Source organism: Falco cherrug, chromosome 2 (assembly GCF_023634085.1).
Source record: "Falco cherrug isolate bFalChe1 chromosome 2, bFalChe1.pri, whole genome shotgun sequence".
NCBI lineage: Eukaryota > Metazoa > Chordata > Aves > Falconiformes > Falconidae > Falco > Falco cherrug.
Genome location: NC_073698.1, coordinates 119,389,094 through 119,461,182, shown reverse-complemented (window position 1 = coordinate 119,461,182; position 72,089 = coordinate 119,389,094). Strand labels below are relative to the sequence as shown.

Genomic DNA, 72,089 nt, shown 5'->3' with positions numbered 1-72,089 from the left:
AGACATTTAGGGTTGGGATTAATGGTGATTGCATATGTGAACGGCATCTGGGCAAGACTGAGAATGTGACTGCACAGACAGCTAGGTTGTAGCAGGAGAACTGACTGCATATAAACCGGTAACTAAAAGCCTTTCCTCTTTATTCTGTTTTACATGCCCTCACCCTAATTTGTCGGGTTTTTCCTACTACAGCCTTGCACATGTTCTTTGAATAAATTTGACTCTCTTTGTACTGACTTTGCAGCCTTGAGCTTGGTCCTTCCCTTTTGTTTGAGAAAATAAACAGAATATTTACTGTCGAGTTTAGAGAGAAGGTCTTGCGTGCCCAGTAAATCAGAAAGAGCAGAAGTATTCACTCGTTGAGAGCTTCACATATGGACTAGTGTCAGGGAATACCGGTCCCTGCCTATAAGAATAATTTAAATTTCAGACAGATACGTGACTGGTTTTATGAGCTGTCAGGATGTTGCTTCACTTTAGTGTCTCCTCTGTAGGAACATGTTTCTTTTGCACTGCTGCGTTCTGGCTGTGGTTACTGCTGGGATCTGGGCAGGGCTGCAAGGGAAGGATGGGGCCACTACAAGGACCCCGTGGCTTCTCTCTTGCCCTTGCAGCTGCACCTTGACCTCAGTGCTCGTTCCTGCCCTCTCCCCCATGGCTGCCAGGAGGTATGCGAAGGTTTGCATCTCAGGCCCCGTCATTTCCCCTGCCCTGTGCTGGGAAGCAGTGCGGCAAAGGGAGCGGCGGAGCTTGGGACTAAGGAAGCCTCGTGTCCTTTTTCCAATGCTGAATGCCCTGTGCAATTTATCCTGCCCGTGGTGGCATGTTTACACTGCAAACTGTGTGCATGCTACTGAACACAAAGGAGAATTATTATTAGTGTGCTGAGATCAAACAGGCAACTGCATTACCCTGCAGTGAAGTAGGACTCGGTATCCTGGATGCAAGGCTGTCTTAGCCTCTGTGGCTTTAGGACCTTGGATTTCTGAGCACCACGCTTTTGTCTCGTAAACATGCTAATGCATCTGATGCTAATGCTGTCACCTTATTAGGTTCTTCAGAACAGTATGGTGAGCTGTCTTCAAAAAAGAAAGCTATCTGGCCGTTGCAGCACAAGGCTCAATGCAGGCTGATTTACCTGCTGCTCAGCACTTCCCTGGGATTTAAGTAAGGTGTGTGCAGAATTCAGTTGTGCTTGATTTAGCACAGAGATTTTTAACTCTGTGTTCAAGCTGACAGTTCCTACATCACCATGTTGCTGCCTTTTCCTTCCTCTGTTCAAGGGTGTTCAAGTAAATACCTGGAAATACTGGATTCAAGCTGACTTCTTGGAGTAGATGATCTTTAAAGGTCCCTTCCCCTCCCAACACAAACCATTCTATGATTCTTACTCCAATGATACAGATTTGTAGCCAAAATGTAAAAGACTTGACCGTGAATCCCTTCAGTCTCAGTTTCATGCATCTCAGAAGTCCCAGCCTGCAATAAAGGATCACACCTACCTCAGGAATCTCAGAGATGGAGAAAAGCCTCATCTGGAAATCTTCTTTCATAGCTTCCAGGTTCTGAACTAAAGCTCCAAACAGCTCAAGCAGCTCGTGATTAGCTATGTCATGGCTTCATTATCTTGGCAGTTTTGCATGTGTCAACTTGGAGAAACTTAGACCCCATTTAAAGTACCACAGGTCTTAGGGTAGTAGGTGGAGGGAAGTTTTGAGACTGTGTCATCTAACTTGAAGCTCTAGTTGCCAGAGGGAAGTTTTGAGACTGACTCTGGCATCTAAATTGAAGCTCTAGAGCTTCAAAAACTACCCATTTGAAGAGCGAGGTAACTTCTGAAGTACATTTGAACCTACAACTTCGAGACATCTATGCCTCACGTGCTATATCCTGGGAGTGTTGTGAGGGTAAATGTTAGATAGTGCTCAGATCCTACAGTAGAGGTCTACATCTTTATTTGCCTTAATGTACTCATTCTGTCAGGGCTTTGATAAGTCCCTCGTAGCCAAGAACAACACTGTGTGACGTGGGCAGGTCAGTCAAGCTCTCAGGCTTTGCAGAATGAGCGCAGTAAAAGCCTTTTTATCACACAAACGTCTCAGCACCACCGAATGCAGGAGATGAATTGCTGCAGCATCTATCACTTTCCTGATTGTCCTGCCCAAGGGCAGGCTGCTTCTGTTTGAATGGGAAGGTCCTAACCCCGGATCTCCACTGGTGCCTATGTAGAGCTCAGAGTTTGCAGGAATTGTTTGTTAAACCATATTCAAGCCTCTAGGGAGATTCTCAGGTGGCTTCTTGGGCTGCAAGGCTTTCTGTGTCCAAACTGTTTGTTTCTCAAGTGCTCTACAAATGGAGACATCTCTATATGATGTTGCTGATTGACAGCATATACCACACACCTCCCCCTATAGGCTCCTGCATGGTTCCATAACTGTCATCTCAACCCCTTTCCTAATACTACCAATTTCTGAGTATGAAACTCCTCGCAGCTCTTTTCACTTCAGTTCACACGCTGCTAACTTTCCTCTTCAGCCGTGTGTCTCCGTGACCATTAATACCAGCTGTGAGCATGAATGGATCGCTCAGCAGTACAAGTTTTGATCCACATCCAGTGTCGAATTTCTGTCACATTTCTGTCAAATTAGTGAGAGCTTATGTGAGCTTTAAGTTTTATGCCAGCTTTATGCTGGCTGTGGAAGGACAGATGATGCCTAATCTGAACAAAGTTAAGCAGGTGAGGATGGCAGGTAACACTTGATCTGTCATAGAGCTTGTTGATGCAAAATTAACCCATCAGAGTGATTTCTTAAAGGAAGGTGAATAGGCAGATTCATTTCTTGCCAGATCAGAGTTGTAGCCAAACAGCGTTTCTGATGTGGTACAGGGTGCCCTAAAGCTGCACGTACTGCCTGATTATAAGCATAATACCTTTCAGGAAAAGCTTTGTTTCCATTGTCATCTTAGAAATTCAGTAGTGAAATTAAGTGCTTTTCCAAGTGTTTAGAAAAAAAACAAAGCCAAACCTGAAGTTTACCCATCAATAAATAAGTATTCTATTTTTCTTTCAGGAGTGGGTAGTGATTATCACTCTCCCTGGTACAAAGTTGTGGTGATGGTGTCTTTGTATCTTTTGCTTCATGCATTGTTTGAAGGTTTTTAACTTTCTACTGCTTGATATTTAGAATGAACCAAATGATACTTTGAAGCAGCAGACAAAAATCGGATTTTTATTGTTCTTTTAAATCAATGCCTTTAAAGAGTACCATAATAATATTTTTTTATGGCACTATTAGTCCTGTATGGCATTGCCATTTTTAGTCAAAGTTGTAATTTATACGATAATAACAACAATGGAAAACATCCTTTGGCAAGATGAAATACAAATGATAATACCTCCTCCCATCACACTTGAGCATTTCTATCAAGAGCTGGAACCACAGAGGTCTGTGAAAGATGCTGAGGACCAGCACCTTGCAACGGACCCAGTTTCAGTCTGGGGAAAGGATGATCAGAATCAGGTTTTCTTGGCTTTAGATTAAGAAACTTTCTAGGCAGAAAATGAAGTCTATAGGTGGGTGCTAGGGGAAAAAAACCCCACACTACATTTCTGACAGAGCATTTCCTGAGACTTGTTGAAAGTTGCAATGTCCTTTCCTCAAGAGCATCTAAATTTCTTTCCTTTGCTTGTGCTTGCCTGGCCCACCCCCTGGCTCAGAGCAGTTATTATTGCTTTTCCAAAACCAGACACAGAATCTTGTGGGCCCAGTCCTCCTCCCGTTCTGCACAAAATTCTGACTTACCCACTCCTAAGTTAAAACAGGCGAGAGCAAAGGTGGTACAAAGGTAATCCTGACCTGTGAAAATGGAGACTCCCAAAACTGTTGCCCAGATGACTACTTAACCAAGGCCTGCATCATTAGAATACTTTTTAACTCATTTTTTTTTCAAAAGGGCCTAACTTCAGGCATCTTTTAAGGAAACTCTGGTAAAGGCTGCTTTTCTTGCATGAATCTAGAGGCACAGATGTGGAAGGCTGGAAAGGCCCCTGGGAAATAATCTCCGTTCCTCTGCATAGAGACAGATCCTGTTATGCTGCGACCTTCTCTCAAGAGATGTGTGTCCCATCGGTTGCTCGAAGATACTCAGTAAAGGCTGTTTCACACCCTCTGAGTAGCCAGTTCCTGCCTGTCACTCACCTTCCCAGTGTTCACCTTGCATCTTGCCTAGCTTTTTCTTTGCTGCAAGATAAACACATTTTTCCCATCTTTTAATGTAGACAGCCATTTATGCACTGAAATGAACATCAGCATCACAAATAGGTTTCTGTGTTTCGTATACATTGAATGTGTCAATATGAAATGTATAATTTTATTGATTTATTGATTATCTTTTTTTTCTTGCAACAGCATCACATATTTACTTAGTGGTGCATAAAATTAAAGATCCTTTTTAGCAGCCTGGTCAGTTATTCCCTGCTTTTATTCAAGCATTTGGTTCCCAAGTACAATGCTGTCTTCTTGTCTCTGTGGTGTTTCTCTTGCTGACTTCAGCCATTTGTTCGCGGTACAAAGACCCCAGAATCCCAGACCGGTTGAGGTTCAAGGGACCTCTGGAGACCACCCAGTCCAACCCCTGCTAGAGCAGGGTCTCCCAGAGCAGGTTGCAGAGACCCCACAGCCTCCCTGGGCAGCCTGTCCCAGGGCTCCGTCACCCTCAAGGTAAAGAAGTTCTTCCTCATATTCAGAAGGAACCCCCTGTGCTGCAGTGTGTGCCCATCGCCCCGTGTCCTGTCCCTGGGCACCGCAGAAAGGAGCCCGGCCCCGTCCTCTTGGCACCCGCCCTTAAGGTGTCTGTAGACACTGGTAAGGTCCCCTCTCAGCCTTCTCCTCTCCAGGCTGAGCAGCCCCAGCTCCCTCAGCCTGTCCCCATCAGGGAGACGCTCCAGCCCCTCATCATCTTCACAGCCTCTGCTGGACCCTCCCCAGTAGTTCCCCATCTCTCTCAAACTGGGGAGCCCAGCACTGGTCTCAGCACTGCAGGGAGGATCCCCTCCCTCGCCCTGCCGGCCACGCTCCTCCTCGTGCCCCCCAGGGTCCCACGGGCCCCTTGGCCCCCAGGACACACTGCTGGCCCGCGGGCAGCTGGCACCCCCCAGCACCCCCAGGCCCTTCCCTGCAGAGCTGCCCCCCAGCAGCTCAGCCCCAGCCCCTGCTGGTGCCCGGGGCTGTCCCTCCCCAGGGCAGGATCTGACACTGGCCTTGGTGGGACTCCATGAGGTCCTTCCTCCCAAGCTCTCCAGCCTGCCCAGGCCTGCATGCAGGATCCTGAACTCCACCATCTGATGGCCACTGCAGCCAAGGCGATCCCCAGCTTTCACATCCCCAACCAGCCCTTCTTTGTTAGCACAAGGTCCAGCAGCCCATCTCGCCTTGTTGGCTCCTCTACCACCCATGTCAAGAAGTTCCCACCAGCGCTCTGCAGGAATCTCCTGGGCTGTGTGTGCCTGGCTGTGCTGGCTTTCCAGCAGACATTGAGGGGGTTGAAGTCCCCCACGAGAACCAGGGCCCATGATCATGAGGCTACTTCCAGCTCTGTAGAAGGTCTCATTGACTTGCTTGTCCATCAGGTGGCCTGTAGCAAACACCCACAACAGAGTCCCCCATGTTGGCCTGCCCCTTAATCCTCACCCATAAGCTCTTGACGCATTCTTCATCCAGCCCCAGGCAGAGCTTGATACATTCCAGTTCCTCCCTCACATAAAGAGCAATTCCAACACCTCTCCTTGCTGGCCTGTCTTTCCTAAAAAATACGTAGCCATTGCACATGTCACTTTGCATTCCAGTCCTGTCATCTCTCTAGTCTGGTGTCTTCCACAAATTCTGCTCTGTGAGCAGGAAAGATAACAAAGCATTTAAGAGATTATTTGCAAGAATCACCCTAGAAAGGTCACCCCTAGTTTGCCTCCGTTTGTACAATTAATTCTGGAGAACAATTCTTGTGAGGTTGGTTGTTTTTTTTCTCAGTATTGCCCATTCACACTAAGACCATGTTCTCCTGGTTTGTTCATAGTGATGACATAGAGGGCAGTGTCAGAAATCCCACTGATGCTGAGATTCGTATATCACAGTTTTTTCCTGATCTGTTTGGCCAGATGTCCTGGCAAAGTAAAATGAAATAAAATGAAAAACAGGGAAAGTAAGTATTTCAGAAGATTTGCTTTTGGCTACTCCATTGGAATGTTTCTCAGCCCTTAAAATTTAGTTTTTGAAATAGGCGTTTAGCCATTTGTTTCAGAATTCTTCTAAAAAACCAAAGGCGTTCTGACTATTCTGTAGTTCTGAATCTCTTCTACCCTTCTTCCCCCCACAACTTTTTTACTTTATAAAATAGGTATTTTACTTCTCCTCCTCCAATCTCTTGGGATGTCTCCACCCTTCATCACTTTTTGACACCAACTGCTTTAAAACTGTTCTTTAAATATTGGTGGATTTCATCCCACGTCACTCGTGCAAGTATATCTAACTCACCTAAATGTTCTTCGTCTTTTGCCTGAAGGCGGAACAAAAGGCAGTATCAATCCAGCCTTCTCCACAGCGGCTGTGGGATGCTCTCCTTTTCCATCAGGCATGGGTTTGGATTCTCCTTTGCCTCCCTGTGCTTCTCATGTATTTTGTTTATTTAATTCTGGCGGTTGCTAGCTTTGTCTTGTCCAGTATTGGGTGGGATTTGGGTATTTTATTGTTTGTTGTTTTTTTTTTTCTTTTTAATTGTGTATTTTCATGCTTGGGCTATTCCTTTATTGTCATCTGCAGAATGTGTCTTGTTTCCACTGCTTTTTTTCGCAGTGACTTTTTCTGATCTTCAGATCTGCAATGAGCTTCTGATACATTTGTAATACTCTCTTGCAGTGCTTCTTATCTTTCATCTGTGTTGGGACACTTTGTCGTGTCTTTAATAAAGTCTCTCTCAGTAGTGCTGACTCTCAAACAGTACACCTTTATCCCTTGGATTATATTTCTAAAATCTTCCTGATGGTTTTTGAGTTTATTTTTGCTGAAGTCTGCTGATCCTTGCTTTCCTGCTTTCATACTGTCCTTTCCTTAGCAAAGTCTTCTTTTGTGGTATTTTACAAATGACGTTCATATTTTCCAACCAGTCCTCCCTGGACTGAATGAGGAAAAAAATTCCTTTCCCCTTGTAGTTAGTTTCCCCAAAGCGTGTTGTTTCCATCTTAGCTTTTAGCTTGAGTGTGTCCCAAAAAATATCCTGGCCTTATGGTTAAGATAACCTGGCATGAGCGCTCTTTGGGGGAATTGTATATATGTTTAATTTTGCAATAGGGGAATTGGCTCAGAAAAGCTTCACCCCCTTGGTGTGCAGCAGTGCCAGCAGGGTTGCCGCTCATCTCCTGCGTGACGCACTGCTGTGCACTCTGACGTTGGGTAGTTTGGGAACCAGGGCATCATCAAATGCAGAAGCTGTTTAATGAGCTACAGCTGACACTCGCAGAGGTGGGTGACACCGAATGCCTCTTTGCTTAGCACGAAAAAATGACTGATTGGAGATATATGTATGCTTATATAAACATGCATCTCAATGAAGTTATGGATTGTCCTTCCCTTACAACACCATCCTTGAAAACATCATGTGGTTACTTATGGTTTTAGTCCATTCCTAAGCACAGCTGCATTCATTCTCTGCTTCCAGCTAAGAATCTGCAACGGGCTGCTGCTGGGAAATCCTCCCCTTTATTTTTTCCTCCTTCATAACTTCTTGCAGCTCTGACTCTTCTCTCCCATCTGAACTTAGAGCAAGCACATACCATTTTCTCCTAAGTTTTGCAGACCTTTGTCTCTTTCTTTCCTTGCCTGTCATTCCTGGACATGCTTGATACTAACATACCAGTGCTACAGGTTGCCCCATCATGTTGCTGTAGTGCTGGCAGTTTCACCCATGCACTAAGATTTCAAATTCTTCCTGTTTTATTAACCACAATCCTAATGTCTGGAAACAGATACTTGACAGGCTTTCTTATTGCTCTCCCCAGTTTGCCTTGTCCTGTCACCCTCAGCAGCCTGCTCACAGGCATGGTGTTTTTTTATGTCAAGTCTTCCTTTTGCAGGATGCTGTTTCATGTTCGGTAAGGCCAGTGCTCAATACTGCCCAAGCATCCTTGTATCGTGCATCCTCAGGACCCATGCTTTGGAAATCCACTCTGTGCACTCAGTGTTCTGCACCAATACGCAGTAATGGATCAGATTAAAGCAGACCTGCAAGTCTGAAAAGGAAGTGGGATACCCAAGTGTCATCTATGCTTGTTTGCCATTTATACTGATAATTAAAATCTAATGATAGTTGCATGTCTGCCAAGAAACAAACTCCCTTGGTTGAATGGGTGAGAAGAATTTTGCAAGGCAAGATTAAAGCATACTCCCTTCCCTGCTGGGATCCGTGCGTCAAGCTTTTGTGTGTGAACTCAGGAATTAATTGCTCCACAACGGAATCAGACTCTAAATTAGTGAAAGATTGTGTTGTCACCTCACCTTCAGTGGCTCAGCTGGCAGAACTATGTTCCTGATTAGCCAGACAACAATTACCCTGCATCATTCCATCATTCCTCCCCAAGTACATTTTTCATTCTTGCAGAGCATCCTATTATCCCTATTTTAAAAACTTGAATGATTTACATCCATCATCAGAGAGAACTGGCGTGTTCATCTCCAGGCAGGCCTTGGGTGCCCTGGTGGGATGTCCAGTATTTCCCTGGGGACTGTGATTTTCTGGGCTATTGGCATCTCTTCACTTGAAACTTGACTGAGACTATGAATTCATGTCAAAGTGTACCATCTCAATTTTGTCTGCTTTTCACTTGCACACTATTTCAGTCATCTTTGGAGATCAGAGATCATCTGAGCTGTGAATTGTATAGCATCTCAAACTCAAAAGTGGTACTATAAAATGTCCACTATATGTGTTTATAAAGTGGCCTTTGTTCTGTTTGTTGGTATTCTGTTTGTTGCTCTAGCCCTACCAGAAGTTGGCTGAATCTTCTGAAAGAAATTCTGACTGTCTTGCACCCTTTGGAACTAGTAGATTCAGAACAAGTAATGAATTTAAACAATACTGCCCTAATTTCTCTGCATCCATTTGGAATTGCCAGCAACCTGTATTTACCCTGAAACAGCCGGAGTAGCATTTTTTGGTTTTGGTTTTCTTTTGTTTTTGCTGTGGCCCTACTGCCTCCCTAGACGGTTCCTCTCTAACCTCACTGCGCTTGTCCCCATCCCATCAGAGCTGAACAAATACTGTAGTGGCTGCAGAAAGGGGAGAAGAGGGAAGCATAGACAGTTTCTATACTTCTTCCCCTTTTTAAGGCTATTCCCTGTTGTACGACTTCCATGACTTTTCCCTCCCTAGGAGGAAACAGAGCACCATGGAAACTGTGAAGCTTGCTCAGATGTAGCATCTCGACCTTACGGGAAGAGCGGTCCACCTCCAGTGACAGAGACCATGCAGACTCTGCATGGATGGAGGAGAGGTTCACGTGAGTAACGAATGACCTATGAGTTTATTCAGAACCTCTGGGAGCAAAGAACAAAATCTCGGGGACATCTCGTGTCATGGCATTTCTTGAAGCACCAGTACTGCAACACAGTGCCTTGGCTCGGTCTCCATAATCTCCTTCATAACCTGCAAGATCTAGCTGCAGCCTGTTTAAAAATGTTCAGAGAGCAAACACCTTTTCCATATATGAGAACCTGGAGGCCAAAAGGACCCTCGGTGATTAACTTTCATTTTATAAAATTTAAACCAGCCCCCTGTTCCTCAGGTGGTGTTCAGCCCATCACAAGTTTCAGGAGTTTAGAAGCACAAATCCTGAAGGTGATGGAAAACCAGCTGCTCTAGACAGGTGTATATCTTTGAAAGGGTAAAAAATCACTGCACTAGTCTTAAAGGAAAAAAGACAATCTTGCCAATCTGTCTAACGCTTTTAACCTTTATCAGATAACTTTTGTGGTTTATGGTACAATTACAGGAAAGGATTAATATTTATATAATTAAGTAAGATTTATGATATCCCTTTTGCATAGAACCAGCATGTCAAGCTGTTCCTCTTTTCAAACAGTGAATATATTAAAATTGTTAAGTAAAACCAGTCCTACCACTCCATTTTGCTAGAGATCACATCTCCCCATTAAAAATGAGATTTACCATTTACAGTTCAGCAGTCAGCTTTATATGCAGGTTATTGCTCTGACTTTTACTCCAGAAACTAGGCCTGCTCTGCTTAACTTCTCATAAAAAAAAAATAAATGCTGTCAAAAGCCTTTCTGGATTCTAGGTTATATTACATCAGACTGGCTTCTGTCCTGATGTCCTCATCGATGTACTCTGTCATACTCTTCTGACAGTACTCCTTTTTAGTGAACCCATGCAGATAATTTCCCTTTTTAATGAGCCAATTTCTCCATCTCTTTATAAGAAGATTCCCAAATCTCTGTTTCACAGAAGAGATAGGGTAACAAATGTCTCAAATGAGATACTTACCATTAAAATGTTTCTCAGTCACCTCATCACCTCTGTTTCCATGTAAGACAGTGGAGAGAGAATGAGAAGTATGAGTATGGGAGGCAGTGGTAGATGTTTAAGGAGAGGGGATTGCTTCCTTCTGTCACACTGTAACTCTTGTGTCTATGGGTGACTTATCTGGGCACCTTTGGCAAGGCTTGGAGGTTTGAAAGCAGGATGATATGGTTATGAATACATGGTGATAAGCGTTACCTGGTAATTATCTGACTTTTGCTAATAGTCCCGGTAATGAGCTAAGATGAACATGCTCTTAGGCTGAGCGTTAATATATTTATCACCTCAAGGGCAGTCACGCCCAGTCTGGGACAGTCAGGCACTTGTCACCCGGGGGTATGTCAGAGCTCCTTGCAATGGGCTGACCTTTCATCTTGCAGAGCTGCCGTTTCCTCCTTTGCTTCTTCATCTTGCCGTGTGTCTAGGGTTTTTTTTGGTTTTGTTTTGTTTTTCTAATTCTCTAATGCTTTGACTTCTTTGCTTTAAACTTACTAGTATTGACTTTGTCTCATCTCTTCATCTTTTATTTGTTTCTGCTTTCTCCCCTTGTGTGGTGTATGGCCTATGAGCTGTCTCTATTAAGAATTGTGGTGGTAGGAGAGCTTTGGCTCATTGTTACAATTCTTTTGGTAGAAATAGACCCTAGATCACAACATCCCCAGAATTTGTGTGTTGGCTCATATGGAAGGTTGAGTGATGGAAAAGTAGTCCTGTGTCTCCTGCAGCCAGAGGCTGTAAGGAGAGGGCTTCAGAAAAGATGATAGCCCTAGGAAGATCTTCCTGAAATACAAGCTCAGTTTGTCAAATTTATTATCCTGACCAGAGATACAGGATACAGTTGGTACCAATAGCTCACATCAATGATGTAAAAGAGGGAAGGAGGAAAGACAGAGAAAACAGAATTTTGAAATTTCTGCATGGAAGCTCACTATAAAAAGCAAATCCTCATGAATATTTAGTACGAAGACCAGGGTGCCCACTTTTGACTTCTTTTGTGTATTGTAATTGTAGTTGTAAACCATAGTGTAAGAAAATCTCTCTGTATAGATCACAGTAATCTTGCCTATGAGGTTCTCTTGCCTGTTCTCTTCTCTGTTCTTCTGGCCGGTTGGGAGTCCAGCAGCCTCCTAATGCAGCAGCTCTCGAGCAGACCTCCCAGGGTTTAAGGGGTCCCAAGCTTCCTCTTTGGCCCCATGTATATTATTATGCACTAAGTTACAGAAAACGGGCAAAACTACCTATATTAAAGGGTTTAGCTACATGTACACTGTATTTAGAAAGTGATGACTTTAGACTCTGTGTTACAAACAAAATTCAGTGATAGCTGAACAGGATTGAGGATCTCAAATCACTATTTTCTATTAAATAATCACATATTTCATTGCTCTGTTTAGCCTTCTAAATTGCACATTTCATTTTGGATTTGATGAAACTGTTATATTGCCTATTAGTTATGAAACCAAGAACAGTCAGCACATTCTAAGTGAATATGCTGATTAAATAGGAAAGAATAACTGGGTCCTCCTACACAGACCAGAAAAGAAGAGTATTTTCTTGCAGTGAAAGCCCATTCAGCTTCCCACAAGCCATCTATGTGAATCCTCTGTATAGATGAATATTATGGTTCTTAGCTCAAAAGGGAGCGTGTGGGGTGACTATAAAATCCTCAGGGTTTTAGAGTTGGAAACTTACCTGCCATTGTCTTTTATTTCGGTCTGTGATTTCCAAAATTTTCATTCTATTTATGCCTGAAAAAGAAAACAACAACAAAAAACAAACCACAAGCAAAACCTCTTTTTTTTTTTTTGCTTTACTCATCTTTTTCTATAGGCAAGTCAGGAGACTGGCAGCTTTCCATGAAAAGCTATTCCTGCTTGTGCTGCTGTAGCACACTGATTCTACTGCATAATAATTTTATAAAAAGCAAACCTCAAAATACAATTTAAATGTACTGGTCAAGTATTTCCAGTGATTTATAGAAACTCAGTACTTCTCCCAGTGGCACAACAACCAACAAATGCGTTTATATTAGTTTTATCCTAGTTCCTTCCAAGGAAAGAAAAACCTGGGCTCGTGTTAAAAACTGACGGCAGATGGATGCTGCAGCTCCCTCACAGATCGGTGGGGACAAAGTGCCTCTTCCCCTTGAGCACCAAAGTCCCTTGGCCTCCTTGCAAAGCCCAGCCTGCACAGAAATCACCTTTAAAGCGCTCTTCAGGGATAACCCTGCTGAAGGTGAGGAGGCAGTCCCGTCTAAGATTTGTCTCCATATAAAGTAATGAGAGGCTTGAAATCTGTCCCCCAGCTCTGCTAATCTTGCTAGGATCAATTTGTTCGGATGTAAATGGCTGCTGTTCATCGGCTGTTTAATACTGAAGCCCCACAGTCCCTCTCATTAATAAGGATGCTCAAAGAAAACATGCTGTGCTTTTATTTGTACATCTTCATCTTCTTACTCATTATAAGTAACAGTTTTACTGAGTGTTTCCATGCCTAATCATGTTGTTGTGGTGGGTTTTTTTCCTTTCCAATCTATAGTTGGGGTTTAATATACCATTACAATTTAAAGCCCCTGTAAAGAAAAAGTGGTTCTTATCTGCTGCAGAAATTACTTTCATTAAGCACGTTACAACAGTGTATGGGAGCATGGAGGTACTCAAGGAAAAGCTGTAAATTGTGGTGCTGTTAACTGCAAGCGTACTAGATGGCAGAGAAGCCTCAACAGCTTCGGGCATAATGAATCAAAATGATGTTTTTTTGCAGTAAAGCTGATCGCAAATAAAGGCAGTGGTGTTTTCAGATTGGCACTTGACTCGTGCTAAGCTTTGATCAGAGCTCTTGGTAGGCACGCAGTCTTGGGGCCGACAGGGCTTTTCCCCAAGCAAGCGTGTCCCAACACTAGCAAAGGCACACGCGCTGCGGTAGCGTACACCTGGCAGATTGCAGCCTGATTTCCTAGGGATATTGTGTAGTTTGTCGCCTTCTGTTCCAAGCCACTTGCTGCGGTATGGAGATCTTGGCTGACTTACGCTCTTAGAGAAAAAAAGTCAACAGATTTATGTTTACTATCAGTTGTGATGTTCCATTATCGACTTAGCAGCAGCCTAGTGACTGCAGAAGCAGCACAGATTAGGAAGCTACTAGATGCTGCGGTGAACAACCAGTGTGGCTCCCATCCAACAAAAGAAAGCCCACATGCCCTTTATTCTTTTACTTTCCTGTTTTTCTTTCTGCAAAATTGTCCTAAAGAGGAGAGCAGTCCTCTCCACGAAAGATGTAACAGAGCTCACTGTTCACAAATTGAAGTGGTATTTAGCCTAAATGTCCTGAATTCTCTTAATTGCTGTTCTCTCTGTTTCCAGCTTTGTGGAAAGTACAGTGGGAGAGTCACTATTTAGTGTTTGTCTTGGTAATATACAATATAATACTCATATTCATAAAACATACAGGAATATAAACCGAGGCAGAATCCAGCTTATCAGATTCTCTGTAACTTTAAGCTGGCCTTTCCAGATTCAGTCGCAGTCACTTAATTCCTGGTCCTTCCTACTTCATGTGCCACAGCGACATTTCTCTGCGGTGCTGCCTTCCTGAGCAGCCCAGGCACACCAAGCCTGAAAGGTGAGCGAGAAAATGCATGAGCCTCTGGCGAGCCGGTCGCTTGGGGCAGCCAAAATCCCTGCCAGCAGCAAACACAATGGTCAAATATCAACCAGGAGATAAAAAATGGCTTAGAGAGATGGTTAGATCAAGACTCACTTAGTGTCTCCGAAGCTCCATGACCAAACATCCTGAGCAGCACTGCACAAGTTAATTAACCCCTGAGAATTTATTTTCTCTAAATTGAGCATAAAAGCAGTTTCCTACTCCACGGAAGTGTTTGAAACTACATAATTACCAGGTAGTCCTTTGATTCATCTTCTCGAGCTGAAGGTGGCATAGGAGTGTGAAGCACTTGTAATTTAAAACATAATCAGATGCAGCTTAAGGAAGGCACTCGGTGGCCTATGGAGAGAGAGGTGTCTCCCGTGGAGCCCCTTAGGAGTCTGCTGGTGCTAATGGGCAGCTGCCGAGGAGGCAGGGAGCGGCACAGATTCCTGGCGATCTTCAGCTTCACACCATGGGAGGATGTGGACCATTACTTTCCAAAGGCAAAGATGAATCTTTTGAAAAAGCACACTTCAGTGACATATGTCCGGTCTCAGTAATTATTTACAAGTATTGAATAAGGCTTAGGCATGCCAGAGATAAGTAATAATAGATCTTTTTCATAAATATATATGAAGAGCTCTGTATGTATTTGTGAAGCAATTGATTTTAAGGAAAAAGGACCAGATGCATCAAATAAATTACTGAGCGAGTTGAGTGAAATTCACCAGCCCATGTCAGATATGAAATAGACAACAGCCAGTTTTGACTAAATCCTCTGCTGTGCGGTTTATGAATTCTAAGCACCACCTTCCACATAACAGCACAGGGGCAATTTAACATAGTTATGTCCCCTTGATTCTACAAAAAAACCCACAATAGTCATCAGAGTTATTTTCAAGAAAAATTCCAGAGGTTAATAAGCATGCAGTTGGTTTATACCCATGGGTCTATTAACCTATCTTTTCTTGCAGGATTTATGCACAAAACTCAGTGGGAGTTTTCTGGGAAGATTTGCATGTCCCATTAGAGTTAATAGGAGGCATGCATGTAAATGCCTGCCACACAGACAGGGAATAACCTTTCTTTGAAGGCTCTAAAGAAATTTTCTAGTTCACTCTTACTCTAGCGTATTAAACCCAACAGGCAGTCTGGAGATTTGTCCTATTCTTTATCTGTCACACTAACATCTTCAGCTCAGAAAACTGTCTTCCCATCTCTTTTTTCTTCTTTCTCTTACCACTTATTCTTCCCTTCTATATTCTTCCCCTCCTGCTTCTTCTTTTTCATGACTAGATGGACAGCTTAATCTCTGCTGATGCAAGAAACATCGCTCCTTTCACCTCAGCAGTGTTACACTTTTCCAAGCCAGAGGAAACCCAAGCGTACCCTCTGTCCGGCTTGGTTCGTAATGCAGTAAGTAACAGCGTGGCACAATTCCTTCCCAAGGGATACTGATGTTGCAGGATGGTTGATACAGGGTTTCAAGGGGACACTGGACAAGTACTTGTTAAAAAACCCATTGAAGGCTGGGTCACTAGATAGACAAATGATGTGAGGATCAGGAAATGCCTGAACTGAACATAGCTGGTGGCTGGAAGAATGCTCGGGAGAAGTATTACAAATGATTGCTCTCCTCTTCCTCTCCTTTGGCTATTTAGGTATGGCCACTGTTGGAGACGGTGATCTGAAGCAGTCTGCCTGCTTTTATGTGATGCTGGACATTCCAGTATTAGTCCTTGTCTTTATCTCCCCCTGTGCAGGTCCTGCACTTCAGGAGTTTAGCAGATTAAATCTTCAGGGCTGCAACAGTGATGAGGAAGGGAAGGAACTGCTCGCCTGTGGCTGCCCCTTCTGCCTGGCGGTAGGTGTGTCGTACTGAGGGGGGCTCCCCCAACACCCATAACTCTCCCTGGTTCTTCTGAAGTCTGAAGGGGAGAGAGAGACAGCACCAGGCTGAGCCTAGGAAAGGAGAAACAGATTCCCTGAGAGGTTTTGTAGGTGAGGAAGGGCAGCAGAATAGGAGCTGGAGCAACGAAAGCAGCGGTGGAATCAAGCTGTTCATGAGCGTACGTGCCTTTGCTAGGTGTCGTGAGACTCAGCCCTGCTAACGGCTTCTGAGGGAGGAATGCCCAAGGAAAATCAAAGACCAGGAGACTGGTGGAAAGTAGTCGTCTTCCTCTGATGGGGAGCTTGCCTGAGATCTCAAATACCATGTCTTGTCCAGCACGTTGCTGGTAATTCCTTCAGCAGCAAGCGCAGCTGGAACATACCACTTACAGACCACTGGACAATGCCAGGATTTCCATGCCACTGTTTTGGCAAAGGCAAGAGAAGACTTCCCTACTGGTTCCTGCTACAGAGGTGAGATTTTTCCTGACTTGGCTCTTTGTGGGAATGGAGCTACTGTTCTACCTCCTGTTGCTGAACTGTGGTGTGAGGTTGCTGTGTAAAGCTGAACAGATGCTGTGTGGCATCCTAAATATGCCATATGTTGCAGTGCAGGGGATGTTGATTCTTAAATGTATAATTTGCAGAGCAATTTAGAAACCTCTTGTGACAAATGATTCAGCTCTTCAGAGCTCCTCTCTCTTGATCTGTGTTTGTATAGCAACTAGCATATAGTGCTCTAGTTCGTATTTGGATCTTTCTGTATGCCGTATGCGGTGTTCACGCTTCACTTATTTGGTTTAGTTAACTTCTTCACCGCTTAACGGTACAGTGCATGAATCCTGGAGACAGGACTACAGGTTATGACCTTTAGAAAGCCAGTGCAGCATAGGATTTGAGAATGTGTTTCGGTATGCTTGTTTTACTTTGTTGTTAAGTGGTCAACGAAAACATCACGGGTTGACTGTGGATCTTAGTGTGTCTTTCTCTCTTCCTCTTTCCCCCTCAGAACTCTGTCCCTCCTTTTTCTTAAGAATAACATAAAAGAAACAAATGTTTTGATTTTGCCGATCCCTATAGCATTGCAGAGGGAATGTGTCTCCTAAGGCAACGCTTAAGCTTGTTCCAACAACTCCAGCTTCCAAAGGACTGCTGCCTTAGAAAGGAAACAGTTTAAAGTTTTTTTTTAAAAAAAAACAAAACCAAAAAAAAACCAAAAAACAAAGAAACCCAAACCAAAACTAAACAAACAAACAAACAACAAACCCGCACCACCAAAATCCAACTTCTTTTTATATCTTTGGCTCCAAAAATGGGTATGTAATTCATTGCACCTGTAGTCAATTATCCATTCAAAACAATTGCTATTTCACAGTGATTAGCTGATTTGCCAGTATGAGAGGCAGCTGGGTTTTCCATGGCCAAATAGTAAAGCTCAAACCAATGAAATCTTCTGAGCCCACATTCTTCTCTTTTGAAAGCCCACAGAGAAATAATCTTTCTGTTGCAAAATAAGGCTTTCTTCTAAAATAAAAATAGCATTGTTTCAGGCTTTAAATGGAAAGCCGGTAGTAGTTTTGGCGCTTTTTTATGTAAGATGACTGCAGTGGACAGATGTTCTCAGTGGAGACTAATTGCTTTACTCTTCCTAATGGACATTATTAAAACATTCGGGATACTGTGTGTCCTGAACTGCTGCGGCACAGCCTCTCGGTGCCTGGCTTCTGTAACTTTGTCATTACTGTCATGACAAACTTTATCTGTCCTTGCTGTGCTTTTCAAACCTTTGGCACTTTCTCCCAGCTACTGAGGCTGGATGTTTAGCTGTTGAAATATAAGGAACTGTTTACCGTCTGATGTATTTTATGCATCATATAAAATTTATGTTGAAAAAATGCAAGTTTAAGGGAACAACCTAGCCCTACTTTCACTCTTAGTCATACTGGTACGTAATGGGGTGAGCTTCACTACACCAACACTATTACACAAATAGGTGAAAAATAACTTAGAAAGGAGAACATGCAAGGGACAGGCTATAGTGTTTAGATATTGACTTTTCTTTTTAAGAGGTGTAGAGTAATTCAATATAGCTAAGTGTTTGATGGAGTTACGGCTCATAAAAGTGGTTCTCCTCCATCTACTCCTCCAGGGTTCATTCTCTGCATGGGATCCACTCTTATTAAAGCTGAGCAAGAAGGCTGTAAAGGACAGTTAATGGAGGGAAAGCAGCTTCTCTCTCTGTTTGTTTTAACACACTGGTGCAGTTGTAAGGGAGAATGGTACTTTTGAGAGAGATGTCCAGGAATAGTCACTACTTTCCAGGCAAAAGTGAAGCTTTAATCTCTCATATTTCTTAAGAGTTTAATGATCATTAAATCAGACTAGCCTGCTATAAATGGAAGATGGCAACTCCATGGGAACAGCTTTGTGTGCTGTTGGAGCAGGTGAGGCTGCGGTACTCTTTGCCTGTCAGGCGTGGAAGAAAAATGATTGTTGTCTGGTACTTAGACCTCAATTTGATTACCTGAGCATATGCCTCTTGTGCTCTCTGAGACACCATAAGGTGTCCAAGATGCCTGGATAGGACTAGCAGGTTTGATTAAAAAAAAACCAACAACAAACAAACCCAAACAACAGGATACCCCTACCTTTCTGCGGCAGCAGCTGGAGGTCAGTGGGGTACCCTAGGGTGTCAGCAGCACACTGAAACAAGCCCACGGTGTCCTGAGGTCTCTTACAAGCCTGAACAGTGAATTCCCAGTCCGATAGGTGAGGGAAGACTGCAGCTGACCGAGCAGGCAAAACCAAGAGCTAATTTGATGTCATTAATTTCAGAACCTTTATCAAGAGCAAGACCTAAGCATCAGTGAAGTACATAAACTGGGGTGTGAGGTGGGATTCAATACATGGTGCCTGACAACACATGAATACCTACACTCGATGGTATTTCAGATGTGGTAATCAGGAGTAAATCTAGTTTTCTGTATTTGAATTTTCCCCTAAGAATTTCTCTCTATTGCTTTTGAAATAGTATAGAAAAGAATAGATTGGTACTAGCAATGGATAAACTTTAAAGGCTGCTAAAACTGAGCTCAACTTAGAGTTTTTTTTGTGGCTTGCTGGAGCTTTCAAAATTAGTGTGTCAGTCTTGCAAAGACAAAGTGAGAAAAGGTCGGTCCTTCATGAGAAACTGATTTCCCTCTAGAAGGAAATGTTTTGAGACCTGCTCTTTATGATAATTTGGGTGTTCTTTTCTTCTCAAGAAATTGGAAGTATAGTGACATTACAGCATAATAATATAAAATGTAATTAAACTTAATTTTAAAAAATACCATGGGCTATGGTTCAAATTTGTCTTCCATTTAGTGCAATATGAATATGTTCTTAGAACAATTTCTCTCTCTCTGCACATCATGCAGTAAGTCAGCTTTTAAGAAAGGCAGTATAAGTTCTTGTCTTAAAAAGCTGTAATCAACATTTGAATCTCAGCGTGGGAGGGTCAGTGGGAGGAAAACTCCCTGCCTAGCAAGCACAGGATCCTCAGCGCTCGACCAGTTCAAACACCAGGAAGTTGCATGGTCTAAACAGCAGAAATCCTTCATCAGTGCGAATCCTCACCACTAACAAAGATGACAAAAGGATGTCTTTGCTTTTTTTCCTCCACAGCCACCTACTGGCTTGTTTCTCTGATCGACATCTGAAAGAAAAGCTTGTTCAAAATCACTTTAAGATATGACAAGATAGCAGCAGATCTACATCTGAAGAATTATATTCAGTGGATGCTTTTTCAGTCTCCTTATAAAGCCAACAAAGGAAGGATTGCACAAAAAGTTTGGCAGTGATTATAAGACAAAAAGTTCCCACCTTTCATTTTCTATAGCAAAACTGATGAGAACAACTTTAGTAGCTAAAAAACATAGTAGCACTTTCTTCTTTGAGGTGTCCTTTCTACATTTCAACATGAAATTTGAACTATTGAACTTTGGTGCAGGGTTCAGTGTGTGTTGTCAATCTTGAGGATCCACAATCACAAATCAAGCTCTAAAATGGTGTTAAAATACATACGCATGCATGCACTCGTGCATACACTGGCCACATTACAGGAGCAGTAAGTAGTGGGGACATAGGAGAGATTTACTTGGCCTTCTGGTTTTAAAACCTTTAGAAGCCACTCATTTCATAGAGTTAAGATTTTCTCAATTATGGAGGATAGAAATTTTATTTCAAATAAATCAATATTCTCATGTGATTTTTATCTGTAAGACCCAACCTCAATATAGTAAAAATGCAAAGAGCTGTGATAAAGTCATGAAGGTTGGGAACCCCAGGTCTTCTAAGCAAAGCTGAGGCCCCATGAGGTCTTAATGTGGTGGACTTTAATAATTAGAGATAGTAATTCAGGAAAGCTGCTTTACTAGAAAAATAGAAGATAATAAAAATAAAGTGAGTCATCAAGCAAGATATTTTGCTAGACAGCAGATGTTTACAAACATATATATGTTTACATGTGTACATATAAATATGTACATACTATCTATATATATGTACATGAACATGCTGAGGCATACAGACATACATGACATAGCAGTAAGGTGTCTTATATTGAAGAAGAATTTTCCTGCTGAGAAAAGGCAGTGAGTATATATTTCCTGGATGTAACAGAATTTAATGGATGGATGTCATAAACAAGTGCTTCTCCTTCTCTTGAGCAAGGAGAGGTCAAAGTCCCATTTTAATATTTTTCAAAGTCAGGATTATAAATAAATAATTTAAAATAATTTAAAAAAAAAGATTACAGTAATGAAAAGGGTGTTAGGTAAGGAGGATGAAGGGCTTCTTACGTATGTGGGCGGCCCTTTGGAAGGACCAGAGGTGTTATTGCACATTACAGCTCAGTTCTTGACTCATTTTTGCAGAGGTTCTTGGGTTCTACTAGAGTCAAAGGATAATCGTGCTTCGGAAAGAAACCAAATCTATTTGTTCCTTCCTCAAATCAAGATTCCTCCATCAATATCCATGAGGCATTGCAAGTCCTTCATCCTGTGATTCCTATCACAGCTGGGAACAGGGAAACACCTGCACCATTTTTCTGTGCATCCCCTCTCCAGTACCTTTCAGGAAATAAAGAGCAGCTTTTGGCTGCACAAGTATCTCGGGAAACTATTCTGTGGATGACTTTCTTCAATGGTAACCTGTGGTTCTCTGTCCCTGCTACCCCAAGCAATTACAGGAGAAAATCCTTGCTCCAGTCATCCTTTCTTCCAACTAGATTACTTTTGCTTACTACAATAGCTGGACTTTGACCTCTTATCCATTTAAAATGCAGCTGCTGAGTTCTTGAGTTCTCTTTTGCCTGTTGGCCTGATGCTCTGAGCATACAACCTGGTTTTCTGCTTTGCAAATCTTTTTTTTTCCCCTTTCCCATTTTACTTGCTGCTCTACCTTTTCCTATTCCTCACTGCACACTCTGTCTTACCTTGAAGGTCGCTCACAGCACTCTCTCCCTCCCTCCTTGTCTAGTCGAGTCTCTTATCTCGGAACATTAATTTAGCCTGACTACAGTGAGTGAAAGTAATAAAAAATAATTGGTTATTTGCAATAGTCCTAATCAAGGTTGTATTCATGTGTCTTTCTTTTTAGAGCTATAAGGTAATAAAAACAGTTGCTTTCTGTGAAATGTATTGGAATCCATTGAATCCATCACTAGATAAATATTGTACACCAAGATATTTCCTTTTCTTGCACTGAAAGTGTAGAAATTATAAACTAACTACTCCAGGAATATTAGGATGTCCACCTACTAAAGACGAGTTCCAATGCAGTTCTTGCTTATTTCACAGCAGGGTTGTCTGAAACCAGCATTTGTGATTAAAATGGGCATTTAACAATATGAGTGACAATATTTTGTTTAGATTGGTGAACTCATTACTATTATGAAGCATCTACATTTTAATTTCCAGAATTTGTACCCATTTAAATTGCAATCAGGACACAGCAGTAAGAGTGGTATTCTGTTTAGATGCCATCTTTCTAGTCAACGACTTCACAGTCCTTCCAGAGCTGCGTGGTCAAAATTACAGCCCACTGCTACACTGAGTTCCTGGTCTTCTGCTGAATTCTTCCAGGTGGATCAGAAGCCAGGGAAGGACTTGTCTCCATAGCCGAGTTTCTGTTATGTGGGGTGGACATTCTCTTTTTCTGTGCCTTTCTAAAGGCCACAAATGCATGTCTTCAGCATAGGAGGAATCCAAATCCCAAAGACATTTATCCAGGCCACAGCACCAACTCCCTCGGGCAGTGACCTGGCTTACATTTTCTGCTTGTTCTGAAGAGCAGGCTGGAGTATAAGAGCCTAGGCAGTGGGTAGGCTTTCAGCTCACTCCTCCTTTTCACTGTTGCTCAATTTTCATCACTTCTCACGCTTCACACAAAATAATACTCTGAAATGCTTTCCTTAAGAGCAGTCTTTCATTTTTCCCCGCAGCCTTGCATTCATCTTTGAGTGGAAAACTGTACCTCACTTCTCTCTTCTCCTAAATAAATGCACCAGTTTCAATTAGGTTTAAGCCGGTCCATAACCGAAACCTAATGCCAACGCCACACCACTCTTACATGCCTACAATACTTCGCAGTCCTAAAAATTTAAGTGTAAAATAATGGACATTTTCTATTGATCATAAACTCAATGGTATAACTGCAGACTCACATAACTTTATCCCTTCCTTGCCCTGCCCTGCCCTTCGTTAGCTTGGAGGTTTCTCCTCAGTGCACAGAAGTTATATAGAAGGGATTATTTTGCAATTGTAGTTGTATTGAGTAATTTTGGAGTGGAAAAAAAATCACTTTTTAAGCAATTGGGAACTACTTTACTTTCCTATATATCAAAATAGGTGAGCAGATTTTATTTATTTCCCTGAAAAAAAGTCATTCTACGACTGAGACCAGATACGGAGAATTCATCTGGAAATAGTGGTGCTTTTCAGAAAGGTAAAAGAAAATGAAAGGCAGAGAGAAGCCTTGAAATAACCTTATCTACAGAACAAAGCAGATTAATGTCTTTCTGAGTACTCTTTGAGCTGTGGCGCTGTTTATGAAGGCTGAAGCAAACCGTAACGCGTTACCTTTGGCCTTGCGTTGTTCTCTGTGTGGTGTGGTTGACTTCTCAGAAGCTCCAGGTCCGTTGTTTAACGCAAGTACCAAGCCTTCCCTTCGCTTCATTCGGAGCAGCCGTTCATCCTTGCTCTTTGCTAGGGTGATCCATGAGTTTTGTTGGGCTGAGCAAGAGTCGGACTCTGCAAACCTTTCTTACGGACACAAATGGTTTTCTTGCTGAGTCCATGAGTATGTGCTATTGAACAAGCAGTAAGGTAACACCGTTCGGTCGCGCAGGTGAAGCGAAGCCATACCCAAGATGACAACCAAAATTCCGTAGCACTGTGCGAAAATTTAGGTTCTGAAATCGTGCCATGAGAATGGGCTTCACCATAACGTAGTCGGTTTTACAGGCTGGTTTTGCACTGCGACCTAACCATGGTAAGGTAATAAATGGTCTTTATCCACGTAAGGACTGACCAGTTCTGGTGTGACACCTTGAGAAGCACTGCTGCCCTGAAAGCTACCGAGCCCGCTTTGTCCCTGGCATCAGGCAGGGCAGGAGAGGAGGGACACAAACAGCTACACCCGAGGAAAGGCAGGCACAGTGGGTGGAACCTGAGCTGTCTTTTCTGCCATGGATCCACAGGTGACAGGAGAATTTCCTAATGCTGCCCCTGAAATCCTATTTGCATAATGTAGCATTTTCCTTTTGGTTTAGGTATGGAAGACATAAAACTCAAGGTAGTGAAAATAACATTTACGGGGGGTTTGTTTTCTTTTAAACCCCAGGGAAAAGAGTATCAGAGTTAAGGTTTCCTTTTTTTTTAAGTTATATTGTTAGTCATAAGAAAAATATGATGGCAACTTGTGATCTTTTGTAACTCTTGCCGTAACACCTACAGAGAACAATGTAAAGCAAGGATGCAGTGACATGCTTTAAATTAGATCGCACTTTAGCAAGCTTCAAGAAGATATTTTATAGTAGCACAATTTCAAAAAGCAATATATTCTGTGGACTTTTTTTATAATAAATTGCAATCTCCATGGCTGGCAATTCCCAGTATCCCCTCTGCTATTATTTTAGCAGCAGCACATCTTTGAATAAAATATTTCCTCTGTGAGAGTGCCTCGGATCCTTCTTGCAGTCTGGTCACAACCCGGGCTTGAAAGTGCTGGGCTCTGGGTTCCGCCAGGAAGCATGCGGATCGCAAGTGGCTGTTCTCAGCTGCACTCGGCTGTCAACATCCATTCTGCTGATTGGTATTAAACCAGTCTTTATACAGCAAAACAGAACAGAAGAGTGTAAAGGTTTTCCCCAATACAATTTTGATGCCAAGGAACGCTTTAAGATGCTGCCTAACGTGAACAATATTCACAAACCGTTAGTGAGATGAGGAGGGGGAAAAAAGGCAGCCAAAATTCAAAATGCCTCGTTCTGTTACTTCTGTTTAGCAAAGGGTGATGCAGTCGCACAAGCACTGATGTCAGTCCTTTAGCTGAGTTACACATTAACATTCGGGTCCCAAATGAGAAGGCTAACTTCTTGTTACTTTTATTGGTGGATGCAAAAGACTTTGATTCAGCAAGTTATTTGAGCGCACAATTGGCCATTGAATTAAATGGGACTTACCAGCTTAAAACTAAACATGCCCTGCAGGCTGAACACTTTAACACTGAGATATTAAAAATAGATTAGGGTACAGCAGTACATAAGTGGAGACCATCCACCATCTGAAGTACAGAAAGAATTGAAAGAATTGAGAAGCAAAGGAACAAATCCAGCACATGATGTTTAATACCTTTAGGCATGATGGGATAATAAGTAAGTTATTGTTTTCTGAGCCATTAAAGGAACGCATTGGTTTTAGAGATCTTATTTCTAGTGAAATTTTGGTTTTCACAGGAAATACAGACTCTTCTTATGGCTTGCAATGTGTTTGCTAGAAACAGCCATCTGCTTCTCCTGCTTTCTCCTAAGGGGAATAAATTCCTTGCATCTGGCCTGTATAATAGGACTTAGTGCCAGATCCAAGACCCAATGAAGTTAAATGATGTCTTTCCCTTAGTCAGGAAAAAATCAGGATTATATTGCTTTTATAGCTAACATCTCCTGCTGCTTTTGCTGTTTTTTTGTTTTGAGTCTCATCCTACTCCAGATAATGGGCAGATGTTGCTGCCCGTATATCCTTATTTCTAGATTTATGCACAGGAATTCTTTTACCTTGCTGGCTTAGATGCTCAGTACTATCCATTTTCCAAAGAGCTTTTAAAAACTTCTAATTGCCTTAGTCTTAGAGACAAAACTGCTTAGAAAATCCAAAAATTGGCAACCAGGTGATAACTTAAAGCTTCCTATTTTTTTCCAGTTTCTTTACTTACTTTGTATCCAGATAATTATTTCTAATTTCTTTCAGCTTTATATGTTTCTGTTACTTTTTTGTTCATACTGTTAATGTCATTCTCTATGTGTTTTACCCGCTGCTCAGCTCTAGAAGCACCAGAGCCTTGCACAGTCATTTATTCAACAGCCAACTTTCTTTCTTTCTGCAGAGGACCTAGATTTTGCACATAATTTCAGACCACATGTAGGACAGAAATACTCCCTAGGGAAAGAATTCCCTAGGACTTTCCTCTCTCCTTCTGTGTAATACCTTCTGTGGGCAAGACCAGGTATCCATTTTTGTACAGTATTACATTCCTCTTTACTATTTTTATAGCAGTTGGTAAAAGTTGTAGAGATGTCTGTCTTTCTTAACACATGGGAGGAAAAAAAAAAAGTCTTATGCATCTACCCAAGCAGTGCTGTTGAGCTGGTTGCAGAAGTAGGTGGGGAAATACAATCAACCAAAAAGTTACTGAAGTATATAGCATAGTGCAGTATAATGTTGCCACAGAGAATACTCTCTGTGCTTCTGTCCTGTGCCTACTTGTATGTATTCAGCAGTCAGTAAGTTTGGTGAAAACTTTGCTGATTACCAATTAATTTTCTAAAAAAGGATGGGTGGTAGTAGAGTACGGAATGGCTTCTACATGGTAAATAAATGAAGGTGTTACCTAAAAAAACCCAGAAAACTGAAGCGAATTATGGCACAAGTTTATAATATCGTGGGTGGCTAGGGAAAGTGGAGAGAATGAGTGCTTGCTTGATGACAGCAAACAGAACTGGCCAGAGGCAGGCTAAGGCAAACAGAGAAAGTCCTTCTCACAATGTGTAGTTCAGCTGTCGAGCTCATACCCGTGGGATGGCAGGGACGTTGAAGGCTTACATTAGTTCAAAAAGAAATTGGACTCATTCATGTAAGAAAAATCTATTGGAGGTATTAAACACAAAGCCAGTGATCTTTAAAGCAGAAAGTTCTTGAACCAAAAATTTTCAGGAAAGTGAATAGTACCGAAGTGAGATACATTTATGCTGTTCCTAAAGTATCTATGTGCTTCAGTATCTACTGTTACTCACTGCCGGAGGAATAGTGCTGGGCCAGATGGACCTTTAGTCTGACCTGTTTCATTTGTGTTTATATTTTTAAATAAAGTGGATGCTAGAAGTGTTAGCAGCTGCCTGGATTTGTGGCTTCCCTGATGCAGAAGTGCTGTCTTTCATGGGACCCTCGGAAGGAGCCACCTCAGACTCAGCTTTAAGCCCAGTGATGTAACAAAGGAGGCAGAAGATGATAGTTCAAAACATTATTGGGGATTTTAGAGGAGCTGCAAATGATTAGTGAATTAGAAATGTGTAGTAAAGTAATCTAAGGGATTTGAAATTAGAAAAATATTTTTCTATGGTATCTAGCCTATAAAATCAAGATCAGTCTTCATAATGTAATGCAATGCAGCATTTCCTAAGCAGCAAGGATCCTGTATCTGCTTTTGGGATTGGAAACAAATGCTGCCAGCGTATTGTATTGTTAGTACTTGTCACTATTTGTCCTTTTTCTAGGACCTACTGATAACTCAGTAAAGAATAAGTTCTCATTATCTAATGAAATCACCTGGAAATTGTTTATTGAATTCAGCAGATTCATCCTTAAATGCTTTGGTCATTCTTTTCAAAGAGTCAGTGGTAATTTGTTGTCAGTCCAGATCTAATATACATCTCTAAATGTCCCTTGGGATTATTATTCTGTTCCTTCAAGACAATCTTCACTGGCAGAGAATGCAATTATTAGCATTTAAATTGTCGTTTGCTTTGATGTAAACAGTAATATGCATCCTCCACAGGAATATTCATTACTGTCTTTCTTCCTCGATGCATGAATGTAACCATAAAAGCTTTATACTTTACTTGTGCATTTCCTACCATTCTTTTTTTTTTTTTCTTTTTCATAGTGATTTACTCCATTTGTGTTACATATTCAAAGACTATATCTTTTTTGGTTTGGACTTCAAAACCAGTGTGTGGGTATTGATGTTAAATATGCGTGTGTGTTGCTGCCTCCTGCATGGAGGTTTCTGTTTCTGATTTTGGGTAGTCTAACCAGTACTGCTGGAACTGGTTGCGTGTCTGTTTGTTTAGGAAATGGGTATCAACTCCAGTGTGCTGATTTGGGCAGCTGCATAATGCCATGGGATGTGGAAGCAGACATCAGGGTGGTATTTGATGTGAAAGCGTTTTTCAGTACACTGTGCTAGCAAATGCACTGGATATGTTCCAGTATTGCTCCTCTCTTCCATTCCACGTAACTTCAGGTACTTCACGAACTCCTTTTCATGCTTTCTGTAATGTGTTCTTGAATAAAATTGATCCCTCCACCCTCTGCACCAAACCGCTGCCCTCTGCTCATTCAAATCCCATCTCAAGGTGCTTTGATTTTGAAGAGCTCTCAATAATCCCTAAGTAGAGAAAGCATGTGGAGAATGGGAAATTCTACATTTTGTGGAGACTTCCAAGTTTTGAAAGAATTATTCGGTGTCATAGGCACGTGATATCTTGCAGTAATGCTTATACCTTGACCTGTGTCTGGACTGTTATTTCTACTTTTACCTTTGAAGATAAGTGGGATGTCTTTTCCTCTGAAAACACCAATGCAATAACTGTTTCCAGAAAAAAAACAGGCTTTTACATATCCTCATGTTCAACGAGAAAGAGGAGTTTGCTATGGTAACCAGTGCTGCAGGGTACAGCCAGCTCTGTAACCTCCCTTAGTGATCCTTAGTGGCCATGCAATGATCCATTTTTATATTTTTCCTCCCCATGTGTGCTAAGTGACAGATTTCTACCTTCCATGCTATCACCCTGGAGGGTCCTTCTGAAAGTATGGCACAGTTGTGTCACTCGCTGCAAATATTGCTTAGGCGTTTCACGTTTAATAGTGTTAAATGCATCAGAGACCCTCTGGCAGTAGGTTCTCCAGGAGCTGGTAATCAAAGCAGACGAGTGGGAAGGGTGTCCTAGGTCCCTGATAACCTGCACGGGCCTCCCTTGAACATTCACTCGTCCTTCTGCACTGCCTGGCCAGTCTGGCTTCATATGTCTGAAACTCCTTACAGTTAAGGTGGGAGACTCACAACACAAGTTACTAACTTCACAGGATAAATGCCGAAAAGCATTAGTAATGATCACTTTGTTGGTCCTTCTGTGAAGTGTTACTACAAAGCAGAATGCATTGTATGGATGCACTTCCATGTCTCGCTGTGGTTTCAGAGAACACTCACTTCTCCCCCTGCATCTAACATCTTTATTCCAACCTCCTGTTTTTTGAAACAGGCAAAAAAAGATCCAAACTCTCCTTCCAACTGTTTGGGGGTTTTTTTCCCTTAAAATTTCTATCTTTCTTATTTCCCTCCATTCCAGCAAAACAAAAAATCATAGAATCATAGAATGGGTTGGGTTGGAAGGGATCTTAAAGACCATCTAGTTCCAAGGCCCCCTGCCAGGAGCAGGGACATCTTCTGCTAGTTCAGGTTGCTCCAAGCCCGGTCCAGCCTGGCCTTGAACCCTTCCAGGGAGGGGGTTCCTGAGTCTTCCAACCTGGAAGGGTCTTATAAGAAAGCATTTTCATATAGAAAACCTGTTGGTGACAGTATTTTATGGAACTGGGAAATTAATGTGAGTGGAGAGGCCACAGTTTTTAAAAAAAACTTTTTAAATTACCAGAACTGCTTTGTAAGTAAATTAGGACTACAAAGGAGCAAGGGCTAGGAAAGTGTGATGAAGGCGCAGAGCCTGGATTAAGTAAGATTATGATCTCTCTTACATTAAAGTTGTATTGCTTTCTGTTTTCAGTAATACATCATAGATATTTGGGGCCACAGAATATCCTGACTTGGAAGGGAACGACAGGGATCATCGAGTCCAAGTCCTGACTTTGCACAGGGCACCCTAAAAGTCAAACCTTATATCTGAGAGCATTGCCCAAACACTTCTTCAACACCGGCAGGTTTGGGTCTTGATCACTTCCCTGGGAAGCTTGTTCCAGTGCTTTTTCACCCTTCTCAGTGAGTAACTTTTTCCTAATATCTGAAATTCCCCTGATGCAGCTTTTGGCCATTCCCTGGCATCCTATCACCAGGCACCCGAGAAAGGCGATGAGCACTTTGCTCTCCGCTCCCCGCCGTGAGGCAGCAAGGAGGGCACCCCTCAGTCACCTCCTCTCTGCACCGAGCAAACCTAGCACCTTCTGGGTACTGGGGTCAGATTCATTGGTGCTGTAACTGCATTAGTTCCAAAAGCTTACAACGCGGATGCGTTCGGCCCTTCATATTTAGTAGTTTGCTAACCAAAATGCAATAAAAGTCTTGGGTGTTTTTCAATTAAACGGATAAATAATATTAATACCATGAAAGAAATTTGCATTTATATAGCACTTCTCATTTACAAAGGATCTCAAAGCGATTTGCTGATAGTCATGTAAATTTCTAATTAAGAAGCCATTTTCTGATTATTTCTGCGTAAATGTATGTCTTTTTAATCACCAGAACTTCAGGCTACAGTATATTATCAGTGTCATACTCCAATCTACAGCCTTACAAATTATGAACTAGATCTGTAACCTCCTGCTGTGCTAGCTGAATCCTTACTCTAACGGGTAATCCCACGGGATTCAATGGAGCTGCTCACAGAACTGTTCGGCAGTGTATTGTTAAAGGATTGTACAGCTTAGACCTATGCATGGCTGAGGCAATCCCGTCTTTATAAATTTAATGAATAAATAAATTTAATAAATAAACCCATAATTTAATCCCACCAGAATAACACGAGCTCATTTTTTATCTGGAACCTAACAGCAAAATTAAATCCTGAAAAGGGGAAGATCTTTCTCAGGAACTTGTGTCAGTCCTCCCGTGCTGTTCGTTATGGGCAGTGCCAGGAGAGGCAGCAGTGGCGTTTCTGGCCTGCTGCTCAGAAATATGAATTATTTTACCGACTCTCTTGTCCTCAAATAAGGAGCCCGAGTCTGCTGTAAACAAAGTGTCAGCCTGTATTACAACTTTTTATGTGCGTATTTCTAGTTTGCAGAGGGAGATAGAGAAAGAGTTAGATAATTTGCTTTTGTGAATAGATTTCTGCAGGGATCTAAAGCATGGGAGAGGCAGTTCCACCAGGTGTATATGGATAACAAGAGCCTTCCTTGCTCCCCGTCAGTTGGAATAACTGCTTGTAGAAAAGAAGTGCTAAAACCTAAGTGGGGTGGAAAAATTTTCAGTAGCTCATTCAGATGGAATTCACTGTGTTCAGAAGAAAAACGAGCACCTCAGACAAAGAAAAAGGAAAGAACCAGGAGCATTTACACAAGGTACTACTGTCACCTTTCATGCTTTTTATCACTTTTCTCCCTGATCTCTCAGTTCTGCCTTTTCAGATAGGAATTTCACTTTTATCCCATCCCACCCACTTGAAAGCTGTTCCAGAGCCCCTCACCCACAAGACCACCTTGGCAAACAGATGGCATGGGCTTCAAACACCCTGAGATCCACGTGTCTGCTCTGTGTGCTGTCCCTCCTGGAGCCACCTTCATCCCTTACTGGCGTGCCTCGCATTTGCTGAATTCAGCAAAACCGTTCTGGATTTGCCATCAGGGCAACATCATACATTTGTTTTGCGAGACAAATTGCATGGAGCCAGAATAGATTTTGCAGGGATACTTTTCCTGTGTGTCCTTACCAGCCTAACCATTGTCAGGGATGTGCCTTGGTGATGCAAAGGAGCTGGCATTGCTGCACGTGGGAACAAGGTTTGAATAAAAATCAGCAAGAAGATTTGTGCGAGGTGACTTTCTATGCTGGACATGTGGAAATGAGAGGCTCTGAGTGACTTTGCAACGGAGAGCCTCCCAAACAAACAAAGGAGAGTGAGGCTGGAAGAAACGCTGAAAGAAAATTAATATATTAAGAATTTTTATGAACTGAAGGAGTGATTGCCAACACTCCTTTCTCCATTTGATTTTAGCTTATCATACAAATCAAAACTTTTGGTCCTACATTCTCCAAGTCCTGCTTAAAGATAGCCAACCCCTTCTTTTCATCTGGTAAATTCCTCTTTTCTTCACATGCTCCCTCTGCACCACTTCTCTCTCCTGAGGCAGGCTGCAGAAACTGGAAGCCCCTTTATGTCTTTAATATGCAGGTGAGATGCTGTACGGAGGCATCAAATTACTAATGCAGAGCTAAGAACAAGGTATGATTCATTCATTCTTAGTCTTTCTAGTCCTGCACAACTATCTGATCAAGGTGATATTCAAGGAGGATAGTTTTACAGTGTAACAATAATTTTTATGTAATTTTTTTAAACCATTTTGTATTTTAATGTTGACACTAATTTTCGCAGGAGAAAGTACATGTACTTTGAAAAACGAGGTGCTGAAGCAAGTCATTCACCAAGTCTCCTTCATCTCTCACAAACATCAGAATAACTGTCAAAGTTTCCAAGGTTGCAAACCAGTTTGGTTTCTGGCATCTGGTACGTTAAGGTAAATATATAAGCACAGCGAGTGGGACATACTGCAGAGACCCCTGAGCTTGTACCCAAAAAGCTGGCTCCCAAACTGGGAGTAGATCTCACCTGATGGGTCTGTGCCTCCCTTTGATGCTGCACCTGAACCAACTGCCTCTTCTGCCAGGCAGTGATGTTAAGCTACCACAGCTCTAATGCTCCTGGCATTTATTTTAGCACGGTGGCACATTGTACTGCCCAGATGTTCTGGCTTTTCTGCAGATAGCTGCGGGTATGAGTATCTGATTCATCACATAGGCAAATATTCCCTAAAAGCACAAAAAGGTCTTTCTTCCACAGAAAACTTCCAGTTTTGCCGCGGAGTTTATAGAAGACAAAATAAGACCTTTGAAGCCGAGGGATGCTTATGGGGGAGCAGTGTTTAACTACCTTTTTGATGTTTTTTGGAATTTCTTACTGGAAAGTGTGTTGCATGAGAGTGCGATTAATAGGACGTTGCCTTTCAAAGAAAAGGCAGAGACTAATGAGTCAAACCAAAATGATGGATTGCACAGGCAAGGACAAGATGCATTTGCCTGGTGTTGCAGAGAAATAGCTGGGGGACCTGTGAGCACCGGGATAAGATAAACTCAACAGGTTTGTTTAATTATTATAGGCATGAATGAGTAAAAAGCATTAAGTAGGCAGGTGCAAAACATTGTAATAGGAATGTCAGGAGTATACTGGGATATCAGAGTTCCTCGGTCTGTGCTTATTCCATTTTACTGTGTGAGCTAAATCTCCAGTTCATTTTTTGGCAGTTGTAAACGTTAATCGAAATGCCGTTTTAGGGACTTGCTGTACTGTTTTTATGATGTCCGGGAGAAGTTTATGATGGAATTAACTCTCATGCTGGTGAGGTGGGAAGGGATGCTGGGTTAAGTATATCACTGCATGTGAGCTGTGCAGCTGCACAGAACATACTGGTCAATCATAACAGTTTTGACGTGCTTTTGTAAAACAAAAGGAAGGAAAAAGGAAGCCAGTGTTTTGAATTGGCAAAAGGTCCTCTTAAATAGCAGCCTTAAAATTATTTGCTTTGATTAGTTTGTATCTGCTGAAGACCAAATAAACAATTTGGGATTTTGGTACATGCTTTTCTCATTTCTACTTCTAAATATAAAAAGTTCACATTAACTGGGTAAGAAGTGTATGGCAGGCAGGGTTTTGCTGTTTCCACAATAGAGAATCCCATAGGAACAATGAATCAAATGCAGAACTGAAGTAAACTTCGACTCCAGAAGACTCTGAATGGCACAAGCCTGGATGCAAAATGTTCAGAGAATTTTGAACAGGTAGTAGTAAACTGGATATAACTGTGGGTTATTCCTGATATAGTATATGCATCTGATTTGGCACAAATGATTATAATTAAGGCTGGCTACGGGTGTTGAAGGATGGCATTGGAGTAGTTATGGACCTGATCAAAGATATACTACAGCATCTGAGTAGTGGTCAAAATGACTTTTTAAAAAGGATTAGTCTGTCTCTAAAAATCCATAAACTGTTCACGGCTTTAATTTTTATTTGTCTCTAGTTAAAGACCTTGTTTCCTTTTTTTTTTTTTTTCCACTATTTAGACTAGTTTCATCGTGTATGCTTAATGGAATTACAATCCTTTTCACTCCATACATTTTTCAGAAGATTCATGCATTTTCATACTAATAACCTGTGCACTGCTAAATAACCAATGCCAGCCATAGTACAGTTAATCTTTCCCTATTTCTGACAGAATTAATGGTAAGAACCATTTTGCTACAGTTGAGTGTAATTTCCTGTCTGGGGATATAACTATTAGCTGACAAGATATTAAGCAAATATTGAATATTGCATTGAGAATGAAGCCTTCTAAACAGCTCCTAAATTTGCATAAATCATATTAATTAATTAATTTTCTGCTAAAAATAAAACATGCCCAAGCTGTGTTCAGCGTAAAAGTTTCCAGTCTGGTAGCATCTTGGAAGGAGCATAGCGGGAACCCTCGAAGCGGCAGACAAATCGAAGACCCTCCTCAGTCTACGGCAGCAAACTGACTCAGAGCAGGAGCTCTGCCTGCCCTTGTGGCCATTCCTGCCAGGCAGCTCGCTTTTCAGCCTGAGCTGGCAGGGAGGAGGAGGAGGGGCACGGGAGAATCTTGGAAATTATTTTGACATCCCCTGGGATTCCCAAGTCTCTGCAGCAGACTTGTAACGCTCGGTATGGTGCCTCTTGTTTAATAAGCAAACCTAAGAGTAAGGTTTTCTTTGCAAATATTTAACATCCCTGTTGTAGCTGTACGCGCCAGGAGCCGGAGAGGTGCTAAGCTCCCTTCCTTCCCAGGAAGAGGCATACATGCCATATCAGAGCAGGGAGAGCAGCACAAGCAAGAGCCTCTGAACGTTTTGCCAGGAAGTAGCTTTGCAGCTCTCACTGGTGTTATGGTGCAGCCACAAGCCTGCGTCCCTACAGCCTGTTTGAGAATTTAGGGAGCAGCTGGGGAGACAATCAAAAGATAAACTGAGCAGAGGAAGTGTACTTCGGTGTCTTTTCATCTGGATGTGCTGGAGTGTATAGGGCAAGCAAAGGGCGATGCAGGGACGGCAGGTCCTTTCATCGCAGTGGGCCAAAAGGATCTCAGGGCTTCAGTCCTCCTTTAACGTTTTTCCTCATATGGCTTGTATCCTTGAAAAAGACTTCAGAGCTACCTGAAAATGCCATGTGACAAGGAGTCAATTTACTATGTTATCATTAATAGCTCAAGCCTAGTGGCCATCAAGAAGCCCCAGGAGACGCTGCCAAGTGGCACTACGCTGCCAGCCTAACCATCCTGTCGTTCCTTTGAATAGAGGCTGCCTTTGAAAATGAGCAGCTTCAGCCACAGCAACTCTACGGCAGCGGCTCCCGGCTTCCCAGAGCCCGCAGGCGCTGCGAGGAGCACAGCACCAGCTGGATCAGAGCTCCTTTGAGCTGCAAGCCCTCCGCGTACACCAGCAGACTCGGGCCAGGCGGTACCTTCGTTCAGAGCAGTTCTTTGTGCCACGACATGCCACACGGCAGGATTGTCATAGGGGGGGTTCACAGTAATGTGCTTCTAACCTGGAGCTTTTGAAATAGTGCCTGCCCATCTCTGTCAATAACCCTTCTTCTAGGGGAGGCTTTGGGGATCTTTATTTTAATCTGAACTATGTCCCTTTTGTTTTGGGGTCAGCTTTTAATTCTCTGTCTTCAGTCGCTATATTGATGCCTCTCCTGCGTGTCTCTGAACTTTCCTTTGGCTACCTGGAGACTCCTTGCTTATTCTGAGACACAATTTAATCATATTATTTGCCTGTCATCTGACAGTGATATTTTCCTGTGCTTCAGGATTTGTGCAAAATGAGTTCTAGGTGGACTGGACCCATCTTCCTGGGGGTTAGTTGCATCTGATGGAGTTTAAAAGATAGTTTAAAGGACTCTGTCCATTCTTATGCTCCTAACAGCATGCACAACACTCTCATTATGAAATCTGGATAGCCTGGGTTTGTTGTTTTTTTTTTCATGGATTAGCATGTTTGCATGCTTTAAAAGTGGTTGACAGCCTGGACGATTGGGTTCAGGAAGAGCTTTTTGTTGCAGTTACTAACACTTCTAGAACCAAAACACTTCTGAGCTTTTAGAAAACATTTTCACCAATTCTTTTATGCTTTCTTGAAGTTTTAGGAAAAGAAACCAATTACCCAAACAAAACTACCTCCTTTTGATCAAAAGCATGGTGATCTGGAACTGCTTCTGAGAAAGAGGAGACAAACCCATCCAGCTTGGTATACGATCATTGATTTCCAGTGATCTGTCCCTGTATGACGAGGTGGAAGAGTGGAGTCAATTCTGCACAAAAGATACAGGCATCAGCTGTGGCTTTTCAGGTACATTCTTCTCCTTAAAACACTTCATTGATCCTAAAATCGGCAGGCAGCTGAAAAGCTTATGTTCACGCAAGTGTGTGTTGCCATTATTTTTCATTATGTTGGACTTCTCCCTTGAGCTATTTTTTTGCTTTTGTGTTGGTTTTTTTCCTTTTTTTTTTCTTTATACACTGAAGCTTACAGTACTTTGGAGCTCTTTGACTGAATGTGAATAAAGTGATACCAGGCAACAAAAATAAAAATGTTTTCATGATTGACAAAAGAACAAACAGCATCAGATGGCTACAAGTCTATGGCAGCTCCTCAAGTGAGTTCCAGTTCAAGGCTTGTCTCATATAAAGAGGGATTCACACTTATTTGAAGCTAATAAACCAGCCTAATGCAAGTTTGGGACTCTGTGAACTGTTGAGTAGAGTCTAAAGTTGGATGGGAAGACTCTGAGGATGAAGAAAATCAAATAATAGTAAGGTAATTAATGTCTGTTCTGGAGTCACGTGGGCAGCACAACGTCTCTAGAGCATCAGCTGTAGAAGTTCTCTGCAAAAGGTCAATGGATTCGTGTGGTTTTTGTTGTTTGGGTTTTTTTGTCATCTTACTTCAGGGAGTTGTGTCTACCATCTGAACAGCTGGAAAGGCAGAGCAATACTTTCTTCTCACACAGCATATGCTTAGTTGGAAGTGGACGGTGACTGCTTTTGTCTACAAGGACTGTGGTGACACTGCACCCTCCTGTTACACATACATTCATTTGTTCACTAGCAGTGAAAGGTTAGGTGGATGTCTGGAAATATCTATAAGAAAAGGGTGGACCCATCAAAAGCAGTGAGTTGGCCTCAGCTCAGGTCACCTGGAGCGTAGGAAGGGAAGAAGAGGACTTGCCATGATGGCATTGCAACATAAGATATAAAACCAACAACTTGAAAATTATTCTGAAAGGGCTATGTCAGCCAGAGCTAGTATGAAAATTTCAACAATGTTGGAGGCAAAAGTGTTCCCTCTAGTGTCTCACTGCAATTTATTTGGTAATGTTTCATGAAACATTGAAGCACAGATGCAGCAAAACCATTTCTCTATTTTTAAAACTTTTCAGGGACTTCTTTATTAGCCTTATAACTGCCTGGTCTTCACTTCCCCTTCTTTTCTTTCCTCCTCTTGCCTCATAATATTGATGTATCTTCCCTCTTAAGTCATTCTCCCTCTGGTAGAAAGTTTGGAGATGAAAAATATGCCCGCTAGAAAGTTTTCTGTGGGAAAAGATGAACTTCAGGGGGTTCCATTAGAAGAATGGAAAGAAGCAGTTCCACAGATTCCCATCACTCCAGACGACAGAGCAAGGAGGTACAGGGAAAACCAGGGTGTGCTGGGGTCTGCCTCCATCCAGGGGGGCTCTGGAAAGCAAGTGAGGAGGGGAAGGATGTGAGGAACTTTGAACTACAGCTCCCACAAGGCGCCGTGCGAGCCTGCACTGTCACGAAAAGCACTGGGGACCCAGCCCTAAATGTAACTTTACAGTATTTTTCTTCCAATTGACACACTTCATAACATTTTATTCTCTCAGAGGTGGTGTTATTTGTGCTTTCTGTCTGATTCAGGAAAAGAACTAATTACGAAACAGTCTTTCTGAAGGCAAAAGCTCCATTTGTCTGCAGTCTCCCCATCTGATGGTCTTCAGCAGCATGGTCCCACGTTTATTTCTTTTCTGAGGTCTCCTGTCTCATTTGGTACAGAAGAGCCACCACGAATGAAACAACATAGCCCTGGGAATGCCTGCCAGCCGTTGAAAAATGGAACTGAGAATCATTTGCAGAAATCAGTGTTATTTATGATCACCTGTAGAAACCCATATTACGTGTTTCTAATGAATTTGATCTATTTTTCTTTGTGATCATTTCTTTACTAGTAGGACTGGCAGTTTTAAACAATTTTAAATTAAAGGAGATCAAGAAAGAGATAGAATAAATAGAATGTCTTGCCTACGAATGCTGATCCTGCTCCTTTTACTAAAGCAAAAGACCCTCATAATTCATTCATGCCTGTGCAGTCATGACTTATGAAGCTTTTACACTCATGAGAGAAACATAATACTCACCCTTCATGGGTGAAATATTCTATATGGACTTGGAATTTATTTTCCACTGGTCTCTCTCTTGAAATGCTCATCTTAAAGGTCTGATGAGAAGTTTTGTTCAAGAATTAGATTTCTCTACAGAAATTAGAGCAGTTAACCAGACCACTGACAAAATCTGACCAGTTTCTCTCTCATTATTTTATCCCAGCTTTACAGCTTTATTCCAATTTTCTTCATGCTCACGTTGGACATGACGTACCAAGACATTAGGTATGGGAGTTAGCTGAGGATACTGTACATAACTGTTTCTAAGCGCAGCTATTACCGAGGGTAGTGTTTAGGGGTGAACACGAATTGCAGCAGATCTCTAGGCGACCCGAGGAAGACTCATGTTCATGGTTTGGGCCAGCAAGGATGTGCCAGCCTGTCGAGCCAGATTCCACCGAGCTGACCAGTCTGCACTGTATGGCGGATTTAAAGAATTTCAGGAAGGACTTTTGAATAGACCATTTAAGAACGGTAATTATGCTAGTAACAAAGCCAAGTGAAGCAGTCAGAAGTCTCAGCCAGGACTTACCCAAAGTACCGGTAAAATACATCTGTGTGTAAGGCAGGTCATTGCCTGGCGGCTGGATACACACGGATGTGTTGTCCAGACCCTGTGGCAGTGGTGTCGGTGTGCGGTACAGTTTGGAGGCTCTCAAGAGATTCCAGTCCTGCCATCGCAGTCCGGCGCTCTGTAGAATTAAGTTCATGCCTTAAGCTAGGTATGCGTATTGGTATGTAACAAAAAATCGAGTCTAAGGGGCAAATACGCAGAATTGTGTAGGAAAGTGAAGGTGAAAATACATAGCTGGCAGGATTTGCAAAAGCATGGAAAAGCTGGAGAGTAGAAGTCTCATTAGGCACACAAAAATCCTTTAAAATCTGGCCTGGACCAAACGAATGCCCTTATGCAAGATACGTTAGCCAATTTTTTACTTTTCCAAGTACTAAGTAAGATCTTCGCTCTTCTGAAAATCTGGCTCAGGGTGAGAATGCTGAGATTTTTATGAAATCTGGATGTAAGGTCAAAATGTAGCTTTCCTCCACATATTACTGAAAGCAATAGACACTCTTCAGAAATTAAGGAATTCATGCAACATCTTTGTGCCTCTGTTTACCCTTATGTACCCTCATGTATTCATGGTATTTTCAGACTTTTTTTTGAGGCTGTCTTAATGTTCATTTCACATTCACAGAAGTTCAGGTGAAATTTCACGTACAAATGTACATGGACAAGGACAAGGACAAGTACGTTATGGCTCTCACATAAAATGTTTGAGTCTGGAACAGTGATTAGGCATTGCCATAATTCTAATACTGTAGAGCTGAAACTTTTTATCGCTTTGGAGAAAGTTCTTTTTACCAGTTTTTGTTCTGTTTCTCGCTTTATTGCTGGCAAAAATGTGTTGTGTAACACCTCATTAGATAATTACTTGATTACAATTTAATTTCTTATGCAGAATCTTCCAGAAGTAATGCACTTACAGTCTCAAACTTTCTGTGGGTGGTATTACTAAGCAATTGTATTTTAAACAGATTGCATGGATATGATTATTTCATTAAACTGCCGATTGTTCTTGTATGTATGTGTGCTGGCAAGGAAATAATCAGATAATGGATGCTAAGGCCACAGTCTGAATTGCACACTGCTCCTTAGCTATCTGACCTGTAATTTTAATGCAACATTTTCCCCTTCACTAGCGCACACTGCATTTATATTAAAATTATAGCTAAATTGCACAAAAGTCAGAGAATTCTGAAATGAGGCGTTAGGTAAAACTGGCAGTTCTTTCCATGTGTATAATTAAAATAAATTTTTACTGTTGGAGGAGTGCTACCAAAAAAAGAGGGAAGAGGTGAGAAAGAGTGAGCTGAGCTCTTGATTTTTCTTGTGCATCATCAGCAAGCAGGCTTACTGAGTTCTTTGTAGTGACACCTGTGTGGTGTCCCCATTGACTGGTAAGGTGCTACAAATGTTGAAAATTCCTAATTCTGAAGAGCCTGGAGTTTCACAGGTGGGAATGATGGGCTCATTTGGTCTCTGGTGCCTTTATTTTCAGAAGAGACTTTTTGGGTGAATCCTCGGTCCTTTTGTAGGGGTTTGCAGTTGATTTTGATCAACTTTTTAAGGCAGACTGAATGCCGATGTATGAAGAACGTTGTGTTTTCATGCACGACTTTGTTACGTGCTGCAGAAAGGGGGCTGTGGTTGTGGTTCGATACATGGCTGCACAGCAGTGGGCAAGGGACGTGCCCTGGGGAGGGTGTTCCATCTCCCTCTCTAACCCATAAGCCCACCATACAGCATCAGTGGAATGCATGAAGGCTGTTCTTAGTGTTCCCAGCAGAACAGCTGATTTCCACTGAGGAAGGAGGAAGAAATTGAAAAGGGAATAGAAAGAAAAGGAAAAAAGGTGGTGAGGTAGAATACAAATGCTGAACATGTAAAAACGAACATCAGGCTCCTTTTAATTTGTTCCCCCTCACAGTTTTGAAAATGTTTTTAAACTGGCTTAGAAAAGACCGTGTAGAAGTATGACATGGAGAAAGCATTAAAAATAAATATAGGGAAAACATCAACAGCAACTAAGGTTGGCCTTCATCTAGGAAGCCATGTGAGAAGGGAAAGACAGGAATGAGTAAGATGTAACTGTATAACAAGAATAGAACTGTCAGCTGAACATAAAACTCATGAATTTTCCTGGTCTCCTGCTTATCTAAGAAACATTTATTTAAGGGTCCAGTAGGGAAAACTGAAGTTAGTATCAGATTTTTTGTTAATAGTTAGGTGCTTTTGTTAAGCAAAGGTATTTTGCCTCAAGGAAGCTAAGACTTAAGCGGAGCTGGAGCCCGAGCAGCACTCCTACCACCAGATGACCCTCAGAGCGAAGTAGTGCGGTGGAAGGAGCAGCAGGGAGGCAGGAGGTGAACCAGGGCTGCCTCTTCTGCCCCCTTCTCTTATATTTCTCTTATGCCCGTTCCTGTATCAGCATGCTCTGGACCAGTTGAGTGTATTGTACTACAGTCGATCAGTTGACAATAGTCAAATAGTCTTCTATTTCTTAAAACCAGAAACAAGAGGGGCCCATGAAAATAATTCCATCCCAATCTTATTTCAACCACTCTTTGATTTTTTTTTTTCCTTTAAAATGTGTGTCTATTGAACTCAGTTATTGCTGAAGGCAGGGAATGAAGAAAACATGATCTGTTGACAGCTGGTTACAGTTTGGTTCACATAAAGTGCTCTTAATCCTTGCAACAGCAGTGAGAATTATGCATTAAAGAAATGGACTGTATCATATGCAGGACTAGTAGCTAAGATTGTAGCTGAGATTGCTCAGTACTTCCTTTTATTATAATAATAGCTTTTATTTCCCTAATTGCCTATAACTTTGCTCAAATGTAATCCTGTGGATTGACACTTGTCATGTAAAGCATATACCTCAGCTGGAGTTACTGAGTTGAAATTTTCAGCAACAACAGTTTAGCCACTTCCAAGAACCAGATTAGGGGAGGAAATCTGTTCAGTGCCGTTTAAAAGTTTTATGGCAGCTCCTTTTCAAAATGAGCATATACATATAAAGGAATCCAACTGAGGCTGCCCTTGTAACCCTTATTTTGGCTTTTTCCAGCTGCTGAGCATCTGACTTTCAACCTTGACGTTGTTGTCTAGTACTTCATGTTGGTGATACTATGTAATTTCACAGTGAGTTCCTGCAAAAGCATAGATTTGATCCGAACATACAGAACACAAATAGCAGAGAAATAAAACCGTCCGGTGCTTTTAAACGGAACCTTGGTTTTATTTCTGCAGTTCTCCTGCTTTCCTTCTAATGAACATGAATCTATATCTTAAATACATTTATCTTTGCATTAAAATCTGTTTCTTTCTACTACAATGTAGTGCTTATGCAAGTGTTCCTGCTGTTTCTTGTCCTGCTTTTGGCTTACATCAGTATATTAGGTCTTTGGGGAAAGAGCAAAATAAATTGACTGCAGCTGTTTTTTCAAATATTGGACTATCTCTGAGAAGTGTGTTTCTCTCCTCTTATCACTCATGCCTGCCTCTTCCATGGGCTTGCTAATCATTTTGTTTCTTCATAAGAATGGAGTATTTCCTCTGTCATCTCCCCTTGACAATGCAAATGGTATGGAATCGAAACCTGAACTTTTCTGTGTTTTGTGCCAGCAATACTGGCAAGCCTTTCCAGAGCCGCCTCCTGGAAATCAGATGAAAGATCGGATTAAACTACTAAACCTTCACTGGCCATGGAAGTTTTGGTTAGTCTGAGAATCTGTCTCTGCTCTGACTTCAGACCAAATCATGTTCCCTGTAACTACAGGATAGAAAGTGTTTTTCTTATAGCGGTGCAGATAGGTCAGCGATTAATTGCTGCATTTCCTGACTATTGGTACTGCAGTAAATTTTTTTAAATACTGTGCATATGGTATTGACAAACTATATATCTAAATATAATCATTTCAGAGTCATATTAATTAAATCTGTTCAAGTTTGGCAGATCAGGCTCTTCCTCAGCTTGTTTTGAAAACTTAGAAAGTATTTGTTATGCCATCATCAGGTTAAAATAAGGCAGAACTGAGGCTGAACACTTAGGAGTGTAAAGATGTGGATGCACACCCCTCAGATCTTCCAAGCTGTCCACCATTAACTTTGATACCTTCATCTGATCTGATGTACTTTACCTGTATAAAAGGCGAGGTATATTTTTTGAAAAAGCCAGATTTCACACTTTCCATGAAAAAATTTGACAAAACAGTTTTGCCTAATACGCTTATAATCCCTTGCTTTTTTGCTAACTAATGTATTGAGGAACACAGAATACAGAGTGAAGTGTCAGAAGGACCTTGAGAAGATTAAATTCAAGAAAGAAGTTTTCAAGTGCATTTTAAACTCAGGTCTCCAAAACTCATGAGTCACGAGCACTGGTCTTACAGCAGAGCCTGTGTGTGTGTTGAGAGCAGAAGAACCAGCAGAGTTTCTCTAAAGAGTTTTTTCAAAAAATCTCAAGAAGAAAGAGATCATCAAACCTCTCCCCAGAGTTTGTATGATGAGACTGTAAAGACAACACTAGATCTACTAGAATCAATGAGAGCATCGCCCTTGGGACTTCAGCAGTAACATTTATTCCCATCTTGAGGTTTTGTTCTCAGGAAGGGAGCAGTAGTGGTTTTTATGGAAGGAAAATGTGAAAACATGGAGAGTTCCGGATATTCTGTCTACAGAAGCTATAGCAATAAGGCGCTAAAGTAACTAGAGAAGAAAACAAAAGTCTAAAGGCAAAATGACATAAAAGCAGAACCAAAATAGAGGTAATAAAATGAAGGGGGGGGGGGGGGGGGGGTAGGTTTTTTGAGCATTTCTTTGTTATTTTCTTTCTTGCTAAATGCTCAATTACCAACCTTACAGGCTGAACCGTGTTAATCAAAAAGAGGTGGTGGTTAGCAGGAACTCAGCAGTTGTGTGTAAATAGAGGTTTAGCTATTGAATGACAATTAAACGCTTTTAAAAAGTAAATTTCCAAGCGATGAACTCAGCCTCATGAGGGCTGGAAGGAAAATAGTAAAGCTGGATTCAGCCGCAAACCACTAACTGTAAACAAATGACTGGCAGCATATCTGCTTCCTAAAATACCTTATTAACACCCTGTCTTTAACTCTTCCGTCATGGAACAAACTCACAAAGACCTACAACAAAATACTGAAACCTCTCAGTTTCTGAAACAGCAGATCTGTAGAGTGCCTTATTTTAAAGGGAAAACAGCGAGCAGTCTAAAAAATGGATTATTCCCTTAAATTCCATTGCTGCCTTATGTCCTTTAGGTTAAACTTCACCTGAGCAGTCTTGACAAATTTTGGGTCATGATCTAAAAACAACGCAGCCTAACGTGTGGCTGATGTCAGCGAGCGACGGCCGAGGAGGGCACAGCCCTGCCAGAGCGGCTCGGCTCAGAGGGGGGTCCTGGGGGTCCCAGTGCGACTGCAGGCTTGCTCTTCTGGCGTGAAGTTTGGGGGGGTTAGCGTTTCTCCCACTCATTTTTTCAGGCTGTGAAGTCAGGGGAGCCGGTGGGGGCACAGGGGGTTGTGCGGGTTCCTGACAGTGATGCAGCAGAGGCTTTTCCTCCCAGAGCCAGAAGGAAGAGGTGAAGCCGCGGTTCGACGATGAGGCAATGATGCTCCATGCTCGTCTCAGGTCCTGGATTCATCCCACCTTCCCTCCGTCTCATAACTGAAGCTCCTATACTGAAATCCTCATTACCTGGGGAGATTTGGGTGGACAATGAAGTCTGTCTCAGGAGGTACACCTCCCTCTCCATGGCCTGGAGGACCCTGGGCCGAGGGGGACCGGGAAGGCAATACTCATGATAAGTACCCAGGTGAGGCAGGTCCAGGTCTGTGAGTCAGGAGCACCCTGACCACGAAACGGGCTCTGCAGACATTTCCCTTCACCTGCATAAAGGAGCGGAATTAAGTATTTAAGGTGCAGCCTCATGTCTTAAACCATTTTGATGAATATTCCACCTTGAATTTTTTTTCCTAAGGCTTTAATTACAGTCAAGAATGGCTGTGCTACCCACTGCAGTTCCCTTAGACCCAAAATTACAGAGCATTACATTAAAAAAAAAAAAAAAATGCTACGCACTGATGCTTAAAATTGAATGTCTTTTTTACTTACAGACACTAGCAGGTGTTGAGCAGGGGAGAAAAAAAAAAAAAAAAATCATGTACCAGGATAGTAAGTATGGTAGGGATAGACAAGAAATGTGAACAGTGCTCACACCTCCTCAGCTCTGTTGTGCCAAAACCCAAGCCCCACACAAGCTGTCTCCTTCACTCCCATTTGATGCCCCGTTTCAATTCCTGCTTAACTTCTGACCCCAGCCCCCCTTGGTCAGGCCCTCCATGCCTCCCAACCACTTTGTTTTAATCTTTCATACCTGACCTTATCAGGAAATGTGCTGGATATAACATGTAGCTGTTTTAAAAGATTCAATAAGCAGAGGCCGATGAGGACAGTGATGGAAGATGCACAACCTATGGAGAACGCCCCACGCCTCTGCCCCTTTAATGCTGATCCTGTAGCCCCACTGATTCTTCTGTCACTGTAGAGTACCCCAGGGTCTCATAATGTTCATCCTTTACATAAATTATAGAAACATACTCACTTTCCCTTTGGGAAGCGAGAGAAAGAAGCATTTTGATATTTATTTTTTTTTTAATTGGTGGTGTTAGAAAGAGCTGCTGACGTGTGCCTGGGAAGAGAAGCCCTCTGCTGCGGCACTGAGTTGGGAAGAGGGAGAAGGCACTCGAGTGTTTCCGTGCTGTCCCTTGCACACTCTGCAGAGGTCCTATTTTCTCCCTTGTAGAGAAACCCTATTAAAAGATGATGATTTGATATGGAGGAGAGCCTTGTCCTTTAGGATATGGATTAAGATCACCAATTTATTTCTATGCTGGGCATTCAACGAATCTCAGAATCACAGTGTAACGATTTAGTCCTATCTGAACTTCCCTGTGCCACTTGGTCAACCCCAACCCCCCCAGTCCCTGCAGAATACACCTCATTTCAATATGCCATCCGTTTTGTTCCTACTGCAGACTTTCATTAGCTTACTCTTTATCTGCCCTGAAGTGTGTAATGATAATAGTGCTGCTTATACAGCTCCTTTCATTTTCAAAGCATTTTACAAACATTAACTAATTAATGAAGAAGGCAGAGCATCAAATAAAAAATTTTTTAATCTATTGCTGAACTGATATAGACAGATAATATGATTTGTTCACTACCTGAGCAGTTCAGAGGTGGACTTTAATTAATAGTGCTGGCCAATTTGACTGTCACTGATGATGGCAGAGAGAAAAAAAAAATCAGTTTATGTTTCTCCTACATGAGGTACCTTTTTTCAATTGAATTCATACTTCAAGGCTTCATTTATAATTAGTTCCATTGAGTGAGAATCCAGGAGCACAATATACTGATTTTCACAGAAATGAAGAAATTAAGATCCACACAATTATTTCCAAATCATCAAAATCTATGGATTTGACATTTCAGATGAAGAAATAATGTCATACTGTTTTGAAAGCTACTTTTGTGCAATTTCATGCTCTACAAAAAATCCATTTGGATACAGAACTGTAACACTTTGTGCACGCATCTCACTTTTTGGTTGATAATAATGGTTCAGCTTGGGGTTTTCCATCTTTGCTTTCAATGACCACCTGCCATCATCTTCTGCTGAGGAGCAAGAGAAACTGCCAATTTTTAACCAGAGTTAGAGTCACACGATCAAAGTAAAATAACTGGGGGGGGTGTGGGGGGTGTGTGGAATCTGTTGGCGCTGTGATATGGCAGCAAAAAAGTGGTCTCTCAACTTCTTTTTGCAAATATTTATTCTCTGATTCATGATGCAGTAAGAGGAAGAACAAAAGAAGATTATCAAGCGGCGTTTCTTGTGGTGGATTTATTTATAGGTATTCAGAAAAAACTGAAGGGCTTGAGATGCCAGCACTGGAATGTGCAACTTTTTTGTCTCCAGAGTTACGGCATGTCTGTGCTGGTTAACCCAGCTGAAACCACGTGAGGCTGCTGAGCGGCGAAGTCTTGTTCTCCATCCAGAGGTGATTCTGTTGGGAATAGTTTTGCAACCTTTTCAAATGTGTGTTGTCCAGAGCAGACAGAGTTTGAACAGACCATGGAAAAGAGATGAATCATTCTGATATTATAAAAATAGTGCAAGACTTACTGAGTCTTTAAAAAAAAAAACCCAAACCCAATCCCCCATTTGGTTTGAATTAATGTGTGGGTTCCCATTACTCACGGCTGCTGGCAACTGCTGGCAGAGTGAATTGCAAAAACATGGGGGACGTTAGTACTAATTATTACTGTTAATTCAAATGCTATTACTGGAAGAATGCCTTTTGGAGAGTGGCAGTAGGCATGGGCAACGTGAGCTGCTGCTTGGGGCAGCAAGTGGGTCAGAGCCATGCCACCTGCTTTGCCTAATGCAGAGCACTGGACAGCCAAGATCGGGGTTTGTGGGGTAGCAACTACTGCTAGGGAAGGGGTTTCTCCAAGGAGTAGCAGTTGCTGGTCCTAGTCCAGCCATTCTCCTCCCCTAGCCGTGCCAGCAAGCATGTCTTTTCTGGGACCTTCCTTCCCTCTTCCTCTCCCAGCTCCATCCCTTCTCCTTTTTGTGCTCTTTGAACAGAGCAGCAAATTCTGGCCTTCACCCGCAGGGTTGCCAAACCCCGTCTTGCTAATGGGATCACAAAAGCTTGAGCCTTATATATAAATACAAATATTTTTTTATATGATAAATATATTTTATATATTCCTTCCATTCTGTTACTATGCTTTTAGAAGGATTCAGCCCTCCAGCCAAGGACCAGGAGCTGCACTGCATGACTGGAGTGACCAAACGCACAACAGTGAGCAGTCTAAGGCACGCTGCTTATTCATAGATGAATCAAAGTTATTTAGCAAATATTTGTGAATAAAGAATATCTTCCAAGGCGAGGTTCTCATCAGCAATTCATTAGCAGTAATGGGAACCTGATTTGTGACTCGTCTCTGCAGTAAGTGACCGAGTCACTTTGAGCTCTCCCCATAGGGGTGGCCTCTTTGGAATGGCATTTTGCTATGTGAAGATCAGGTTTTGTTTGTCTCTATATGATATCTGAGGCAGTAGATTTCATTCTTCATGGCAATATATCCACCACTTTATCAGGAGACTCTAGCTGCAACCAAAAACCAGTTTTAGAAATAAAACTTTCTGTCTCAGGATTACTGCAGTAATGAAGAAAAGTTTGAGACTGACAAGCTTGAGTCAAAGAGATCATTTCAGAAATGGACCCAGAAAACTTCTCTAAATTCTTTTTAATCTGGGTTGGGGGGAAGAGGCTTCTATATTTAATTTAATTCTTGATTTATGTGCAAATTGCTTGGCAAACAAGTTTATGCATTTTAATTACATTTCTAATGAAAAATATTTGCAGATGCACCTGTTTTCATGGCAAAGTGTAGATTGGGCTCGCAAAGCTAATATATATAATTTAGTAACTGTTGATTCAATGGTTTTGGTAGAACAGATATTGCTGGAGGAGAAAATGCTGTCACGTAATTTTTTTGCTGATACCAAGCTGCACAAGACACAGAGTGGCTGGGGCTGGTTGTTTGTGGGGACCCCAAGAGTAAAGCAGCCTGTGTGATGCATGTGACAGCAGAAACATCCCACAGTAACACAACAGGGCTGTTTTCTCTCAGAGTGGCGGGCTCACCGAAAGAGAACTGTTGATGCAAGCCCCCTAGTTCATGTGTGCAGAGACTTGCCAGGTGTATTTCCTTGCTGTTTCACCATGAGAACAACGGTTTTTGAAATATGTCATCAGTGTTGGCTCAGCTGGTTTCTGACTTGTGCTTTTCTTAGCAAAATGGTCCATGTGATGCCCCAGCTGGAGGCTGACAGTTTGACCCATATTGGTCGATACTTGACCCTAGGCAAAATGAGATGATGGGAAGTACCTTGTGCAGCGAGGGTTTGTTCCTACAGGAATCTCTGGGTGATAGGTTTAATTTTTACTGGTGCTGTATGATATGAGTTTTGCAAACCATGCTTGTTTCTGTTATTCAAAAGAAAATTCAAAGTAAAACGCTTAAATTAATGTTCACTGTTTATTTCTGCTTCATTATTTAAAGTGTTTATTCAGTACCACAATTTAGTCTTCACTGAGCTTGCAATGCATCTTGTATAGAATCGCCAGAACTATAATATAACATAAGCAAATCTAATGCTAAATGGTGCTTGTTAATGGTTGAAATTATAGTTTAGATCCTGAGAGTATAAAAGCATCATGAGATCCTTTGCACTTGGATATGGGTTTTGGAATTCATGTTAATGTTGATGAAATTTATGCTCAGGGATCTGGGAGAAAATATGCACCGTGAAAACGGGATGTCTCGTAGCTGTGCTTCACCACAATGCGTAGTGCTGAAACGATCCCCGCCTGTTGCAAGCCTCATTCAAGGCACAGTAATTATAGTAATTAATGGCATTGTAAAGCACTACTTATTTTTAGTAGGTGTAATTGCCAAGGATGATTCTTTTTAAAATGCTTTGAACTGCATTCTCTGTCAGTAAGCACAGAGGCTGTCAGATATTCTCTCCTAATTGAGAAAAACAAATCAGTCATCAAAGTCAAAATTCTTAGGAAAACTGGAGGCACAGTTCATGCTAAGAAGGGACTTGCTCACTCAGGAGTGACATTGATTGATTTTTAATGCGTCTGCTCGTGAAGTAAGATACTGTTTTAATACCTGAGCAAGGCTGTGACAAGCAATTGTGACAAGTGATGTACGGAGCTTCCCCCGTCACCCAGGTTCAGCTCAGATTGTGCTTGCAGGGGATAGCCTGAGCTTTCTAAAGATCAGTCCCTGACAGGTAAGGATCCTGTTTTCTTTGTGACAGGCTTGTTTGCTTCCTTCAGAAATGCACTGCAAGAAACTCTTACCATTTTTTTCTGCAGCTTAAATAGAATAAATACAAGAAGAACAAAGGAAATATCTAGGCATGAGAATGACTTTTGGTTGAACAAATTGGTTTCACCTCTGCAAAATCAAACAGAAGCATTGTGATTTTCTGTAGCATTTAAATGGCTAAGTAACACACAGCGGGGGAAAAAAAAGTAAAACCAGCTAAGTGAGGAATATATGAAATGATGACGGCAGGTATCCCAAACCCCAGGAGGCTTATGAGGAGAGAAGCAGTGAACAAATCGGAAAAACACAAAAAAAACCCTTTCCCATTGAGTTCCAAAACAGCTGATTTTGAAGGATAGAACAGAAGGTCAGGATGCCACAAAACATGATTTAGTAAAATAGTACAGGAGTTAAGTAAAGAAAGTAGCTATTAAAAAGGAATTAAACCCGAGAACAGTAGAATCCTAATGACACATACTCCTGGGGTGTGGATCCATCACGGTACTATCTCCATCAGTAGACCTGCCAGAGCTAGTGGGTGACAAGGTCAACAGTGTTTCATTGCGCCCAAATCCAGGGTGCAAACCACCCAAATGCAGCGTACCATTTCCTGACGTTTGAAGCCCATCATCTATCGCAGGGTATCTACAGCATCGATACACGCTTTTACAGGTGCTGAGGGCTAAGTCACCAGAACCTTGCTGGCTCGCAGGACACTAGCCCTGTGCCAGCTACCTGAAGACTCAGCTTTAAATAAGGGGGGGTTAGCTAAGAACCGAACGATTAAATTGCCATATATGACATAAAGGTAGTCACACCACACTGGTTTTATACCAGAGTAATTCGTCTGACTTAGAGAAATGTCTCCTGGTTTTTCAAGTGACTATAACTCATCAAAAGAGGAGCTGCTGTGTGGTGGGGCAGAGAGCAGGCTGCAGACCATGGGCTGGTTTAAACTGGGAAAGTTTAAGGGCAGTGCAGAGCAGTCTTTGAGAAAGAAACCACACAAGTCACAGTGAATGGGCAGCAAGAGTTTTGTGGGAATAGGTATTTACCGCGTTTGACTCCTTCTTCTTTTGTTTCCTTTTTAAAAGGTTAAGCACAAAGTCTGGGCAAGTCTGCCTGGAGAGGATGGGGTGGGCTGTAGCATGGAGCAGATGAGAAGTGTCGGTGTTGGTGCTGTCAGGGAAGCCAGCCCGCCCTGGCTGCAGGGCTGCGGGGAAGGGCCATTTGCTGCGTGATACTCCATTTTGTTGCGTGAAGCTCCGATTGGCTGCGTAATGCTCCAATTTGTTGTGTAATGCTCCGATTTGCTGCGTAATGCTCTGATTTGTTGCGTGATGCTCCGATTTGCTGTGTGATGCTCCGATTTGTTGCGTGATGCTCCGATTTTCTGTGTGATGCTCCAATTTGCTGCATAATGCTCCGATTTGCTGTGTGATGCTCCAGTTTGCTGCGTGATGCTCCGCAGGGAGCAGCCAGCAGAGGAGGAGGGCTGTGCTGCAAATGAAGCCCCTGGGTTTGCTCAGCCAGCCACCTCCGACACTGTTCTCTGCAAGTTGTCCCAAACATCCATTGACACAGTGGCATGTATATCCAGCTAAGCTGGAGAGAGCCCACAGTCGGTGGAGAATTCAAAGCATTTAGTTTCAGCATGCACCGAGTCCAAAGGTGCTTTTTTCATTGTCTGTTAGAGTTTGGAGTTTTTTTTAGTTTTTTGGTTGTATGGGGGTATTGTGTATGTGTGTGTGTCTGTGGTTGTTGTTTCTCAGAGGAAAGAAATCTGTCTCAGCTCACACAGGTGTTAGTATGTGGACAGAGTTAGCCTCAAAGCAGCCATGTAGGCTGACAGACTAGGAGCCCTTTTGTTGTTCTGCTCCGCTTCTGGTTTAATATCCACACCTCACGGAAACCCAGACACAAATAATGAGGAGGCGAATGGCAAACGCATTTGTGTCAATATTTCCATGTTCCGATGATTTCTTGAACAGGACTTTCCCATGGCTGTGTTTGCAGATCAAATAAAACTGCAGGGAATAATGCAAGTATACTAATGTGCTAAAAGCGATGGTCAACAAGTAAGGGCTCAGCACGTGTGCATTTTAATGAGGTGTTAATTGAGAGTAGGGTGAAGGTAAAGGGGAAGCTCAGAGAGGTAGTTTGTTGGATTTATGGAAGCCAGAACCATCTAAATGCTGGGATGTCTAATACAGAATAAGGACAAGTTCAGTTCTAGTTTTTCCTACTTCAGGCTGTTACAGTTACATTGGTTGGAACATTTGTAATTGATTTACTAAGAGCTATCACTCCAAGTTCAAAAAAACCAGATGGGGAGTATTTAATTGCTGAAGCAGGGCCGCCCACATATTTACATATAGAAAACGAAGGAAGCAAAATATTCATTCTGACCATGTCCCATTCTTTAATCCTCCAGTTACACTGAAAGTTTGTCTGGTGCTTTGTTCCCAAATCACATCGCAAAACACTGAAGTCATTTTACAGCCTTTCCTTTTCCCCCTGAAGGAGTGTGGCAACACCATACTTCCATGTTTCAAGCGTTTCAACCAAGGAGAAAGTCATATGAAAGGCTCTCAAAAGTGCTACTTTATCTCTGTATTCACTATTCAGGCTTGAAAGCAAACCCTTTTTTGGCTGCCTCACAGAATAAAATATTTAAAGACATGACTTTGATTTCCTACTTTAAATAGAAAACAAAAGCACCGTTTTTAAGACGCTAAATCACTTTTTACTCTGATACTGCATTAGGCTCACTAGAGACTTGTGTCTGTCTCAATTTTCAAAGTACTGCGAGAGGTTTTAGTTTTGTAATTCCTCTTTGGCTGAATCCCTTATTCCCTGCTTTGAAATGTAGTAAAGCTGAAAAGTCAGTCCTGTGATAGCTGGGAATATTCTTGTGGGGTTTTTTCCTGCAAAACTAGCGTGCATGTAGCTAATGGGCGGGTTTTTGTGGTGCCCTTAATCTACATCTGTAAATTGAAATGAAGCACTGATTTTTTTTGCAGGGGGGAGTTATTTTTTTCCGCAGTGTAAGTCTCTCCCACATCTGCTCGGTCAGGGATAAAACTGACCCGTAGGCTCCGGCTGGCAAAGGGCTGCAGGAATTGGGCGCTTGTATGACGAGCAGATGAAGAGGAATCCCTGAGTGGCAGAAAGCCAGCATCAGTATTTTACTTACACGATCTCCTGGGCGATAATACCCTGAAGAAGAAACAAATGTAGCTGGAATAAGCATAACAGCATTTGCTGAATTATTGCCAGCCCATACTAAGTAAAGCAACTCAAAACTTTTTTTATAGGAGACCCAAGGTCCCCTTCCACCTGGCTGTTACTGGGGGGGTGCAAGGTCCCGTGTGATGTTAGGATCAACTTTGTCCCTTTATTCTGTCCCAAGCATGAGCAGGTAGAAAACCAACAACACTTTCAGCCTGAACCAAAGTGTCACTGGAGGGGCTGCGCTTTGTGCAAGCTCATCCTGCAGGGCTGGCAGGCACCCAGGACCCGCAGCACTGATGGCCCAGGTGGCTACTGGGTGTGGGCTGGCTTGGTGACAGCGTGGCTCTCAAATGGGGCACCTGAGCCCCCCTCAGCCCCCCTCAGAGCCGTTCAGCTTGCCCTGCTCTGGGGCAACGCTCCCACACAGCACCACGGGGGTCGGTGACCGAGCATCCTGGTAACGCAAGGTCTGGGTTTCTCTTTTGTTCAGTCTGGATGAAATCAATGGCATTACTGAGAAATGTAATACGGTTCAAAAGTTGTTTACTCCAAAAGCCTGTGGAACTTAATAGAATAAAAAAAAATAATTTTTATGCATAACAGGTTTTGAGCCACCTGTAGAATTCTCTGGCAAAAAAGTTATTCCCCATTTCACCAGTTTCAGGAAGTTATTTTGAAGTTGCTATTTTCTACAAAAACTTGGAGCGCTTATTAATAACCACAAAGGTAACAATCAACAAATAGAATAGAATATGGGTAGATACACCAGCAGGAAAAAAACCCCAAGCAGAATGAGCAAAGGTTCATAACTCTTTTTCTCTCCCACATTACTCCTGCAGCTGCCTCACCTAGACCCGCCCCCTGCACTCTGCCTCTGGTCCGGGGGCATCCCAACTTACTGTGGTGTTAGCAGCTGGCCTGGAAGCAAACCATTCATTTCTTTAAACAGCCAATAGCTTATACTGTTAAAATGGCTTTTTTTTTTTTATTTTAGTTTTACTTACTTTCTGTAATCTGAAATTCCAGTATTAAAAGTTTAGAAAACCTCAAGGTTCAACATAGTGGAATATAACTACAGGTGTGCTGGAGACTGGGCTTTTGACATCCATTTTGAATAAATTCCATTAACGTTTTCTAGGTTATACTCACCTACAACATGCAAAATCATGGTATGCCAGGATCTGCTCTGGGAAAGAAAGGGTTGGCCAATAATAGATTTCACTTTTTGAAAATGAGAAGAAAAAATAATATTCATGAAACGTGGTACAATAATAATTACATGGAATTGGTGTGCAAATGATAATGTGTGATTGAATACCTCCTTTACTGGAGATTCTACTACTATGGTAACAGACAAAAAGCCTAATATATTCTGACTAATCAGGATTGATGTTAATTAAAGAAGAGTTCAAGATAATGACTTCTCATTACTATGTGATAGCTAGAAATAGATTGTTCTACCTCTAGGTAAAATAACCAATTAGATAACTTCTGTTTTTAAGGACTTCTTTTTTGAGAAGTCTTATCTCATCCTCTGTTCTTTTTCTGTTGTCAAAATATTAATATGTACATGTCTGATTTTTATCGCTGCTCATCTAGATGCACTTCTTTCAGTGGTTCTCAGACTGCATTATTCTTGTACTTCAATGGATTTATTTTTTCCTGTTGCTGTAAGGAAAGCACAGCTTATTGGTTAAAAAATAAACAAACACAGAGACACTAGGAATAAATCCTTGGGTTATACACTGGAAAATACAGATAATGTGAAGCAAAGGCAGAGTTGAATCCCTCACAGAAGTGGTAGAGATTCCTTCGGAAAAGGAAAAAAACCCTTCAGTTTTGTCTTTCTAGTTATTTGACTGCCCTGATAGCAGAACTCAGGGATAGTAAAACCCCCATTTGGGAGGTGTTGCCCATTTCTGCAGATAGTAAAAAGCAAGAAGGCAAAAAGCCTCTGAAAAAGCATTGGCTTTCCAATCTTTTCCTAAAAGCACCATGAGCGGTGGTTTCAGCATCATCACTCACGTTTCTCATTGGTGAGGGCGTAAGGAAAGCAGGAGCCCCTCCAGAGCCTAGGTGCTGATGACCTGGCACCAGCAGAGCTCCTCGGCAAGGAAAGCAAAAGAGGCTTCGTTTCAGTGACTGGTTCCACCAGATTTCTTCTTTTTCCTGTTCTGCCTTTCTTGGACACTAGATTTTTTAAAAAAGTTCGAGAACCAAGGGCATTAAACAAGGTGGGCTGCATCATCATCAGCCTATAATCATCCTGAACAGTCAAAGGACGCAGGCTGAAGTTCTGCCTTCCTCTGCGCCCCTCCCCAGGGCGACCCCAGCACTGCAGCGGCTGGTGCAAGGGCAGATCGGGAGTCACACTCGGTGGAATTAAGCTGTTGTAATTTTGAAAGAAACATTTAAAAATGATGGTTTGGTGATACTAAGCATTTAACAAATGCTTTCTGGAAGCGCGTACAGTCATTAGAGCTGTGCAGAACCAAATAAAACTGAAAACTTACTGGACAGGAGGTTTCACTGAAAACCAGGCTTACAAATTGTTTGGAAAATCTGGTTCAAGACTTTAACAAGCAGGATGAGCTTTGAGAGAAAACGAGCTGAATTTTCAAAAAACATAGTGTTTCAGGGGGGGGGGGGGGATAGTTGTAATTAAGCTACAAGAGCTTCCAGGACACTGCCTATTACTACACAGAATACATTGGCTTTGTTTAAGAATTCCTTTGAAACCAGAGATTTATTCAAACCCAGAAATACCAGGTGATGCTTAAGGTGCACAGATACATGTGAAATAAAGCAAGAGGTGGTCTGCTGCAGTGCACAAGGAAAACAAAACCTGTGATCACAACAAGAAGGCGATGGCATATGCAAATAGCAAAGGAAAAAGACTGATGAGTTTACCTGTTCCTGTTTGTGCTTACATAAAACTGTTCCTTACAGTATGTCCTTCACCGTTTTGTTTTGCCTTGCTGTAAATTCCACTAGAAAACTCCGATAAGCAGGACCTCATGAAGCCCATGCAATCTATTACAAATGGTTGGAGAGAAACTGGTTTAGAAACTATTAATTTGCTTAAGAATGAAATGGAGTGAAGCACCAAAACACTAATGGAAACGGAGTTTGTATTAAGTGTGGAAATGTAGCAATATGTCTTTGAATATAGTGTATAGATTAGAAACAGAAACGTTCTCAGACAAAAGGGAAAATATGTTTATGTTATCTGTAAGGATAGAATAAGGAACCATTTGCATCAAAGGAATTAATGAGTTCGCATTGTATCCCTGGATTCACTGTGTTCCATGATACAGCTGCTTCGAACTGAATAGCAAATGCACTGTTCCCTAAAAGCAGAATTTGTTGCCACCTGAAATAAATCTAAAATGTTGACTAACTACTGTCAACAGAAGGCCAGTGGCACACAGCTGAGACATTAATCACACACAAATTCTCCAGCCAGGTCTTTATAACGTTTTACAAAATTGGGCCAAGCTATAAAGGGATGAACAGGGCCCTTTCAAACTCACCTGTGTTGCTTTTTAATAAGGATGTCAGTGTAGACTCTTCTAAATTGGATGATGAGATAGCTCCTTGAGTTTTGCTACTTTAACTCATTTAAAGAAAGTAGAAACTAGTGTGTGGGAGACATCTGGTGACATATAGGGATTCCAAAAGCACTTGAGAAGCTTGAAAATAATTTAATTATCCTTGTATCACACTGGTTTTCCTCCTGAGCTCCTGGGAACTGTACAGTTACCATTGTGTTCATCCTAGAATATTTAAGGCCCCTGCCTAGCAAACCCTTGGTTTACAGTGAGATTTCTGTTTTATCACATAAATTATTGCCATAGATTGAAGATCTAATGGAAGTCTTTTCAGCTTTCACCAAGTACCAAGGAACATGCATCGTCTTTGATGAAGAAGGGGCAAGTATAAATGTTAGGTTACAGTCATTATCTGACTGGGAGAAAAATAATTAATGCCATATTCTGTACCAAGAGAGCTTCAGAACAAACAAAAAACAGTTGGCTTTAATGAAGAAGCTGAAGCAAGAGAAGGTTACTTAGCAAAAAGGTGAATTAAGGTGCTGTTGGAAATCTCATTAGTGAAAAACAGAGTCAGACGATGAAATAGAAATAACAGTCCACTAATAACTTTCTTAAGTTACTTAGGTGAAAGAGAAAATCATCTTCAGTGTATTTCTTTATGAAAGAACAGCTCAAGCAATATATCCCAATTTCAATACAGTCTGTTTTGTTCATAATACGCTTTTCTGATTCCAGATTAGGCTTTTCAGCAGACGAGCAATAAGCACCCTGCTGCTCCTGTGTTACCACTCCTGGCAAGACACAGAATGTCAATAAGGACACTGCCTCCGAAGTGCCGCAGCAAGGAAGGAACTACGGCTGCCTCGTGTGGAGTACGCTGAGTTAGAGCCGGTCCATCCCAGTAGCTGCTGACAATCCAAGCAACATGTTACTGGTAAGAAAATTAGGATAACCCAACTAAGCCATGATTTCCAAGGAGTTGCTTGCCATCAGATTGCGGCATGGGATTGTTCCTGGGTAAATGTCCTCAGTGATGTCTTCACACCCAGACTTGTTGTGTCATTCTGTCCAACCATGACAGTGAGTTTATTTTTCCAAAGCTTAAGAGCTTAGCAATTTCTTTTTACTTTTTATTCCCTCCCTCCATCTTTCCCTTTCTTCTTCCTGTCATTTTCAAGCACAAGGAATGATTCGTCTCCCTTCTTTCTTGTGACTTTCTACCTCAGGTGAACTAAGCAGAAATGGAACCATCATTTTTTGAAGAGAAGGGGTGTGATGGAGATTTGTGGGGTTGGTCTTTATCTTCAACATGCTCTTGTCTCAGTTGCAGTTTCCTAGAAGCCAGCGTATTCTTCACAACATTTTCACAGACATAGCTTGCAATTTCCCTTTTCACATTATTGATTCCAAGCATTTCTTGGATACATCTGTAGATGTTGAAAACACTGAAGTCAATAACAAGCTTGGGTAGTAGAGTGAACAGCGCTAGAAAGGACCGTAAACAAACTCTAACACTGGTCTTACAAACCAAGAATAGAACACAGCAATAGCCCTCATCTCTATTTTATCTTTCCATGCAGCGAGAAAACTTAGCATATCTGAAAGCAGTTAATGAAAGCAGTATAAAACTAAATCTACTGTGGCTTGTGGCCAGCCAAATATGCAGTAATAAGCCTGTTAAAATCAACAAAAAGTACTTGGAATTGGCCAAGAAGCATGCTACTTTGGACGGACTGGAGGGTTGTATGTAGAAAAGGAATGAGACCAAAACATTGCATTACAGGAAAAATGTGATAGTGGAAAGAAAAGCAGTAGGGCTTCGGCTATGATTTTTAGCTATGTTCTTTAATGCAGCAATTAGAATGGGAGTCAGGAAATACCTCTGTAATCGCTGACATGATCTCAAGCAAAACGCTTGCCATCTGGAGTTTTGGTGTTCCTACCTGTAAAATCTGAGAAACACCTGGAAATTCACAAGGGAGAGGTGCTATATATAACATCGAGAATATGCTGTTCAGAAGGGCTCTGCCTATGGGCCGTATGTGATTCTTCACTCATTGGCCCAGGTCCTTCTGAAATTAAAGATTAAACTAAACCCAGCAGCTCAGATTTTAGTCCCTCGGAATTGTAAGGGTCAGGAAGCTTTGTATTTGAGCGTGCAACTGCATGTAGAGCTGGAGGGAACCTAAAGAAAAAATAAATCCTTTGAATTACCAAGTCAATAGAGATGTCACGTGCTGTGGTTTTGGCCTGCTTACTTATGCGGGGTGCGCGGAGTCCTGTCTGCTGTCCTGGGAAAGAGCTGTCAGAATGAGTAGAAGATAGTCTACAATGCTGTATAATGGAAATATTTGCCAAACTTGTCGTTATTTTTCCCCTTTCGTTTTGACCATCTTCAATAACTTGCAGTTTTCAGAGGACCAGGGAAGGCACTCTGAAATGTCGATACTGGTGTTTCTCTGTCCCAGCCTTGCCGTGCTGAGCAGGAGCAGCATCGCAGAGTGGTCTCTTGTGCTGAGTCGTGCTGCTGAGTCCCACCAATGTGCTGCAGTGAGGACAGTTTTCTGCCATTCATTCCCTAAGCCAGAAAGAAAAGAAAGTGATTCTGGCTGGTGCCAGAGTCCCATATGGAGAAAACTCTGTGGGAAATTTCTAAAGGGTGGTAAGGAAAAAACTTAGGATGAGCTGATGGGTTCACTGCTGTGGCTGAAGTTATAAAAAAAAACCCAGTCTTAGTCCCTGGGTGTACTTCGGGAATTCAGCCGTCCATTTATCCAGCTGAATTAAACTGCTGAAGCTCCGCTGATTTCAGGAGAATTGATGAAGATGTGACAATTTGCCTTGGCTGATGAGATGGCCTGGGATACCGCTTTTGATGCCGAGAGGGAGCTCAGTCTGCTGAAAAAAGAGCTGTCAGCATGTCGTAGTGTTTGTAGGATTCGGTGCATAATGTCACTTCGAGAGACGGTAAGGGGAAAAGGAGCCACTGAAAAGCAGCGGCTGTGGGCAGCAGGCCAGAAGCAATCATTTCACTGCCGTATCCATTAAAAGAAAAAGGGGGGGGGGGGGGAACATCTGCGGCAGCTAAATTGGTATAATAAAGTCAGCAGACGAAAGCAAAAAGATCAGAAGAAAAGAAACACAAAACATAGAAAAATGAAACTGGAGAAGTTTAAACGTGCTTTTTATTTCCAGAAGTTTGCAATGGAAGAGGAGGGAGGAAGATATTTTATTAAAAAAATATGAAGAGTCGAGACTGTTTCCTCCTCCTGTGAGGAAACTGCTGGCAGAAGGAAGCCAGAGCTGTAGCACAGAGTATTTCTCGACGCTCCCAGCCATGGGAGAGAGAGAAACCCTGTCACAAGAGAGACCAGGGCATGGCTGGGGCTGGAGAATCTCCAGCGAGGTGCCATGATTTCCACCAGTTCTGTTTCTTTTGCCTTTAGGGTGACACTTTTTAAAAATGAGCTTCCAACTACTTTTCGCGAATGACTTCATGGCACATTTCACAAACGTGTTGATCCTTGTGTCCTGGCAAAATTCCAGTTTGGATAATTGCATCTGCATTGGGTAATTACATCTGCATAAGCTTAGCTAGAGATGCCATCCAGAGCACAGGAAGGATCCTGCACACAAGCTGCTGGCCTCAACTTTGAAAAGAGAGCTTGAAGTTTGTGTGTTGTTAAATGGTCTCGCGATTTTTAACCCAAGGGTGGCAAAATCAGGGTGACCGTGTTGCTGTCGGCTTACCGTGTGCTAATTAATTGAAGTCTGCAGAGTGCTTTTACCCCCTTCAGCGTAAACAGGGCCACATACATGTATGCTGCTTCACAATGAAAAGAGTAGGGTGCATATACGAGGGAAAGTAAAAAAAAGCAAAGCAGGAAAGGGTAAAGCTATAGAAGAGAAAGAGAGAGGCTGAAAGAAAAATGGCAAAGAAAAACTCATTGCATGCATTGTGTCACATCCAAGCTTCTACAAGTAGCCTGTGATATTATTATTACAAGAAAATATAAAAAAATTGATGGAAGGCTTGCATAAAATTTATTTTTCCTATTTTATTTTAAGGCTATTAATATACTACTGTACATTGCACTTAAAATACAGAAGCAGAACTTTGCTAGCTATTGTTCAAATACATGTGATGCTTGCTGCCTGTCGTGAAGTTCCAGCGCGCATCCTTATACAAGGTGACATTTGAAGGCACAAGACCTCACTGAAGTTCAGTGCTGCTGACGCTGAGATTTTCTCAAAATACTTGTAAATATACTGGGTGTTTGTTGTATTCAAACATTTATTCATATTATTGTGGAGGAAATGCACATATTTATGAATCGTGGGGTCTGCTTATAAATATCTAATTGTATATTTACAACTGGCATCATCAATAGGAAAGATCCATGTTGGCCAGTGGAACTGGTGCTGCTCTGATCGCCATCAACTGAATTCATGGATCACTGACATGCTGATGTCCAGTTCTGTTAGCCAAGGAAGCTTAGGGTACATAGAAAAAATTAATTCTGAAAGAAATTTGTTTAAAAAACAGTGTGTATTGTATAGGACACTTTTTGGGGCGGGCTGCTGAAGAACAGACTGGAAAGGGGATAACTTGCTAAAGTATGTTTTTGATACATGATTGTCGGTTTTCGTCAGATTGTCAGAACCAGGCAACTCCTCTTGTGATGAAATAAATCCAAATAACAAAAGCCTCCCGATATAAATAGACTATTTGCACTTAAATCATTTTTAGGTCTAGCCTACCTGGCTGTGTCTGGTTCCAGAAAATGGAATCAGCCACCCAGACTAGTACCATGTTTTCTCTATGGTGGCTTTAGCCACAAATCTATCGTTTAAAAGAAGGAAGGGGCAGAACAACTCGTATTCCCACCCCACCCCACCCACCCACCCTTATTTATTGCTGTGCTATAAAATGTGATGGTTGTGGTTTTGTTTTCCATGAATTAGTCATATTCAGAGCATCCTGCTTTGCGGATCCTGTTGCATCACATTGCCCCGAAGCATCTTCTGGGTTAAGTCAGCATTGCCAAGACTGAGGAAGTCAGAGCTCTGTGTGGAACTCCTTCAGACCTTTGGATGCCATAAAATGCTGTCAGTCAGGATTGTATGCACTGGGAACATCAGGCACCTACATCCTTTTGAAGGTTTAGCATCTGGAATGTTTCTGATCCCAGCCTCATTAGTCAGCAGTCCACGCTATTGATCATAAATAGCAGAGATATAGAAAGGATCCTAACGCAATAGGTTGAGCAGTGTGTAATAAGGTCAGGCCTTTGGTACAGGATGCATAGTCATAGACCCAACTGCATACTGCTGAACTGTAAATAATTCAGGAGTGCAGTCCCTCTGTTCAATAGGGAATGGTAAGTAGTCAGTTGCGAAGATAATTCACGTCTTAATGGGGCTCAGTCATGCTCTGGAGGTGCCTGTGGCCCTGGACAACAGAGGGTTCCTCTGGTGATTATATATTTAAAGCACTTCAGTTCAGCGAGTCTCTTAAGCCACAATTTTAAAGCCAGAAGGATGAATTCTGTCCAGCGGGTGGACCTCTGGTGCACAGTAAGCCACAGAATTTCACCAAGCGTCATCGCTTGTGCACCAAGCCTTCTGCCTGAACTGGAGCATATCTCTTAAAAAGATCAGCGGGAGAAACTGCCTGTTTAAAACCAGGATGTTCGGTTTTATTATTATAGTTACAGCATATTTCCTAAAATTGTTGGAATGCCAGATGCCACTTTGGTGAACTCCAGATGGCGGAACTTTAATCAGTAGTGAGATGTGATTTACTAGAAATGCTCCTTTACAGCAAAAGTAGGTCTTAGGCTTCTTCTTTCCTTAAGTTTTTTGCTTTGCTCTTCCGACTACGCTTTTAAAGTTACTTCGCTGTACAAATTTACAGTAAGTATCACTATTGTAAAAAAGTACCACAGACCTAAATATTGTTTGCGATGCAGGATGAGAAGCAGTACAATTCTTTATTATAAGGGCTACCCAAGAATCTAGAACATCAGACTATCTTTTTTTTTTTTTTTTTTTTTTTTTTTTCAGGCTGAAAGCCGACTTTTGTTTAGTGTTCACAGTATGCCTTAAAGTACTTTCCTCCACTTCTCAACCTCAGGGTATTTTTTCATATGGTAACAGCATGCATAGTTTTAAATATTTGCATAAGGACCAGGTTCTCTGGTCTGCTTTGTTTTGTGCTGCCTGCAGCTTCCCAGCTGGGGTTTCTCCGTTGATGAGAGAGCATAAAATCAAAGATAGCACTCTTCTTCTTTCCCCTTTCCAGCCCACTCGCAGAGGCAAAGCAGTGGGCAGCAGCCAGAACACGATGCACTGCTATACCCATCTGTCCTGTATTCTCTCTGATCACATCTATCATCTTTATTCAAGGAGACGGATCTGCTGGAAGGAACCCGAAAGATCTGACTGCATCTTTCTATTGTGGAAGACTTTTATACTTTTCCTTTCAGCTAGAAATGTAACCCAATAATAATGTGTCCTATTTCCTCTTATGGGCCTCAGGAATTACATGATGCTGCAGTGTCGTAGAGAAAGAGTGGAAGGGAGCAGCAAGCTGATGTGATTCCCCAATTACGCCTCCATAGAGCTTATATGTTTAACCACCATTGCTCTTTTTTTTTTTTTTCTTTTTTTTAGACTCATAAGTCTGTGTGAACATCGTTCAGAAGGTGCAAGACATTACTGGTGAGAATTTTAACTATTATAACCTGTTAAGATAGCTAGAAATAATCTGGGGATGGGGGGGTCATTTACACCAAGAAGTTATATTTTCCAGCTCATAATAGCACAAATATGAAGAGCCAAAGCCAACCTTACAGCATGTATAACTTTGAGTGCCCTGGAGTTCCTCCCACCATGAATTCTGGGGTGCAAACTCTTGCTTTCGTGGGCTGCATCTGCCGTGTGGTGCTGGGTTTAACATGGCTCGTGCAGCTTCCATGTCCACTGAGCAGTGGCCGTGTGGGCTGATGCAAAGCCCAGGCGCCCACATACCTGTCCTGTTCTTCAGGTGGATCCTTAGCTCTGTGCTGCCATAGTTGCCCGGGGTATCAGCAACAACAGCTTTAATGCAGAATTTAATTAAGTTTATATTATTAAATCATTTAAATTATTTTTTTAAATAAATTAAAGAGATTTAATGCAGAAGAGGCCACGGAACAATTGACTATCAGAAGTAGCTGTAGTAACAGCTGCAAATGTCTGACGTAGATTTACGGAGGGACTCGCGGGGCGTTACGCCAGCGACCTGCTGCCCTGCCAGCCTTATTCCCCCTCTGGGCACTCTGAAGCTGTGTCCACACCTGACGGCAGACCCCTAAAAACGCCAGCTAGGTCAGAAATAGGGGTGAGGTCAACTCTACAGATGGGTTAAAGGCAACTGATCTCCCCATTTCTGCCTCTCTTCATTTCTCTCGGATAAATAAATCCTGTTACAGCGAGAAATTCAGCGTATTGATTTGGTCTTACCTAATATTTGTTCTCCCTAACCCTCAGTTACAGGGGTCAATGAACAGAACATATGTTGAAAGAAGAAGCAGAAGAGCCCTGAATGGTCAGGTTGGATGATCACCATTCGGACTGAACTCTCTGAGCCTCTGCCTCTCTACTGACATCATATGGCATCTTTCATCCCCAAATATCTCATTGCTGAATGCCTTGTAAAACTTGACCTGCCTTTCGATAAATGACTTCATGCCGTGCTGAAACACAGCTCCTCCAGGACTGCAAAGTGCTGCCCACTGAGGAGCGCGTTGCAGCATGAATGAAGATCAGATGAATCCTGCGTTGTCCGACATGTTCCAGGAGACATTTGGGTCAAGATTTTGGGGCTGAACCTCCATTCAAGCCACAAGGTTGATTGTATAGTTAAGGACAAGAGGTATTCATGAGATCAGTTTTACACCTCCCCTGAAGCGTGCCATCACTCCCATCCTTTCTCAGGGTATGGAAATATAGAATCATAGAATCATTTAGGTTGGAAAAGACCTTCGAGATCATCAAGTCCAACTGTTAACCTAGGACTGCCAAGTCCACCATTAAACCACGTCCCTAAGCACCGCATCTACGCAGGGTGTAATGGGGTTGTTAGTTCAGTATCACTAATAACAGCTGATCATGTAATTCTGCCAGGACCTGCAACTTTGTAGGTTTATCTCGGAAGTTACTGATTCTAACGCTAGTCCTTCCCCCAGCAGCCTTTTGCAAATCGATAAAATCTCAGCTTTCAGTAACAATACGGTAAAAGTGCACTTTCTTTGTGCTGTGTATCTTCTGCTGCTACACCAGTAACCAACCATTTGTCATATAATCAGATCCTTGCTGAACTATATGCCATCTGTGATCAAATGAACGATGAATAAATTCAGACTGCAATTTTAGCTAGCCTATTTTTTGTTCATATTTCGTTCTTAGTAGATTTGAGTCTTTTTGACCTTGTGAAAAATGGCTGCGTTGGAACTAAAAATGTGTTTTATTTCTAGATAATGGACTATGCCAACTTCCATTTCTTTTGGAATTCAATAGAAACTGTTTGGTATATCAGAACATTTTCTACATCCTTATTTACTTTTTCTTCCTTTCAGACTATGCTCTTTGATATAGCTAAAACTCCAATCTTTGCTCATATCTCCTGGCTCCAGCAATTCTTTTTTGATTTCCATTGTTTTCCGTGTGGCAGGAACTCTTGCTGTCATTTAGTTTTCCACTCGTGTAGCTATGAGCTAACAAATTACACCAATTTCTTGAGGCCTTCCGAGCTAAGTGAATTTGGCTCAATCTTTCTCAGCTATCAGCCCTTCCATTATTGTTAGGGAATGCTTCAGTGATATTTATTTGTCATTCTGGTAATGCAAGTTCTTTTGCTTTGATGCTGAGACTCTGAAACCTGGATGCCTGACAACATAGCACTTCCTCCAGAAAGAGTCTAATTAGAATGTGCTAATGCAATGACCCTTGGTCACTTGCAGCCCCTGAAGACATCTTCTACGGATATCTGGTTTTGTTGCATGTCAGCTTTCAGCAAACCAAAAAAGGGTTGGATTTCCTTACAACACTGTGCAAGGGGTGGTGTGGGCCTTTACGCAAGGCAAGAACCATCCCTTCCAAAGCTGCTTGGAAACAGTGCGCTCTCCGCGGCCCTTGGGAAAGATGCAGGCTGCTCCTACCCCATGATGTGGCCGCTGAGCTTTGTGCAGCTGCTTATCAGGCATTTTCTGCAGCTTTTTTAATGATCTGATTTGCATGTTTACCTATATTGTGTGCACAGCCATAAACATTGGTTTTGCTAAACAGTGTTTTGGCAGAAGTGAACGGCATCAGATGGAGACTCGAAATGCTCGACAGAAATCCCTGGGGCAGAAACAGCAGATGTGGGGAGGCAGAAATTGCAGCAAGCCTCATAAGGAGACTGGGCAAGGACCTTTGGGAAGACCTGCATCAGCCAGGGGAGCCTGAGATGGATACAGTTGCTTAGCAGAGGGGAACCCCCCCGCCAGCTTCATGCAGGTTGTCATTAGCTTCTGTAACTCTTGGCTTTTCTGTCGGGTCCCGTCATCCCATTCTGTTGCCTTCCTAGCCCCTCAACTGTGTCTGTTTTTCTCTAGCTCTTCTCATTTACTTCCCATTAATATTTTCATTTCAGTTTTGCCTCAGCACAGGATCTCACCAGACTTCCCCTTTCCACCTCTGCTTCTCCCCGTTGCTGCTGTTTCTCCCACTTTCTTTTTTGCATGGCTCCTGTTCTTTCCTCTCAGTTCCTCACCACAGGTTTTGCCCTGCTGATGTGTGGTGGTGACACTGTAACGCTGTTCCTGTCTCAACCTGTCTCACAGAGGGAAGAAACGTCTTTATATGACTCGAGCTGCCAGGAGACCCATGGGAATCCAAAGGACTGTTTAGGGCAATCCGTAGACTTTGCGCTTCATGAAGGTGAGCCTTCATGTGCCTCAGAGCCCTCTGGTGCCTGATTTGAACTTCCAAATATGCCCACTTGCTGGAAGCCCAGTCAGATAGAGAGTACGTATAGACTCGTTAAGAGGTGCCAGAGGGAGAGCAGGAGGAGTGAGCATCCGCCTGAGTGCCACACGGAGTGCATGACGACTGCCAGGTCTTCGTTAGGCTTTGAACATAGAGCTTCAGGTAGCTGTAGCTTGGGTCACACTTCCAGTGAATATTCTTCATTGGTAGCAGGGGACAGACAGCTCCATCAGAGGTGTAGCACACCAGAGATGTGGACGTGATGGAACCTGTCATGCTAAAGCAATTCTATGACACAAAATAGCAGAACAGGTGCTATACCATTCCCCTCCCTCTTAAGCACAGAGGGGAGAACATCTTCATATGACTCAAGCTGCCAGGAGACCATGGGAATCTAAAGGACTCTTTAGGGCAATCGGTAGACTTTGTGCTTCGTGAAGGTGAGCCTTCATGTGCCTCAGGCACAGGGGTTTGCAAACACTGAAGGTGACTCACTGACAGCTTAGGCTGCCAGTATGAGCTGCGCTATGGCAAAAGAGGTGAACCCAAGCCAAAAGATAAAGACATATGCTGTCTGACCAGCCAGTGTAGCATATGTGGTGGGGAAGGGCTCTTGGGATGTTCCCCCACAGACTTTGCTTGAAGAGAGTAGGATCTTCTCTGCCATTGCACGGTATGTAAGTTGTGACTCCTGAATTTTTCCCTGTTAATACTTCTTATATAGTATGTTACGGCTGGTAAACCACCCTTAGAAAAGATAACGTTCAGCAGTGTGAGTTCTTCAGCCTTACTCAAATCTAACTACCTCATAGCAAAACATGTTCAACAGGCAAATGAGAGTGACCTGGTGCCACACACATTGGCCAGCTGGCAAGGGGGTGCCCCCTAGAAATGTGCTAGGTGGATTGCTTCGTTTTCCTTCTGCACCATCATAGGAAAGTTCAGAAGGGAGCAAAAGGCCACCTAATCCATCCTGTGACCACAAAGGAAGATGAACTGTCAGTAACTAGTCATATGGGTTGGTGGTGTTCTTCTTTGCTTCTAGTCTGTAAGAGGTTAGAAATTATAATATTGGTTTGGTAGTTGGTATTTTCAAAGATATATGTTTGATTTTCCTGATAGAAAGTTCTAGTTTAGGATGGTGTATTATCAAATTATTTTAGAAGGAACTAAGTTATGTATTTTAAACAAAAGCGAAAAGTATAAGGCAGCATCATAATATTAAAAAAAACCCTTATCTAAAACTAAGCTAGCTGCTTAACAGATTACAGCTGCATTTAAGTTTTCTGCATCTGAGCAAATACTACACTACAAACTGTATTCAGAAGACTTTGCTCTTTTTAATGTCAGTCTGTAATCTTTTTGATTTATTTATATATAGTCTGCAAATGCAGTCATTGATAGAAACTATTCACTTTTCACCCCATTGTTTGTTTTATCAGGGGTAAAGGTGGAAAAAACTAGACATACTTTAAGAAATGTTATCATTTGCAAAAAATGTGTTCTTTAATATATATTTACAATAAAATCGGCTGATAAAACTTATTTGGGCTTGAATCTTCAAGCTATCTGTAAGCTAAGCCTATGACCTCCAGGTCTGGGCTCCAGGTTCTACCTCCCCGATACGTTCTGGTCTACCATCATATGTCCAACACTGAAAGAAGAAAGTTTACTTTTAAGATTCCTCCTGCCTGTCTCTTAGTAGTGGTGACAGGCAGCCTCAGTACATTGTAGATTGCTGGATATTTGGATCTAGCAGTAGTACTCCTGGGGACAGCAGTTTTAATTCAGTCTCAAAAGGAATAGAAGATCTCTTTGTTTCCAGAGGAGTGACCGCAGTGAGTAAGCAGGGCTATAGATCAAATGGTTAGATGGAACAAGAAGTGAGATGTATTTTAAATTGCACAATGGTAAAATAGTGGGGAGGTGCCAAGCGCTCTTTGGAAAGTGGTTTCAGATGTTTCCTACCCAGAACAATACAGATTTTGGAGACTTCATTTAAAAGCAATCACAAGGCAAAAGGTCACCATGCAAGCTGACTAATTGGTTGCTGGCCAGATGGAAACCTGTACTTGGTTCATTTCAAGGACAAGTTGCTGCTGGCTAATGTATGGCAGATGGGGAGCCAGGGGAGTTTATTTTCATGAGTCATGCTGATGTGAGGGCTGCATAAAGCTTTGTACTGGGGGTCAAGCCACATCTTGTTTTTCTCATCTGAAGGATAGTCTGTGCACATCCCATGTTAGAGTGAGGAAGAAGATGTGTATGGATCAGAAGACATCTCACCAAAACATCCTATTTCCCTGCGACCTCAAACTGAAGTATTATGCTCACTGTCAAAGTATAGGTCTAACCCTCTCCTTTCTCCTGTGTTCTGTTTGGGATGCTTTCTGGATGACCTGTGGTATTCGTCTTTGTCCACCATTTTGTCACTGTCTCCATAACACAGTACATAAATGGAAACATCTTTCCAGAACAAATCTACAAGATGAGGTCCCTCTCTCTGATTCTTCCCAAAGATACACTTCTACTAGGAAGTTTTCTGGGAGCTGCATGATAGCTTACTGAGGAATAAACCCTAGATGATTGTCACTTGTATGAAATGGTAATTAGTATAGCTTGTAAAGAATTTTAATTATACTAAAAAAAGAAAAAAAAATATTGTGTTATCTGACACGTCTATGAAGATCCACCCATTCCCACCTTGAACACGGTCTCTTGTGGCATTTCCTTCCACACTTGTCATGAATCCTTCAGGTTGCCTCCATCTTTATTTGATAAGATTCTCTTCTTTTCTGTTTTTGCTGTGGAAGTAGATTCTTTAGCTTCAGGCAAAACATAGGATCTACTCCTTGGTTTTCAGAGCTTTATAAAGTCGTCTTTCAACTCTGTTGTAGTTTCCGGTATCCTAGGAACAAAGAGACATTCATGTTTGAAATATCAAAACTCATCCATCAGTCTTACTTGAAAAGTGAAAATCTAAGATTTGCCAAGTGAAGAAAAGCCAAGATTCCAAGTAAAGTTTTTGTAGGTAGTGTTGCCTTCATTTTCTGCTATGCAGAGCAATGATGGAGTTACAGCCAGGCTTTACGTAAAGTACAGGAGGATTGTCCCACATGCGTGTGTCCAGAAAGCTCTCTCAGAAGTTGCATTTGCATTTGGCAGCCCTTCTTCCTAACATGAATCCTTATTTTATTTGTTTTTTTTTAATCCCCATCTTTTCTTATACACAAGGCCCTCTAAAACTTTAGTTAGCAAAGGGGAATGCACAATGCCCTGCGTGCTCTGTGCAGATGACAGCTCCGGGCATGCCCTCTTATGTTTATATTGTAGAATATGACTTTCATAAATATTTTTCTCCAGTGACTTAGGTTGTAAATATATTGATATGCAACTTGGTGCCAAGCTGGAGAGCTAACATGAGGAGACAGCTGTCAATATGCTATGTATGTGATATTTGGCCTATGCTTTCAGAGCAGAAATAAATATTAAAAAAAAAAAAAAATGTACATTTTTAAAAGTTACCATTTTTTAAAGAGATCCTCTAACATCCCTCTGCAATCATAGCAATGAATTAATATTGCAATGAATTCTAGGAGCAGTAAGGATCTCTGCTTGTCAATGTAAACTCTTGAGCTCTAAATAATTTAACTAATCTAAAAGGCAGGTTTTTACAGAATATGCTCACATAAGGTGTTTCATTCGGCAGAAGAAGAGTTTTGGTGGGGTTTTTTCTATTTGCTTACTCACAAAGCTATTGAAAAATGTTCTTAAAAAGTCAAGAATAAGCAAGCTACAAAGACTAGGATCGAGTTAGCCAGCCTGTAAATCCCAAGCTAAACTCAGGGGAAAACAATTTAGTTCTTAGCTAGTTAGAGGAAGGCGGACAGCAAAAATAGTTAAGGCAAACCAGGAAAAGATAAAAATAGACAAGCTGAAATGGAGGAAACTATTTGCACTCTGATCATTTCAATGCTGTCTCAATCCCTGTAGTTATGAAATTGTTTTTAAAGTTGTGAGCTAGGGTTTTTAAAAACTATAGAATTAATTCTCTTGGTGGTGGTACCTTGTTGCCAGGCTTTCAGGAGTGGTATCTCACAGAGCTTGTCTGCAAACCTGAGGTCAGAAATCTACTTTAAGAAGACAAGATGCATTAGAAGTTATGCTGTAATCCCACGACTCCAAGAGCTGGGTATTTAAGAAAAAATTCCAAGTGCTGGTGCTCTTGGAAATTAAATTAATTGCACTGCTGCCTGAAATGTTCTCCTTGGTTTCTCTTTCATCCCTGAGATTCTGCAGCCCAAGGGAGACCCAAAACTGCCAAGAGGTTGCTGGTCTGCAGAGGCACCACAGCACACAGCCTGATTTCTTCGGAGCAGGGTGTGGGAAAAGAAAGGCATTGCAGGGAGGCAGCATGTGGCTTTTCCAAGTGCTCAAAGAAGGATGGAGCAGACACCTCTGAAGCAGTGGTACCTGTGTGTGACCACAGCTGTGGTGACCTTCATGGCGTTGGTGTTGGTGCTGAGCTTTGCACACAAGAGTCTGGCTATGGTTTGCAACACAGAGCAGTAGTAAACACAGCTACACCCACTGTAACCTCCTCCTACGCTGCACATAAACCCTGCACTGATCTGTCCTCTCCAGCAGCATCAGCCGCAGTGCTGGTCCCGGGGGGGACTTTTCATGTTGGGCTCTGCAAGAGGGTCAGTGGCCTGAACTTGTCCTGTATCAGAGCTGAGCAGGAAAAGGAAATTGATGGACTGAACAGTAAAACAGCTTTATAGGACTTTAAAAGCCAGCTTTCATCATGTGAGGGGCGCCTTTGGCTCCATATTGATTTGATTGGGTTATCTGCAGCAAAGCATCTGTTTTAATTTACAGCTAATGCTCCAAAGGCTGGAATCCTGAGTCAGAAATTCTCCCCCACCCCCTCAAAATGAACAAAGGTAGTATTAATCCCCAACACAGAAAGCGAATGACTGAATGGAAAAAAACACAGACATGTAACTACTTTGATTTAAAGACACGTCATACGAAAGTCAAAAATGCTTCTTCGCTACCACCCTTAGGTCTTTGCTGTCTCAGTGGTGTTTGACCAAGAGCAAACTTTAGCTGGAGCTTTTGATCAGATCTGGGAGAAAGTTGACTGGGGTTTGATCCAAAATATATCAGGAAATTCAATTTTGTAGAGGCCAAAACTCATGTAAATCTATTAGAGAACGGTTTCAGCCAGAAACATAGGGGGAAAATAAAACAGTTGGAAGTTTTCTTTTTTTAAAAAAAAAAAAGAAGAAGAAGAAGAAAAAGGTGCTCTTTTTTTGGTAATCTATTTGTTCAAAAGAAAAAAAGAAAAAACAACAACAGTAAAACAGATTGCAACCCCCCAAAAAACAATTCTCTAAGTCAAACAAAATGTTTTATTCAACCCAAGAGTATATTTCCAGGTTGGTGGTGGTGGTTGTTGTTGAGGAAAGTAGTGATCATTTCTGGTTTAGGTCAGCCCAAATAAAAGTTAATGTGACATCTTTCAGGTTAGCAGCAAACCCAACAAAACCATTATTCACTTGGATATGTTTTTCTTGACTTTTATTACAGTAATAAGTTTTATCTGTACAGTATGCAAGCTGTTATTCTAATAACTGTTGTT

At 42.0% G+C, this 72,089-nt stretch overlaps 1 long non-coding RNA gene across 1 annotated transcript; it reads left to right on the top strand.

Moving 5' to 3' along the window:
* Nucleotides 1–16,526: 16,526 nt before the first annotated feature.
* LOC114016216 (uncharacterized) lies at nt 16,527–65,206 on the top strand. The gene is made up of 8 exons (XR_003560560.2): nt 16,527–16,599; nt 29,444–29,655; nt 30,720–30,953; nt 31,784–31,834; nt 31,985–36,030; nt 57,164–57,362; nt 63,104–63,151; nt 63,962–65,206. It is a non-coding gene; the product is annotated as an uncharacterized LOC114016216 (long non-coding RNA).
* Nucleotides 65,207–72,089: the final 6,883 nt, after the last annotated feature.